The sequence below is a fragment of the Penicillium canescens genome (assembly GCF_028828765.1).
Source record: "Penicillium canescens strain IBT 15451 chromosome Unknown utg000004l_segment0_segment0, whole genome shotgun sequence".
NCBI classification, from domain to species: domain Eukaryota; kingdom Fungi; phylum Ascomycota; class Eurotiomycetes; order Eurotiales; family Aspergillaceae; genus Penicillium; species Penicillium canescens.
In genome coordinates, this window is record NW_026703966.1 from 6,284,497 (window position 1) to 6,356,145 (window position 71,649).

The 71,649-nt window shown below is 47.5% G+C and overlaps 8 protein-coding genes across 8 annotated transcripts in view; 2 read left to right on the top strand and 6 right to left on the bottom strand.

Annotated features, from left to right (window-relative positions):
• Nucleotides 1-1,976: 1,976 nt before the first annotated feature.
• N7446_007586 (uncharacterized protein) lies at nt 1,977-2,426 on the bottom strand (the record flags this gene model as incomplete). Its single annotated transcript, XM_058516331.1, has 1 exon — nt 1,977-2,426. One exon carries the CDS (start codon nt 2,424-2,426, stop codon nt 1,977-1,979), a length of 450 nt encoding a protein of 149 aa, XP_058373509.1.
• Nucleotides 2,427-5,405: 2,979 nt separating this feature from the next.
• N7446_007587 (uncharacterized protein) lies at nt 5,406-6,465 on the top strand (the record flags this gene model as incomplete). Its single annotated transcript, XM_058516332.1, has 4 exons — nt 5,406-5,459; nt 5,532-5,723; nt 5,789-5,855; nt 5,885-6,465. The coding sequence occupies 4 exons, from the start codon at nt 5,406-5,408 to the stop codon at nt 6,463-6,465; spliced, it is 894 nt and encodes a 297-aa protein (XP_058373510.1).
• Nucleotides 6,466-14,808: 8,343 nt separating this feature from the next.
• Nucleotides 14,809-15,177, bottom strand: N7446_007588 (uncharacterized protein; the record flags this gene model as incomplete). Its single annotated transcript, XM_058516333.1, has 2 exons — nt 14,809-14,986; nt 15,041-15,177. 2 exons carry the CDS (start codon nt 15,175-15,177, stop codon nt 14,809-14,811), a joined length of 315 nt encoding a protein of 104 aa, XP_058373511.1.
• Nucleotides 15,178-15,596: 419 nt separating this feature from the next.
• Nucleotides 15,597-17,046, top strand: N7446_007589 (uncharacterized protein; the record flags this gene model as incomplete). The annotated part of the gene is given in 4 exon segments (XM_058516334.1): nt 15,597-15,919; nt 15,937-16,259; nt 16,306-16,646; nt 16,705-17,046. 4 exon segments carry the CDS (start codon nt 15,597-15,599, stop codon nt 17,044-17,046), a joined length of 1,329 nt encoding a protein of 442 aa, XP_058373512.1.
• A 684-nt stretch (nt 17,047-17,730) lies between these two features.
• N7446_007590 (uncharacterized protein) lies at nt 17,731-18,208 on the bottom strand (the record flags this gene model as incomplete). Its single annotated transcript, XM_058516335.1, has 3 exons — nt 17,731-17,864; nt 17,918-17,988; nt 18,048-18,208. 3 exons carry the CDS (start codon nt 18,206-18,208, stop codon nt 17,731-17,733), a joined length of 366 nt encoding a protein of 121 aa, XP_058373513.1.
• A 3,028-nt stretch (nt 18,209-21,236) lies between these two features.
• N7446_007591 (uncharacterized protein) lies at nt 21,237-21,754 on the bottom strand (the record flags this gene model as incomplete). Its single annotated transcript, XM_058516336.1, has 2 exons — nt 21,237-21,703; nt 21,748-21,754. 2 exons carry the CDS (start codon nt 21,752-21,754, stop codon nt 21,237-21,239), a joined length of 474 nt encoding a protein of 157 aa, XP_058373514.1.
• A 562-nt stretch (nt 21,755-22,316) lies between these two features.
• On the bottom strand, nt 22,317-22,796 carry N7446_007592 (uncharacterized protein; the record flags this gene model as incomplete). The annotated part of the gene is made up of 2 exons (XM_058516337.1): nt 22,317-22,352; nt 22,452-22,796. Coding segments are annotated over 2 exons (381 nt in total), but the record flags the coding sequence as incomplete, so codon positions are not given.
• Nucleotides 22,797-70,133: 47,337 nt separating this feature from the next.
• N7446_007593 (DUF4238 domain-containing protein) overlaps nt 70,134-71,649 on the bottom strand; it is a gene marked incomplete at both ends in the record, with an annotated part of 1,651 nt that continues 135 nt past the window's right edge. The window contains one exon of the mRNA XM_058516338.1: nt 70,134-71,640. Within this exon, the coding sequence (XP_058373516.1) occupies nt 70,134-71,640 (1,507 nt within the window). The remainder of the gene's footprint in view (nt 71,641-71,649) is intronic.

The window sequence follows — 71,649 nt, forward strand, 5'->3', positions numbered from 1 at the left end:
AAAGCATCCAATATCCAACCTTCTCCCTGTCGATCAATGCGGTTACGAGCTCGGTGATTTGTGGAATTGTGTTCTTGTCATTTTGTTCGTATATTCGGTTGCAATGCAGAATGTCTCAATATACCGTTCTACTTTCAAAAGTCCCCCTGACTAAACAATGAAATTCCGTTTCCCTACTTAGAACAAGCTACACTCAGCAACATAGGGATCCAATAGCGATCAAGGTTAAGCACTAGAAATGACGAAAAGGCAATTGGGACAGGTAAAGTCACGTATCACCTAATCAACCATAGTAACAATGGCTTTAGGCTCTTCTATGAGGCTCTGTGTTTCCTTTTCCTAGCATTTGGAACAGAAACAATGCCGCCGTCATTAAAGAACAAATTCCACCCTCCTTGGAGTGAGCACGAACATGAGAGTTTATCAAGCCTCTGTCCTTTTTCAATTGTCAAACCGATTATGTGACCAACATGTAGTGGGGTTAAAGGGGTAAGCCTTCCCTTGTCACTGACTTCGACATTATGAACACCGAGAGATCGCAAGGACTGAGCGTTACATTGTAGGAAGCCCTCTATGAAGGGCAGCTTCATGTAAATTGAGCACAATGTTAGCTCACGTACGTTCAGACTTATGCGACACAATAATGCCAAAGGCAAGGCACTTTCGACAAGCCGTAGGCCCGGGGCGTGTCCCACAAGCTCAGTGAGAGGAATCGTTAGCGAGTCCCTGCTTCCCGACGGAGGGTCATCGGGAGGGCCAAGACAGGTGATCTCAATAGCCTTTAAGGTTATGCTGCAACCCTTGAGAGCAGCCAAGACCAGTTTGATGTGGTGCTCATAAGACCTCTGCTGTGTCATATCATACACCTGTTGGTAATCGGTCTCCCAATCCTCGTCGTCCCGTCTTTGACAAAATACCAATATCAGTTCTTTCAAGTTAAAGAGCAGATTGAAAGCAAGGCTCATCAGGGTCAAACCCCTTCCTGTTTTTATGATCTCTTGCTGCTCGGCACATGTCCGTCGTAGTGTCTTATAGACACGCGTGTATGAAGGAAGATCGCCCGAGAGGTATTCCATTTCATCCCAGTCCTCACGACTGTTCACGTCATCATAACTCTCGCATGTTTCGACATATGTTTGAGGACTTAGGATTTGTGTTTTGAAAAACTCATAATTTCGTATCTCTAATTGACGTCAGGTCATTTCCCACGGATGATTCTCTCAGGGACACTTACCAGGCTTTAATAACATTGGGGCGACGTACTCGAAGGAGAAGATATACCGATGCAAGTTTGATTCCAGAACGCTTTCCAACAAGTCAAACCCCTCATTCGAAAATTCGATGCTGAGCTTGCGAAATAGGGTGGGTAAGCAGACGTCCCTCACTCGCCTACTGGAAAGGGAAAGCTGTTTGACTTCCCAATTGTCGAGGTACTTCACGATGCCGAAGAGGATTTCGGTAGGTAGCAATTCCATATTGTTCAACCGGTCGATTTCAGCCCGTATTAGAATCTTTCTGAAGAGTCCGGTGTGATGCTCGAGGACAGAAGAAAAGCGGGCCGTGTGGCCTTTGTATAGGCGTATAGGCGAGGCTCTCTATATCGGGTCGATGATTGGCTTCCAGGGAGATGACTAAACGTAGTATCCCCAATTGCAACAACAGAACAAAATGGATGTCGTGGGCCGTATGCCGAAAATAACATGGTGACCTGGCCAGGACCAGGCTATCTGACACTGCAAACTTGACTTCCACGAGCATGTTTCTTTGCTTAGAATAATTGGCCCCGGTATAGTATGTCTATTGAGATGCAAGAGCGCCTGTGGACTTCACATGTACCCCCGCGAATCGTAAATGGGAAAACAGAAGAAACAAAGTCCAATGCCGTAGCCACGCCCGAAAACATTTGTACTCCTAAGGAAAACCCAGCCATGCATGATCGCACTTTGACGTGCCGCCTCCATCCGGTATCATTACTTCTAGTCGCCGTTGGGCGCACTCTCTCCCTCAACGTCGGCAACATCCCGTAGAATATCCTTGAGACCGCGGACGCCTTCATCTGCCACCGCTTCAGGTATCCGGACATCAACTTCTTCAATGTACTTCAGAGGGTCGTAGGGGGGATTCTCTTTGCTGCCTTTCTTGGTGCCGTTCGTGCTGTTTGTGGCTTTTGAGCTTAGCGCGCGGTGCGGTCTGCCTTCTGCTGAAGCTAGGATTGCCTCCATCACATCGTCGAAGGTTTCGCATCGGCCGGCACGGAGGAGTTCAGTGGCGAGGGTTGTGACTTTGTCGGTCCAACCTACACGGTGGAGAGAACCAAGTAGGGTTTCTTGGAGATCTTCGAGGGCGCAACTGGCTGACAATTTGACAAGGAGATTGGACGCCAGAGCGTCCGGGGTGGAGGAGGCTCCGTTCGTGGCGGAGGGCATTGCGGAGTGTGGGGTTCGGGTTGGCGAAATGCCTAGGTGACTGTAGCACGCGAGAGTAAATGGTGTTGGTCGCGGAGGTTACAGCCTGGAAATTTCGACAATTTGGAGTTCTGAGCTGCGCAAGAAATCAAATATTGCCTGGTTGTTCGAAGAGTGAAAGTTGGCAAGACGAAGGGGGCGAAAAGGGGCCTGCCCTCTATGACAGTGGAGGGGGTCTCAGCAGGCTAATTGGCATTACATTGCATCCATTGGACAATAGACATGCACATGCACAACCGGGAACAATAAGACGATGAAGCTGAATAGGAAGACTCAACGGACAATCGGACAATCTGGATTGCGGGTCCTCAATGCGGGCGGTGAATATGTTCGGGTCCATTGTCTATAGCCGTATAGAGCTCCGAATAGACGAATGGAGTATCTCATTGGGCTATTGCTGCTATTTGGACTTTATAATTTTCATGCTTTCTCGGAATGGTGCCTATATATATAGAATATAATGAACCTATTGCAAGTTGTTGGTATCACCAGCTAGGTACTGTGTACACAGTTAAGTGGACAGTGGTTATGCTTCCAAAGCAAAAGTCAATTTGATTCATGTAAAATAGATGTGTGTTCCAGGTCGTGGTCCAATGCCCCTGAATCCATACGGCGGGAGCGGTTGCTTAGCAAGATTACGTACAACGTGTCTTTGCTTATTCCGACGGGAGGATATGTCCCGACAATTAGGAAAAGAACTTCATTTCTCTACCCGATCATATCAATTGGTAGTTGTATCAGAACCCTCACCAGCATATTAAGACAGTGGATTATCAGCTTAACTGACTTGACACATTGTGTGCCAGCAGAGGTGTCTTGCCGAGCGATCAGCAAAGAAGACTCATCATCCTACTCAAAACCTTTCTGCGGTCCTAGAGGCTCGTCCGAAGGCCCTGCACTGCTCTATTTTTGTTTGCAGCCTGTTTTAAGCCCCACTCAAGATCAACGGGATTTTAAGATAACGAGTTTCTTCTGGAGTACTTGGGTGTCAACGAAGCTAACGGTTAACAGAAGGGTAGGTGATCTAAAGTGTGATGGTTGTAACGTAATTAATTTCGTTCATTCTTCCATGCTTTCCTTTACAAGTGTAGTTGGTCTTTGCGGGTCTCATTTCTATTTGAACCTTTCTCCCGAGCTTGACACGGCGACTATCGAGTGAGTGTAAGTCTTTTGGATATTTGCGAATTATTTTTGTAGCATAAGTTTTTCTTTTATAAGGTAGTGATGCCGATGTTCAAAGGGAGTTAGATTGGGACCGCCATAGCGGAGCCTCTTCTCCCTCTACAACGATGCGTCAGCCAGTCCACAAGTATAACCGCGTAGTCCCGTTGGGGGTAACCAACTATGCAGCAGTTATGTTTCTTTACAGACGCAATTTTGTTGGTAGTTAACTGAGAATATTGAAATTAATTTGCGAATTTATTGATTTCAAGCAGCAGTTGACTCTTTAAAACGGCTGTTTCATAATAGCACTTCACTCTATCACATGTAGATGTACTCTTAGAGGCGACTTAACACTATAAACTTATCCTCTAAGAAGATCTGACTGGCACCGGATATGCAAGTCTACGACGACTTGTTGGGTGGCATTGTTACCTCTCTGGAGGTGTGAGTTCACTTGCCCTCCCTTGAGGAAAGTAGCCACAAGAAACAGGCTGTCAACTGAATACATATATTACGAAGTTAATTAACACTCTCTCAGTTTCGTACAATCCTCGGATTATATCTGTACATTTCAGTCGTATTCGGCACCTACCAATAAGCTCAGAAAGGTGTTACAGGGGCTTTCATATCTTGGATCCTTTACAAAGCTGAAACTAGTAACTACTAGAACCTGGGTTTATTCTCGCAAATGCCATGGAATGAGAAAAGAAAGAGGGAGAGACAGGTCTCCAATGATCATAGGTCTGCCCATCGCAAATACTGAACTCAGTAAAGTGTCGCATTTTTCAATCTGGGGCCAATTACACTCGTCGTGCTAAAAAGCCCCATGATGATGGTCACCAACTGGTTTGGATAATCTGTTGAGGTTTTAGGTGACCGACTCGACTATCAGCTATAGAAACCTCAGACGGCTTGGCCCACGCATATAAGACGCAGTTTGCGAGACGCGTAGTCTTTGCACTCTATACATAGTCTTCACTAGTCTTCACTACGCCGCAATTAACGCGAGATAGTTCGGGTAGTAGGAACCAGTGGTTCAAAACCGTGATATTAAAGGAATATAGCTTCTCCTCATGTTTCGCGAGTGGGTCCCGTTCTGGCCGCACTAAGTCAGGAATTGGAGATCCCTGATCATCAATTTACACTGTAGGGGAATGAGCCATAATTAGCGCTGTGGAACAGTACGTCCCTGTATCTTCCTAGATGAGTAGTTTATGTTTTTGGTACGACATATATAGGGGCACCTCATAAGTTTTAGCGACTTATTCTGCCTGTGGTAGTCCCGCCAATCAAAGGCTTCAAATCGTAAATGAAAACACTATTTACTGCACAAATAGGCTGTGTAATATTATAGGAGGGCGATAGTCGACGGGGTCTTGAAACTTAGGAGTTACACTGTATTCATACTAGTGGAGGAGATAAAATTCACTCCATTCAAGGGTTATTCCAGTCCCTAATCTCCATTACATCTAGATCATCTTGGTGGGGCTTTGGCTCGATAGGCACGGACGCGGAACGGCCCGGACACTGGAAGCCATTCCCCGACGGATTATTTCCAGGCTGTATCGCTGACAATGACATGCCTTCCGCCCTCTTCCTTTCTTCGGTGCCCTCTTCCTTTCTTCGGTGCCCTCTTCCTTTCTTCGGTGCCCTCTTCCTTCCGGCGATCTTATCCGCACGCCGTTTTCTTGCGTTCTGCGTCTTGATCGACCATCGGTGACTCGCTATTCAGCAGATTGAATTTGTGCTCTATTGAAGACCACTCAGTTCAAAGTCATGTCCCCTAGAAGTAAGCGCAATTTCACCTGCTCCTGGGAACGCTGTGGCAAGGTCCGTTTTTCTCCCCTTTCTGGTGATGAACAAAATTTGCTCCCTGCGGATTAACACGATCCCCTTCGCCAGTCTTTTTATCGCAAGTCAGATCTCTGCCGCCATTATCGGATACACACCAATGAGCGGCCCTACCATTGCAATATGAAAGATTGCAACAAAAGCTTTATTCAGCGCAGCGCTTTGACTGTACACTCCAGGATTCATACGGGTGAAAAACCATACGTCTGCGACCATGAGGGGTGCCAGAAAGCCTTCTCAGATGTGAGACTCTCGCCCTGGATCTTGGATCCAGTAAATCCACTAACCACCACAGTCCTCCAGTCTAGCCCGTCATAGAAGAGTGCACACTGGGAAGCGACTGTGCGTATGTCGAGAAGAAACCTGCGGACGAAGGTAAAGCGGTTCTGAAACCTACCATCCAGCTATGTCAACCAACTCACATCGCGGCGTTCTTTATTGTAGTTCCTGCCGCAAAGCTGCCCTCACGAAACGCCAACGCGTCTCCCGCTCTCCGGGAGCTTTGATTCAAACACCATTTGTAGACACCACGTTGGAACATTACAATCAACCTGCAGCCGTGTCAACCCCCAATACGCAAGACCAGAACTCCTTCGCACTGCAGCCCTTCTACCCACAATCAGCGTCGCCCAGGCATGAGCTTTGCTCCATACATGGCGGTGCGATGGGCTCAGTGCACGTGTACGAGGGTTCTCCTGCCAGCATAGCACAAAGTGTGCCCTCACCTTCGGCGACGAACCTACAGTACGTCTGGCAACTTGTCCCTCAGCCACACCACGAGACTCCCGCGGCCGTGCCAGTCCCCAGTACGCCAGCACTGCAGTCCTTCTACCCACAATCAGCGTCGCCCAGGCATGAGCTTCGCTCCATACATGGCGTTGCGATGGGCTCAGTGCACGTGTACGAGGGTTCTCCCATAAATATGGCGAGTTACGAGTCTGGTCTGGATATCAACATGATAGTGCCGTGTTTCTTCTGGTCTTGAAAGGTGATACCACGTGTGCTGCCTACTATGGTGGCGGAATGAAGAAAGCGTCAGGAAGTGGGTCCGAGAACCAGAGCATGATGCAGGAGTGTCGGCAAAAGTGGGACAATAACTTCCAGCTTCCTCTCACTGGTTTATCACAGGCCCTATATTTTCCTTTCGCATGTTACTTCTGGGAGTGTGCAGCAGTTGAACCAGTTTACTCCGAGTATCGCACCATTACTCCGCTCTCTACCGGTAATTGTGCTGGAAGTCGAAGCTTCATGGGCTATTTAACATACCCTTTGAGAAAGCTTTCTTCAATCCATCAACTATTTAAAATATTTGGTTTCCTCCTGGTCAATCTAGCCTTATCAATGCATATTAGTTAGTACTGTTTTAGCTTATCCTATCGAACTGAAGGGGTGGTATTTTACCACTAAGGATAGGGTTATGCATAAAGTACCCATTCTCTCTTTGTCTCTTTATGGTAAACGGGGTACGCTCGGCTACCAGCGTTGTAACACGCTAGGAACGACTCCTGAGATCTGATAACGCTTCAACAGCAAGATCCAGATACAACAATCAATGCATCTCAATGGGACGTCTCGATACTAGCACATACCAGTATCTGTCAATCCGAAAATATACCTCCGTCCAGAAATTATGTACCTGTGCTGAAATTTCTACAAAGCCAAAAAAGTGCGGTGTAAATAGTGGGTAAGCATGAGGTAATTCGTGTACATTGAATTGGTGTTTTAGTTGATGCGGAACAAAGGATTTGAATTTTAGCCCGGAGGAGAAATCAGAATGATCTGTTAGGGTCCAGCACAGCCAGCACCGCTTCCGTGCCGGCCTAAAAGAACACGGTCGTCATCCTGGAGGTGGGACTATGTGCATCGTGTCTGTGCTGCTAGGAAGCTGAGATACCGGCGAACAGAGCGTGCACTTTAGCAGCATTCATCGGCTGGATCGCTACATAGCGACGTCCAAGGAACAGTGGCCAACTACCACGATACACTAGTCCAAGTAAATGTTACTATAATAAAGGCGGTGATCAGCTCCGCGTATTCCGTAGAGGTAGTAGCAATCGCCCTTCTTTGGAATGACAATAATATAGAGGATGTCCCAAAGTCAAAGGACTCGAGCACGATGGTGGTGCCCTTGGATCAGGCCCGCCTACACATTTTCATCCTTGTCATGCAAAATCAGGAGGATTTCATCGGAGTGTTATGTGGCCCGGGAAGTCCTGCGGACAGCGTATAAGGATTCACGATACTATGAGTGTTCCCGTAGGGAGACAGGACATGGTAGCAAGGCGGCTCTGGGAAAATGGAAATACGGCATTCTTGTCGGCTCAATGTAATACGACTGCTTGGATTTGATAGGGTCGATGGTCGAAAGCAGGGTAATCTTTGGGGTGAAGCGTACGATTTGTTTTGACCTACACCCAAGTCAGGAGGAAATTAGTTTGACAGAGACCGTGGAATCACGAGGGCAGCTGACGATCATTAGCGGAACCGCAAATCATTCGACTGCTTAGTTTGGACGACCCATGGAATCGCCTGCTCGGTGAGAGAATGCGGTCGTCATGAAGGATTCAGGCCCGGGCTGCTGCCCCACTTGCTTTCTAGTTGCTCATGATCAAGCCCCCTACAGCCCAAAATAAAACAGAACTAGGGCAGAATCAACAAAGCCTCGGTCTGCCCATATATAGGTAATTGGAAAAGACCAACACTGTACTAGAAAGATTCTCTCGCTATAGTCATAATCAAGATGCGGAGGATGATTGGAATAAAGTTTAGGGGCCGCAGCAGGGCCGGCCCACAACCTCAACCAATTTTCGGGAGCCAATCGGTTCCTCGGTTTTAGTGCAAAAACCGGAGATATGGTTACATAAGCTCATGAGATCTGTCCATGATTGGCATAGTTTCTACAAGCTATCCGCTACGGATATGGGACTGACGATTGAACTGGGCCGATGGGGGGGCTGTGTCGGATTCAGAGAATACAATCTCTACGGGGAAGCTTTATGCAGGACAGAAGACATAGCTTCTAGAACGTTCGACAGACCTGATAGACAAACAGCTTGCCATTTGACAGGAGAACTTACTTTCCTGTGACAGGAACCAGGAAAGCATAACCACGGATCGGGATTTAGCCTACCATTCTGTTGCCAGAATTCCGCGTGATATTCCAAATACCTCACCTTCCTGGACCGTACCTCGACCGTACCTTCCACGCAACAAAGTCCTTTTCCATCGGACACTGACGGCCGTCAAGTTTGGGCTTGCCGATTGTGTCTGGACCTTTGGAAATCCTTCATTTCTTCTCCCGGCCATAAATAGAACCTCCTTGATCTACTGTCCCGTGGGTCGTCGCTGGGATCTGCATCGCAGAACCGTACCTGCGTCTGTCTAAATTCGCGCATTGTGTTTGATTGGTCCGTCGGGCGCTATTTGTATCCAGAGTCTCATCAATGTGATAGTAGCGTTGCAATCTTGCGAGGGGGTGGCGATCACACGAACCTAGCTCGTGGGCCTGGTTGCACATTTCACATGGTTGTCCTAGGCTCGGTTTCCTATGGAAACTTTCCAATAAGCTCTGGACTTTTGTTTATGCCCTCCCAAGGAAGGACAATCTCATCCTGAGCTTGAGAGTATGTCAATATCTGTGCGGTAAGGGAGTAGAGATTCTAGTAAAAGCAACATTAGCTGGCTGCGAGTAGACAGGGAAGAAATAACATTCAGCGGCGCGGGGCCAAGGATGAACAGGATTGATTCGAGCGAGACCAAAGGATCCTCCAGCCAACCGCAGGCACAGTCCAGCGTTTCTGTCAGCCAGAAAAGTTCCAACCTATTATTTTGGCATCTGTTGAAGCACTTTAACCCTCATGAAAGAGAAGGTGACCGTGGCTAAAACAGGAAGATGTACAGTGCCACCGCCTTGAGCGATTTAATTGCAAGCTCAACAATATGTAGGAATCGCATTTTTGCGGCGTTGCTTTCTTTCAACAGTTAATGAAAGTGGTTCACCATACTCAACGCAAGATTGAGAAAAATGATCCCAGGTCGAAACTTCAGTCTATAGGCCACAAATCCTCCAAACACCGTTTCAACGTCGTTCGACTTGCTTCAACGCCAACCAAAGGACAGTGATCTCTCTACCCTCGGCGCAATGGTTCCATGGTAGAGACTTGACCGAAAAGTTATAAAAGGGGCCGGATTCCCAGCCCAAAAACTCAGGACTTCGGTCCTCACACTTTGATCCTCACACTTTGATGCATCGTAGTGTCCCTCTCTTGCCTGCGGGCTCGAGAGTTTCCGTGACCACGGCTGTCGCTGCCACGAGCCCAGCGATGTAAGACTGTGCTCCCTCGCTGCCATGAGCCCCGCGAGTGTAAAAATGTGCTCCCTCGCTGCCCTGAGCCCCGCGAGTGTAAAAAGGTGCTTCGCAGGACGAGCTCTGCGTCAACAAACGTGCTTTGCAGGGGATTGCTGCGTTAACAAGCCCTCTAGCAATGTGCAGGCACCTCTTCGTGGTGTTAGAGACCAGTATTCGATATTCAACAGTATTCGAAGAAGCAAAGACCTGCCCAACCTCCTCATAGTCTGTTTCTTTTTCCGAAGGATCATCATTGGATAGATAGAATGAGCCCTAGATAGATCGTCCCAAATTCAATGGCCAAAATTATACGATAACAACGAAACTGTCATTTTTATCAAAGGGGAGGTTCCCAAATGTTCTGCGCTGATAGTTTGCGGTCCGATAATGCTTTCGCGTAGAAATTGACACCCTTCATTCAGGCGTAGAGCAAACATGTTGGTGAGAATTAGTGAGAGTGTTGATGTGTTGACGTGTCGATGCGTTGATGCGCTGATGTGTTGATGTGTTGATGTTGATGTCTGATGTTGACGTCTGATGTTGATGTTTGATGTTGATGTTCGATGTTGATGTTGATGTTTGATGTTGATGTTTGATGTTGATGTTTGATGTTGATGTTTGATGTTGATGTTTGATGTTGATGTTTGATGTTGATGTTTGATGTTGATGTGGTGAATGTTCGGGCGGTGAAGGGAGTACTGGTCACCGTCTCACAGAGGCAACGCGGTCTCTTGCCATGTCCCCCACATCATAGAAACTTTTATTGCTCTTTTTTTGATCCTGCAAAGCAATTTTTGATCCCTGTTGGTCACACCTTGACTACGGCCTCCAACTCAATTGAGATGATCTAATTCAAGAATTGTGCAACTCTGATCACGCAACATACTGTACACTCAAGATCAGAACTAGGAAGTGTAGAGCCATGTGATGTATTTCGTAAATCCGAATCACGGGTTCAATCCAAGATGATTATGCGATACGCTCTGTTTCTTGCGTCGCCAAAGAAATTGCTTGAGATGACTATTGCTAGTCACTAGAACCTATGGTACACCAGAATGCCTACAACATAGAGCGATTGCGAGAGTGAGAGTTTCTTTGTCTCGAGGTTAACATATCATTGGTAGCTTTGGCTGGGGAATATCTGACCCGCTCCTTCTACATGTAGGAGCCGTCGCAACGTTGTGAATAATATCCCGCCAGTAAATCCAACCAATCTCTCGTAGAAGTCCACTACAGCGATGAAGAAACAGTCGTTACCTTCTGTGAGGCTTATTCCCCACTACATGCGATAAATCATGCTCCGCTGCTGATATAGCATGATTGATTTCTGATCGGGGCCCAACGAGCCATCTGAAATCAGAACTGCTAAGACACTCTCCCTAATCAGCGCTCGGGACCTGGTGATTTGTACAGGGGTGTTCTCATCCACGTGTGACCCTAGCAGGCATCCGCTCAAATCCTCCCCAAGCAAATATAACATGAGCGCTTATTGGGGTAGATAATTCGTACAGGCTGTACGGGACATTCAGAGGTCCTACAACCCGAGGGCTCTTGTGGTGCTGTTACAGACATCAAACCCACCTTCACGGTGAATTGCTCAACAGTCATATGCCAGATATCGTCTTGGGCGCGGAGAAATACATCATAGATGGTCAAAGCACAGTGAGCTCAGAGACGTAGAGGAATCGGTGATTTGCTGGCAAGACGTGCTTGCGCCTCCAATTGCGATATGTTAGACGACGGTCTCAATGGATGAAGGATACTGGATAACTTGACTGGCATCCAGCTGCTGTGACATTCAAGGTGTATGGGCTTTGCACGTAGTGCTCGGGCTTGGATAGAAAAACACAGGCGTAGGAATGAAATCGCCAAGCTTCTGTCTAACAGAGAAAAGCAAATAATCCTGATAGCATGCAGCTCCGTGTATGTCCGAGTGGTTCCCGCTCCCCCGTACATGTCCAAAAGCTCAGCAACCCGGAGAGGAAGAGGAATCAAGATGACTCTATCAGACGTAGTTCTTGGGTCATGGGTTCTCTCAATCGTTTGGCCATCCGCGGTCTTGTCCATCGATTCGAAGCTGACATGGCTATTGTTAGTTGATTCGGTTAGAGATGACGGGACTCGCCTTACATTCTCTTTGCAAGCAGACTCGACCCGTGTAAGAAAATACGCTTTAGCAAGACGAAACATCGGCTCCTCCCGGTGTCTTCAGATTTTCAGGCTCGAGAGACGCAGACGCCATCCAAGGATAACGATGGTCGTCCACTGGACGCTGGGGATCCGAGCCGCAAGCAGGCTATCCTATGAGGGTGTTCGAATGCCGAGAGACAGACACTGCTATGCGCTCCATTCGGTCTTGCATCAGGTAGGCATACCAACGCGTGATCTGATGAACCAAATCGACTGGGAGAAGGTCGAGGTAGCGACTCGTCGATGCCACCGGTAGTCATGTGGAAGAAACAGAGCATGCGATGGTATTGGTGTAGGGGAGGTTGAGCAGACAAGACAATTGCTCGCTTCGAATTCGAGTGTGAGAATATGAGGGTGTCTCCTGTTGTGAGATCCGTGTCAGCAAGTGTTGACCCAGCGGACGAGGTAATGTGCTTTACGTTGTTGATAAGAATTCGCCGAGTGTACGGTTGAGACAAATGGTCAATCAGGATCGTCATCATACCAGCTTACCAACTAGATCAGTGCCAATTCAGTTCTGCAATGCAGTCACCAATATACCATGTTGTATTCAGGTTCGTCGCACTCTCCGGCTGTCGCTTCGAGAAGCCGCGCTGGATGAACCGACAAGTTCACAAGACGGCAAAGGCGTATGACGACTCACGCGTGACAAGAAATTGTACAGTTGTAATAGGAGACAGCTTCGTGCAGACAGCGAGAGGTTGAGGCATTCCGCTGTTCATGCCTTCATGGTGTGAAGGCGGTGAGGAGGGGGAAGACGCGATGGCGCGTCGGGCCCTGGGTCTTGACTCGGCGGGAAAGGTTACTCGCCACAAGAATTATCGCAGTCGGCGATGGGCTGCTCCTACAATGGCATAGAGATGTCAGTGGTGTTTGTGTCTCCGGCACAGAGTTGGCACAAATCATTGGACCCGGCGCAGCAGGAGGCGTGATATTGCACTCACCTCGTCGTGGACAACGAACGTCTGGAGCTTATGCGTCCTGTTGTTTGCCCGCGGCCTTAGTTGCAGTATTTCACATAGGACATGTTGCATGGTTTGAAGTAATAGGACCAGAAATGGCGTGTAAGCCATGACCCTGCGCGGAGCACTGACGGAGAGCTGGTTCGGACTCGGTCTGGTGCGCTGTCAACGGTTTCCTGTCCATCGTTAGCTTGTCGATCGGCAAGGCAATGCATGACTCACATGTTCTGAAAGACGACACGGGAAAGGGCACCGTGGCTGGTGTATGTTGGATGGAATGCATGGATCTTTGTTTCGCACCGTCTTTGAATTCAGTCTAGTCTCGGATAGGGTCGCGCGGAGACAGACTTACCTCGATCGCTCTTCTGCATCGGTATATTCAGGAGCGGACAGTGGTCGGCTGCTATGGTGGACAGATGTTCGCATAGATACTTTGACTAGCTAACCCAAATCTGCTTCTTGATCGGCTGGCATGAGTGACATGGTGGACCTGGTGGTCGTCGCGTCTCACAAGCACTTTCTAGCTTGCCGGTCCACGATGTAACTATAGATGTCAATACAGTGAAATTCCAGTAGGTCAAAGGGAAGAACTTATCAGGAATCGAAGACCTGTTCGACTCTGCATAGCCAAGTGATGGTAATGGAGAACAAATTGCTGGGGGAAGAGGACGTATTTATAGGTTTCTCGGCTCCTGTAGCACGCGGGCTCTACTAGAGAGCATACGTTGAACATGATGTCTATCCTTGAGGCCTGTTGCAACCCGTGCCTTCATTCTACCGCAACTATTAGCAGCGTAATTCGTGGTGCGATCTTAGATGCTCATCGAGAAAACATGCTAGAATCAAGTAGAGAATGAGTCAAAGTGAGTCGGTTAAGAACCATTGGCTCACTGTTGAATCTACGGTCCTAATACTGAGGCAATGGAAGCTGTTCGTTCTTTGATTTTACCAAGAGCGCTCACATTCTCATCTAAGGAACATGGAAATCTTCTGGCCTCGCTCGAGTGTTGGTTGTCTGAGCTGTGTGTGGTTCTGTCCGTCTAGGCTGTGGAAAGCGTCAGGCCGCGGTCGCGCGAGCGCGGGTACTTAACCCGTCCACCCGTTGAAGCTTGGCCGTCCTTGTTGACGGGAGTCAACTTTTGAACTTGTGATCATAGTTGAGATAGATACCTTGTTTTTTTGATTTCTTTTTCCGTCCTCTAGATTTTACTCTATTTACTTTTGGGATTTCTGAGCTCTCAAACGAATGTGGAAAATGCGTTGTGATTGAATATATATCTCCTGAAGGACCTTCCATCACCGGTGAGCCACTGAATATGAAGTAGATTGTATGGCAATATCGAGTAGTGCTTTGAACGTGATTGCCACTGAATTTTGAATGATTCTTCTACTGTCGTTGATTTGTATGATCAAAATTTCGAGGTAGTGGATCATCTGAATACTGAGTAGCTTATCGTCTAAACGGCGTATGTAAGGTCACTACACTACCTGCGTTGGGAAGGTTCAGAATAGTTGCAAAGTTTAAAGAAATTCCATGCACTATGGCGCCATGCAGAGCTCCTTTTTTGTTCAAGCTGACAGTCACTCGTTAGTTGAAGGGAATGAAGTGGTGGGACGAGTTTTAAATTCAAATTTTGCTACATTCCCTCGCAGTACATTTTAAGCTACGTTGGATACCAAAGTTACACCAAACGGGTGATCCAAATATAGGATACTGATGATACGTACCGCTGGGCAGCGGTTCGATTCCGTTCTAGACACTGTAGTTCTCATTCCTCATCCTAAACATAACGCGGCAACTAGTGCCCCATGTATCACTCAGCACGTTTCATTCATCCGACGATTTGTTCTCTCTTTCCTGATACAGTATGTGTCCAGTATAGCGCCCCTGTTCATCGTGGTAGATATGTGCTGTTTGAGCCTTGTTATTTTTGAATTGTTCCTCGGTTGCAAACAGGGCTGTGGCATGCGGCTTGAGGTCGGTATGACTCGTATGCGATGGGTTTCTGCAATAGTCAGACTTTTCAATGAGCTACGCGGAATATTGAAATAGTGCTTACTTGAGGATGGCGATGGTGAAGTGTGCTAGGTCAGGCTTCTGAGTAGCGTCTTCGATGAGGCTGAGTGTGAGATTTCGCAAATCAGAATTGCGAATCCTCTGCGTGAGCTTGACGGCATGCCGGGGAATAGGAGACATGATGGGCTTCAAGTTTCTTATTGAACTGGTAGGTTGTATAGAATATCGAGTAGTAATCTTTTTAGGCCTAGATATGTCTTTGGAGAACAGAAACTTGCTGGATTTATATGTTTTTCCTGAGATTGTGTGAGTCTACTTTGCCGCCGTCAAGTTGTGTAATATTCCTTGATCTTGCATTGTGTTCCAATAACTATTGTGTCTTTTGAGAATGCATAAGCGCCCGTTTCATTTAGTTGTGGTCATATATCCACTGACCAATCATTTGCCGCCAAAAGGTCTCAAGCGCTAAAACAGATCATGTGATTGGCTATTGTATGCGGGTTTTTGCCACGTCATCCGGGCGCGTCGGACATCCGATCACAGTCTCGACTCATGATAATATCTAACTTAATAGCTACAGACAACTTTGGTTTCTTCTAATGAAAATTGGCTGTGTACTTTCGCGACGCACTGCCCCCTTGAGGAGCATCTCACGACTTTGCGCTGTTTCTAAGTCTATGTCTACCCATCCAGACAAGAGTCAGATGGACCAGCCCCTTTATGTTTCCCCCGTTGATGCGGAACCGCTTCATCGTTACCGACAAGGCGGTTATCACCCAGTCGCACTGGGAGAATACTTGAAAGCTGGAAGGTATAAGGTGTTGCATAAATTAGGATGGGGAGGTTACTCGACAGTTTGGGCGGCGAGAGATCAAAGGTTGTACAAGATTATGAGACTCACGGTGATTCTAGCTAACATAAAGTTTTACCTGATTGCAGGAAAGAGATTTATGTTGCTGTCAAGATTTCTGTTGCTGAAATGGACCATGATGGGGAGACGCGAGAGCTTCAAACTATGAAGAAGTTGGCATCTCAGCATCCTCGTCCCAAACATGCGGTGTACATGTTTGATCAATTCGATCTAAAGGGCCCGAATGGACATCATAAGTGCCTAGTTTATGAGCTTCTAGGGCCTAACATCCCGGACACAATTGATGCACGCTTTCCTAATGGGAGACTCCCTGGGAAGCTCGCCAAAGTTATTGCGAAGCAAAGTCTTATCGGACTTGATAGCTTGCACCGACAAAATATTGGACATGGTGGTAGGTCACTGTTGGGAACAGAGTGAACTATTCTCACATAAAATAGATCTGCATACCCGCAACTTGGCCTTCACTATGCCTTACATGGACAATGTAACCGAAGAGAAATTTACTGAGATGCTAGGAAAACCAGAAATTGGCTATGTCCGAAGGAGCGATGGGAAGGACCTGGAGCCTGGCATACCCGAGTATATCGTTAGGCCTACCTCATATCGGACGCATTCTTGGAATTCGGCCCAGTCGATCAAGATAATTGACTTCGGTGAATCATTCTTACACACGGCAATTCCTGGAACACTACACACACCTCTACCTGTCCGGGCACCTGAAGTTATATTTCAAGATCGCATTGATTATCGTGTTGACTTGTGGAGCATGGGATGCATGGTGGGTGAATTCATCCGATGCCAAACGCTACATAACAGTAAACTGATAGATATGACAGCTCTTTGAACTTTTCGTGGGTCAACCTCCATTCGACACCTTCTTGATAACGCCGAAAATCCTCGTTGGCCAAATGCGAGAGATGGCAAGTGATGGCCTACCTGAAAGATGGCACGAGATATGGGATACGATGAACGCAGGAGACGGCAGAACCATAGAAAGCACTGGGCCCAAGTTGCAGGAATGGCTAGAAGAAGTATACTTTGATGGCCCGCAGAGTCCCGATCTCACCAGAGAGGATATAGCGCGGCTGGGGCAAATCATCGGAAAGTTATTGCAGTTTGAGCCGTCGGCAAGGGCGTCAGCAAGACAGGTTTTGGATGACCCTTGGTTTAATGAGTAAATAGCCCACTACAAGCCGTCATCATGTCCAGAGTTTGCGCGGGGAACTCAGTCTCAACCGAGACAGTAACTAGGACCTTTCTGACATTTCTTCGATCGTCCAGCCTGCGTGTCGAAAATGACCTTTTGCACTCACTTCTTTTGCACGATAATATCAATACACCATGCGAGGAAGGTATCAAATCCTTGATCAAGATCTGCTTCGTAGTAGCCCCAGTTACGTTTAATGAAAGCTTTCAGCTCAGCGAAAAACCCCTCAATCGGATTCAAGCCAGGTGAGTAGGGCGGCAAATAAATCAATTTCACCCCCCGCGTCCGCACATATCTGCGCAATCCGCTCTGAATGATGGAACGATGCATTATCCATATTATTGAAACCTCGCATAGAGGGGGCCTTCTTGAACCTTTTGAAGTTCAGAATAATACGTACCCATCGAAGCACACTTCTACGATAAAACTAGAACCTTTCGCATTTGGACTGTCGGGTGACGGAGTGGTTTTGCAGATCAAGCTTCTGCGGCAGATTGGTCAAATTCCTTTTTGTGGACGCATGTAGAAGCCGATGACCGTGAACCAAAAACTTAAAAATAGAGAAGTCTACCAAACATGTACTAATGGCAACAGAAATCAACCATATATCTGCCTACAAATCACAAATTCAGCGCAACGACCCAATGCTGATCTATCATTTCTTGCCCTTCTCTGAGGTCGACTGATTAGATAGAGACGTCGAATCAGACTTCCCAGTCGCGACTCCCTCCGGCGGGACGACCGGTGCCCCAGGCATTGGGGGAAGCTTCACAGGCTTAAATGTCGCCTCTTTTGAAAACTTGGCATATCCGTTGAGGCATGCGCGGATGTAACCCGTTTACCGTCCTTATCCAGAAGAACCACGGATCCATGATACGGGTCGTCGCGGTTGGGCGTGGGGTGAGGGTTTCCGCTATTTACGTTAGCTGAAGTCGTCGTACTTCTGTCCAAAGGGAAATTCAAGTGTCTTACATTACCTGCGCGCTGACAACCCGACCCTTCAGCCCGGGAACTTCATCGATGGAGCGTTCGATTTGCTGGATCAACCAGCCGACGTCGATGGTTGTTCCATGGAGGGTCCAGTTAAGTTGCTTGAACTGTCTGGCGGTGCTTGAGAGTGCTCGCGAGGCCATGATCGTTGATTTTCGTATCTGTAGATGTAGATAACGCAGAAAGTACGTCGATTGTGAGGATTGTTCTGGAGCATGAAAGTGATCTGATGAGTCTGTGTTGATACTGATGGGCTTTGGTATACGCCTCTCTTTTATACCTTCGTCAAGGGGGATATCAATTAATGCACAGTTCGCCACGGCTGTTTTTCGTCGTGATTGCACAGAGCACTTCCGAATCTATTGGCAGAAGGGCTGCGAATGGCACAAAGCATATCGTGCTCTCGCAACATCTTTGGGGCTAAATATAAATGCACCCACTTACGGCAGCTGTTCTTGCGTATTTACTAAGAACCACTTGACCTACCACATCGGCCGCATTGCCGCCTTCCCCACCCATCCATCTCCAAGATTTTCAGGTCTCGGCTGTCCGGTAAGACTCGGAAACTCCGGCTACAGACTGAGCTGGGGCAATTTGTCCGGATACATCCAGAAGTCCAGGCCCTTCAGCTCACCGATGACGAATGGTCGACGCTTCAGCAAGTAGCCAAGATTCTCAAGCTGTTTTGGGACCACACAAACTCCGTATCAAAGACTCGCCCGACAATTGTGGAAAGTCTACCAATTTATTGGAGCTTGGACGACTTGTTGAACGACGTTCGGAATGCCGCGGGAGATTTTGAAGATGTGAACACTGAAATTCGAAATGCAGTGGAAAGAGGGATTCGGAAGATGAACAAGTTTGCCAGGAAAATGGACGACAACCTTCTTTACTACGTTGCTTCCGTGTTGGATCCGCGTATCAAGTCGTCCTTGATTGTATCGCAGATGAGTGACCAGGATGCAGGGCTCATCATTTCTCAAGTGCGCGAGTTTCTAAAGAAAGAATATCCTCCGGAGGCCTTTACCTTGCATGAATCTGAGAACTCACGTCCGCCGGGGATGTCGGAAACCATGTGGAAAACTCTGCGCAAAGTTCAGCCTGCCCAAGGAAAACTTTCATCTGATATCGATAAATATTTGGACTCACCACCGGTCAGCTGGTCCCACCATATGATCGGCGATGCGGACGAAGAATGGGTCCTGAAATGGTGGAGGGCCAACGAATTTAATTTCCCTCTAATGGCAAAAGCCGCTCGCGATTACCTATCGATCCCCTCAGCAGAGGTCGGTATTGAACGCGAATTCAGTAATGCCAGAGATATGTTGGGTCTCCGAAGACACTGCCTAAACGCAGAGACTATGCGATGGTTGATGCTACTGAGAGAACGGTATCAAGCATAAATTTCTGGTAATTCAAACTTCAAAGCCTCGTATTATTACGCTGCGTAAGAACAAAATGATGAACCCTATTGATGTATTGGGATGTAATGAAATGAATGGTAATGTATGGGATCTGCGTATTTGGGATAAATATGAATTATTCATTTATTCATGATTAATGCGAATATGAATAGAGGGCTTATTCATATTCATATTATTCAATTCATTTAATTCATATTCGCAGATATTCATGATTATTCACAAATAATCATATTCCTTTCGGAGCCCTAATTGCTCCTAGGACGGATTGCATACGTCGTAGGATTACGTGCGCGTTGGGCCCGGTGAACAAGTGTATATGTCACTTTTTGCCTCAAAACCCCTGGCTACTGTAAGACAGTCCCAAATCCCAAAGATTGAGTTATAAAACCCGGTCAAATTCCAATGGATGGTGAAGTATCGAAGTCTCTACCGGAATTTGGGTTTGTAACAAACTGGCGCAGATCAGGAATCAAGCCGCCCCAGCGGAATTAATTCCCGCATTGTCTACACGAAGAACCAAGTTGATTTTCATTCAACATGGTGGCGTCATTGTATATATAGCTACATTTATTCCCTCTGGTACTAATGACAATATCTTCCTTTGAACTACAATAATAACGCCTTTTATTTTTGAAGTTTCAATTCCCTTTTCCTGTTTTTCTAAACTCTGCCGAATTTTAGATTCAAGAAAATTTCTGGAGCTCTAAGCAAATTGAACGCAAATAGTTCAGCGCCATCCTGTATCACAAAGCCATTAACAGTAACAATTTTGCAGGACTGGTACCGTCCCTTTCAGGTTCGGAAATTAGTTTTCCCGACCGGAGCTAAGATCGGGCATTAAGCTGTCCTCACTTGCTTTCTACCCCGCCGCTGGGGCTTTGTCTTGTAACAGTCGCCTGCCATTCCATCATCTGGAAAGCAATCAGCAGTCACCCAAAAAAAGGTAAATAACCCGGTCCTGTCTTCGCTTTCACAGCCATGATGCTTAGAAGATGTTTTTTCTTTTTTTTTGCAGTCCAATATTGTTCGTCCAGTCGTACCCCGCTGAGCCATGCCCCCGATCGAAATCAAGACCGATGCGTTACAGGAGTTCACCGAGTTGGCTTCTTGGGTTCGAAGCGCAAAAATGGAGCCGGAGAAGGGGAAGGTGAATAAACTGGTATGCACGGACAAAAATCGCGAAGCCAAGGTGCGACCATTATTAGAGAAGCTCGGATACGCCAATATACCGGTAAATCGATATCACAAGCTGCAAATGAGCAAATTTCTAAATGGAATTTAGGGTCATCTCGCATCGCTGCAGCGAATATCTGGAACGGCTCTGATTGAAAAGCCTAACGATGATCGATCGGTGTTTTTTTTCCCTCTGTCAATTGGGTCCGGGCCTGAAAGCATAGGCTCTGGAAACATACAGGTCGCGGGTGAAACTTTAAAACCTGGAAGCTATATTCAGCTAATGGAGACTCTGGAGCTGAATGAGCAATTAGATTGTCTGATTGTCCTTCTTCCATAGACCTGGAGAGGGACTCATGGGTTTCTTTGATTTGATATTCATTGTATAAATTATGCATCTTAATATTTCAAGCGATCCAGCGACGCATCAAATAAACTTGTTGCAACTAACAAATTCTGCGGGGCTAGCACGGAGCGCACTGAAACTTTGACCTTCTTGTTGCAGCCCTAATGGAACGCATAGTGGTGTAAGTGTAGCCTACTGAGTATCAATCCCGAAATATTGAAATTCATTCTAGGAGTTTCGGTATGTGCTGAACCACGCATCGCCTGTCCCGATGCTCTCTCCCTGTGGCACAGACTCGCCGAGCTGCGGATTTGGGTATGTGCTAAACCACGCATCGCTTATCCCAAGGCTGCCTCTCTCGCTGAGCTGTGGATTTGGGTATGTGCCGAACCACGCTTCGCTTGTCCCAATGCTTCCTGCTTGTGGCACAGACTCACCGAGCTGCAAATTTGGGTATGTACTGAACCACGCCTCGCCTGTCCCAATGCTCCCTCTCTGTGGCGCTGACTCGCTGATTTCAGGATTAAGGTATGTGCTGAACCATGGATTGCTCACCCCAAGGTTCTCGCTCACTGTTGTAAGTTCAGCGCCAGCGGGTTCTAGGTCCGCCGGGTGGGATTGACAATCTATATCGTCCTGCAAGCCAGGCAGATTTCCGAATAAATTGTCAAACTCATTCTCCGATTGGGGCACCGCTGGTGTTGATCGAATTTGAGTTTGATTTGACGTCCTTTGATACCTGCCATCTTTAAGGTTTAGTAATTGACTATCAGCCTATCAGCTTCAAGGACATGTTACCTGTTGGCGCCGGCTCAGAATTATCAGTGCGATGTTCTTCCAAACGTCCTGCTTCTTTAGAGCCCTTATGTCGTTTGGTGGTGTTAGGGCCATGGCCGTAATGTTGACCTACTGCGCTTGAGCCATGAAATCTTGGTCCACGTTGGATGCTACTGGTAGTGGCTCCGGTAGTGGCTCCGGCCGTTGCAATTGACCTCGACGCCCTATGTCCACCTTCAACAACGTGTATGTCCGGGAGATCGGTTGTTGCTCTCCATAAAACCTGTTCAGAACGTTGTGTTCGTTGGAAGGTATTGTTGAAGAGAGCACGATGTGACTCGACTTTCGAGTATGTATATCCTAAGCATTCGCAGATCTCTGATAACCTAAGGTGGAGCTTTGTCAGCATCTTGTCAAAGAATAGTATACAAATGATTAACATACGAGGTGCTATCTTTGAAAATCTCGTTTATTATCAAAGGGATTGCAAGGGGCACCGAGGTGTCTGTAGTATTTTTCGGGTAAGAGTCGTCATGTATTTGTGTTTTCAAACCATCCAGTAAACGCCTGGGCTCGATAGAAAAGTCGTTAAATCGGGCATAATAACTAACTTGGCGTGCAGCTTGCGAGTGTTAGTTTGTTCAAAGAGTGTGGTTCGAAACATACCAACAAGGAAAATGTCCCAGCTTCGTAAAGCCCACCTGGTGTGAGATAAAAGAGATATGACTTTGTTAACCCATTTTGCACCACGAATAAGCGTCTCGAAACGTTTTGAATAGGCATCGGATCCAAAAACCCCCGCATGGTCTCATACACGTCATCTTTGCTTTCGACAGCTGTCAAAGCGACTGCACACAAAGAGCAAAATATGAGCTCCCGGAAGCAAGTCAATTGCCGGTTTGTCGTACTGGAAGATTTCATCGAGTTACCGTACTGGTGCAGGATAAAAATTTTTGTAGGCTTGGATGTCTTGTTGAGCAGCACCTTGGGCTCGTCACATGGAGCAAAGCCCTGTACTAAACCACGAAGAAGCGTTGCGCGTTTTGTGTCACACACAGAAATCCACCTTTTCCATGTGTCCGACTGGGGTAGATTCCGGACGAAGGACGTGAAGCTGGAGAGCATCCGAAGCTGACCTTTTGCGCCCTGACTCCCCATATCTCTTTTTCTCTTCTTTGAAGAGAGATTTATGTCGCATGGCGGACGAAACTCGATAATTTCAAATGTGCTGCCACTTGTGTTGCTGTCAACTTGGCTAGCTCTTCGACCTGACGATACCAGCCTCGTTTCATCTCCCAACCCTCCTTGGATGTTATTGGCTGATTCACTAGTCTGTCTTCTGCTGCCCTCCGCTGCACCACCCGTATGGTTGGCTCGACTTAAATCCCCACGGCTCACGGGGGAATGATTGTTTCGACCGCGGGCTTTGTGAGAACATGATCGGTGGACAATGTTCTCCAACTCGAGAACTCGCCCTTCAAGAAATTGAATGTAATCAGCATCGTTACCATCGAACTGGATTCGGCGACCACACGTCATGTGTTATGTTCGGTATGAATTAGTCAAAGTTGACGAAGAAAAAGAAGAGATCCAACAAGTCACCTACTCCAGGCAGGCAAACAGCAAGGAGCGTCGGAGGCAAATCGATCGATGATTTACCCCTGGGACCGAGACCCAGAAAGGTCCGTGCGACGGTTCGCTGCAGTTCAATCACACTTGCACTATATTTACCAGCTTCTACATCTCCTCGCCTTCACTAGTCTTCGTAATACTTGCTACAATCTTTTCGACGTTCTTAACACGATATGCACGCAGCATTCTTTCACCCCAAACATCGGCTAAGACTTGCTACAGGACAACGAAGGCTTAGGCTCCGCGTCAACAGAAAGCCGGTACGGTTCCCAACCCTCTTAACTGTCAGGCATACAAGTTCACAAACCCTTTACTGAGCACTGGATCGGTCCTGAACGAACCCTGTGTCCAGAGTAATTGTGACTAAGCACTCACCGACAGTCGGTCCCCTCCTGTCAGTGAGCCAATGCCTAAACACAAACCAATGCCTAAACACAAAAAATTCAACTATTCAATTTCAAACCCAATTCTCTCCACCAAAACAATGCCGTTTTCTACCGAAAAAGAAGAGATCTTGCTCTCAAATGCCCTTGAAGCCTATAATTCTGGTCAATTTAAGAGTATCAAGTCTGCAGCCTCCCATTTTAACGTGTCAAAGTGGAAGCTGCGAAACCGAAATGAGGGCCGACCGAGTAAAAAGGGCGTGCAGCTACCAATAAAGCATTAAATGAGTCGCAAGAGAAGTCTTTGATTCATTGGATCGAGCTCCTTAATTCGGTCTATACACCACCTAATGCTTTTGATATTGAGGATGCTGCAAATCGCATTTTACAATACTGCGGTTCCGACCGACGGGTTAGTAAAATGTACGGATATCAATTTATCCAACGTTTACCACCCCATATTACCCTCCGAACCCAAAAACCTATAGAAAAAGCGAGAATCGAGGCTGAATCTCACGGTGAATTAATTCATTGGTATGAGGTTTTTGGTGATTTTCTCAAAAAGAATAAGATCCAAGCCAATGAATTATATAATTGGGATGAAACTGGCTTTCAACTAGGCATTGGAACAAAGGAAAATGTCGTGTCTACCCGCCAAAATGAGACTATTGGAACCGGTGGAATTGGTCAGAATATTACTGGCATTGAATGTATTTCAGCTGATGGCTGGGTTATGCATCCTTGGTTCTTGATTCGCGGTTCTGAGCATATGGAAGACTGGTTCGAAGACGACGATAATATAGCCAATTACCGGGTTATTAAACCAACTTCTAAAGGCTGGACAGACGATACAACTGCAATTCAATGGCTATTGGACTTCCATTTCGTCACGAAAAAGCGAGTTACCAAAGGTAGACCTAGAGTTCTACTTATGGACAATCATGGTTCTCATGGAACCCCGGAATTCGAGCATATCTGTCAAAGTTTTAACATCATTCCTTATTGGTTTATTCCAAAAATGACACATCGATGTCAACCTCTTGACGGTAAACCATTCTCAGTTCTTAAACAGCGTTTTCGGCGGAAGAACAATGAGATTGAACGCTGGGGTGGCGATGTCAATGATAAACGGCATTTTTTTCGAATGATCAAAACAGTCCGCAAAGACACATTCAAATCGCAAACTATCAAATCAGCATTTGCGGATACTGGCATTTGGCCTTGGGATCCAAAACTTGTTCCTGATCAAATTGATCCTGGGTGGGAAGATGAACCAGTGATTGAAATTTATGGTCATACGCCCTCCCCCGAAGCCGAAATCCCAAGTTCACAGACGAATTCACCACCAAATACACCTCACAGATGGTCAAAAATTGAGGATAAACTCGAAACAATCCTCGAAAATGATGAACCAGACGTTTCAAAACTCCAAAAGCATGTAAAACGTGCTATTCGTGGAGGTAAACAGGCGCTTCAAGATCTGAACCTTGCAAAACAAACGATCAAAAGGATGCAAAAACACAGAATTCCGATTAAAAAATCACGACGTATTATAAAAGGAGCTTCAAAATCCCCATTATCATCAATTGCGGGCAATATCAGAGTTCATCGACGTGCTGCGAACGAAAACAGAGTTGAGATCTGTCGTGAGATCGGAAATGCAAGAATTCGAGACTATTGGTATCGCGCCCAACAAGCTCTCAAAGAAAAAGAAGAGGCATCAGGAGAGAGAGATTATATTGATGAAAATAGTGAGCTATTTAAATGGGTAGATCCAGATGATATGTTGGGAGGAAATTAGGTTTGAAATTGAATAGTTGAATTTTTTGTGTTTAGGCATTGGTTTGTGTTTAGGCATTGGCTCACTGACAGGAGGGGACCGACTGTCGGTGAGTGCTTAGTCACAATTACGTACCTGTGACCACCCCACTGCGCTAAACCAAACCAGGTACCCGCTGTGCGGGTTCTGAATCTGGTTAAAGATCATCTATTGATAAGACATGGTCTTGGCCGATCCCTGATTGTGGATGAATTGGCGACCTCTATGGTAACTTAATTGGACAGTGGGTGGCATGCCGGGCATATAATATGGGCACACCAAGCGGCGCTTATTCTGGTCTTATAATTGGTATGCGAAGTAACCGAACACAAGCCGATCGAACCAATCATTATAAGCGCAACGTTGCTTCTCCCGGAAAGGCTTACAACAAATCAAATAAATACCTGAGCCGTTGCGTTATGCTGGGTGTGCATTTCTTCTCGACCACGGAGGATATTTTTCACGCATGATTTGTCACACACTGCAGCATTGGAGGGATCCAGAGTGGAAGCCACTGAAAGATAAAGCCAGCAAAGAATATACCTGTAAAAAGACGAATTGGCAACGCAGGAAGTCCTATCACTGAACATTTTGATGTTTCTACTGCTTAGGATACCATACTTTGCTTCTAGATCTCCTGGACATGATGACTAGTGCACACTGCTTTAGTTTTCGTACAAAAACGCCGTATTTGGTATGCGCGTAGTTTATAACCACAAGGTGACACAACAGCGCTTTGAGGAAAGCCACCCGGGTTTTGTTCCTGTTACAGCACCCAATGTGATGACCGGTCGGACTAAGAAGCCTAAGTACCATTTGTCCGCCGTCGAAATCTTCGACGAGCATACAACAATATTTTCTCCATTCCCGAGCTTGTTTTCATCCCCTTCTCAACATCATGAGCTTTTAGATCATTCCAGTCGAGGATACGGATGTCTCCTTTGTCGATCTTCAAGCAAAGCAACCCGAGATTGAGCGATTTTCGGCCAGTAACTCTTACCTTTCTTTGTGATAATCACGAACTACTTACCGTATACGTCCTTCTCTGTCAATGGGCTCTACTCGGTAAAGATGAGAGCGGCAATAACAAGGAGGACTCATGGTCCTTCTCCTGGGAGCCGTCCGGGGGATCGAGAGAGAAATTCGATAAAACTATTCTGACCACTGCCAAACGTGAGACGGAAGAAGAAGTCAACTTGCACGGCTCGCGCATTTTTCGTCAGGTCTACAGGGATCCGTGGATACACAAGGGAGTTCCGATGGCAAGATACATATATCCTCTGGAAGTTCATCAGCCACTCAAGCTCCAACGAACATGGTGTGACAGACAGCAGCAGCCCGTCGGTAGGAATAAAGGACCTATACGGTTAAGGGAAGATGAACATCTTGATTACTGCTGGGTTACCGAGGCACAAATCTGTGGTTCACCTCTCTACGACGAAAGGAATCCTCAGCATCAAAATGGACTTGTTATGCTTAAGAGCAAGAAGGAGATGATTCTCGATGCTTTTATGCGGCTGAAGGATTCTCAACTTGATATGACATACGATTTGTCAGTGGATTGATAGTGGAATATTACCTTTCGGGCGACTCTTCTGAGATTGATTGCTTGAGGCCACACTCGGTCTTACATATATCTCCTTTGGACAGATAGCTCGCTGATAGCGACCTGTATAAAGCGACGGCTTAGAAGAGAATGGTCCGAATGGCGATTGTGATGTTGGCCATTATTGGGGTATATAGAGACTAAGAGTTTCATGCCACATTTTTCCCGTGCCAAAGACAATGCATGTCCTTTTTGAGCCTGCCCCAAATTACGAATATAGAATGCAACACTGGAACATCTATCTTGGGCTTTTTCGTTTCTGCATTGATTCCGTTCAAATTGATTGTTCTACCTCAACTATACTACTCTTCGTACAATGCGCCGCACTTTCTCAATATCAGAATTCAATTATGCAGTGTCTTGGCCCGCAACTTGTACATTGGCAGACTTCTTCACCGAGAATCATGCACATAAGAGAAAAGCTACTAGCACAAGGCAATTATGCTCAGATTCAGAACCACTTTGGACCACGATAGTTTATACACCGTGAATCTTACAAAATCGCTAGTAATTTGTCTTAGTCGCAAGGATTTAAATTTACAACTCAAGCCCACAGCAAGCCACAGCAAGCAAGGCCCTACAGCCAAAGAATGAGGCTTGATTATCATATAAATCTTCCTCGAGCACATCCAAATCTATGCTGCTCTATTCCAATTGAGAGCTAGTCGAAGTGCAAATACCAACCATGATTCGTCCTGACGAAGACCAATTCAATACAGGTATGTTCATTTAATTTACTGGTGATCTTAACCCGGGCTAAGCTTTGCAGTCGCAGTGCATACGATACAACAGGCGTCAAGAAACCAGGCGTCCCACCTCCACCGCCAAAGTAAAGACGAAGTTTCAGCCCCCATTCGGGATATGATATAAATACTAGCTGCCCAGAATACTGTTCCTATGCCATTTTGTACAACGAAGAAAACACCACAGATCATCAACAGATTATCGGTGTTCATCTCCACTCCAAATACCAAACCCCTCAGAGATTCTTGCTTTCCCACCTAAAATGTCCGAACAACCTGATGAGGCACTTCATTCTCTCCTTGATACCTTTGCCCCAGGGCTTTCATGGCTTATCCGGTTAATCTCGGCCGCACTGGGCGTTAACATATTGTCTTCTGTTCTGCCGTTGGTTGCCCTTCCGATCATTTCGACCTTCTTACTGCCGTCACTTTCGAGAGCTCTGGAACCCATTATTTCACTATTTGTCGCCTCCGCAGAAATTAGACACCGGAATAATCTATACCCTCAAGTTATGAGATGGGTATCTAGTGTCAGGTTTCGCAGCTGCTCAAGCTCGGTTATTGTTGGAATTACGGAGGCATTCGGATTTCTTTGGGATTCCAACGACGACTCTCTTAAGTATGTGGAGACGGAAATCCCAGCATATCGAGGAAAGATAGAGAAGCTTCGCATCACTCCGGGACAAGAGCGTTTTCATTTCTTTCGGTATCAGAAATGTTGGTTTGCCTTCTACCGCGACCCGCACCGGAATGCTCTGGATCCCTTCTCGAGAAATGCCGAGAATATCACTATTTATTACATGTCCTGGAACAAGGCTGTTTTTGAAAATCTTCTGGTGGATATCCAAAAATTCAATGTTGACTGCCGCCGCGGACAATTGGCCGTGTTCTGTGCACGCCAAGATAAGCGGGATGCGGGCTGGCAAAACATGTGCGACGAGATTCCTCGGAGCCTGGACAGCCTAGCACAGGATAAAGAAATGAAGCGAGAAATGATCAAAGATATTGAAAAATTCCTCAGCAAAGCCGTTACCGATTTTTATCGGAAACGTGGCATCCCACATCGACGAGGCTATCTCTTCCATGGCCCACCGGGGACTGGTAAGAGCAGCTGCTGCAAGGTGATTGCCACCCACTTTGAGCTTCCGATATATATATTCAACCTCGCCACTGTTGATGATTATGGCCTACAAGAATTGTTCCGCACACTACCGGCCCCTCCTGCACGCTGTATGGTGGTACTTGAAGATATAGACACTACCGGGATTGATCAGCGTGGAAATACGGTGAACGAAGAAAAAGATGCATCTCGTCAGAAAGGAATAACGCTGGCAACTGTTCTGAATGCGTTAGATGGCATCGGAGCGCACAACGGCCATATACTCGTTGCCACCACGAATGCTAAAGCAACACTTGATCCGGCTCTGACTCGACCTGGACGGATAGACAAGCAATTCGAGTTCCGAAACCCTGATGCACCGACCATACACGACTACTTCTCTTTCTTTTTGGTAATGATGATGCCGATGCAGAGTCCCCGAATACAACGCTTGATCAGCTGGCCAGTCAATTTTCCGATGTCGTCTCTCATTTGGCCTTGTCACCTGCTACACTGCAAGAGTATTTCTTGCAGTGCAATGAAGACCCGGTGATGGCAGTCAAGAATGTGGCGAAACTGGAGTCCACCGACCTACAACCGGCTGGTCCTTAGAATTACCCGCGGCGATTAAACTTGAGGCTGGTTTACTTCTGATGGTAGGAATATTATCCGGGTACACATTACTTTCTTTTATCTTTGCATTCGAGAACTTGAAGTACAATCCTAGTGTCGTGATACAAGCAAAAGTCCGGAGGTCTGCAGCATTCAGCAGCAGGACCCAGAGAAACCAGCCAATTGCACATAGATACCTCAAGTACAAATCAGAGTTCGTTCAACTGATTCAACGGCTACCCGATCCTCCGTATTCTTTTGTGTGGCAAATCTGGTCGTTTCGGGAAACCCGCCTGACAACACGCTAATACTAGCCCCTGAGGGTATGAGACGCCTTCAATACAATCTGCTAGTTAATCTTTCAATTACCGTCCTTCAATTAGTACGAACCTGTAGAATCCCTGCGATCTAATGCAAGGTTCCAAGTAACTGGTCTCGAATATGAAAAATCACGGATAGGCCCCATTATCGCTGGATAGTGCAATTACCGTAACATGTAACAGAGACTCTGCATAGATTTCTTTAGCCATTTCTGTTTGCCGCCATTAATAGTTATCTGTCTGTCTGAGTGCATGAATGGGACATAGCAAGAAAATATATAAACCATGGCCGGACCAATATTTCCCACCTACCAGACAACATTTTTTCTCTCTTTCAACTATACTTAACCATACTTTACGTGGCAGACTTGCCTTAATTCACGTTAAGAACTGTACGATGGATCACCTCAAGACAAATGAAGAACCTACGCTGCCCGATGACCCATCAGCTAAGGCAAAGCATATTTTCAAACTTGTCAAGGAGTCATTGCTCGAAGATGTCGAATCGGTCTCCAAGACTTTTGAAGATACAGACCTCGAAGATTGCATGTCTTTGGCGAAACAAATTATTGCGGCCAAGCCGGAGCTTAAATCAACACTGCTTCTAGCTCTAGATAGAAATGCTCAGTCTGATTGGGATGACTTCTATTCAAGCATTGTTGGAAACTACGACGACTGGGTTACGGTCACGCCGCAGGTCCTTCTCGCAGATGCGGTATTTTTATCAGAGGCTTGATTACAATCATCTGGGGCCCTGAAGATCGACATGGAATGAATCCTCGGGTGTAAGTATTTTTTTTTGTGCTGAGGTTGGATCTTGCTAATCGATATCAGGAATATCATACGAGAAGGTTGACCTAAACCTCGGGATGCTTCAGGGCAGAGCATTCATCCCAGCGCGTTATCTGAAATCGTGGGCGTTGGCATGGCTAGAAGAGATGTGAGGACACTCTCTCACCAATTTGTATCTAGAATTTCTTGATCGAGTCTTAGAAACAAACCTTAAAGTCTATCCACTGTCCATTACTTGCAACTCATCATCCAAGGAGAATCATTTCTTTTTGTTCCGGGTTGAAATTATTCGCATAACCAGAGTTCAGAATTTTGAGAGGACGGAAATAGACTGATCGTATTAGAAAAAATGAACTGCATTCGTGCTTCATATTCAAGATATACTGCTTTGGTTATCAAGATTCTTATACTCGTTTTTTTTCGAGAAAGGCATTTTTCATCGTCGATTACTTTATCTCTGCACTTTTTAATCTCCGCTCCCTAAATAGCAATACCCGGAAACAATGAAAAAGCAGCGTAAATTTAGACGATGTTGCACCAGGAAAATCCTTACCATATACCTTGTGATGCCGGCCCTGATTTTTATTTGAGAAAAAGGCGATTTGATATTATCTGATATCGACGAATGGGCGTCTGACGGCTCATGGTGCCGCATAAGGAGAAGGCTGCCAATTGATTTGTGTCTTTATATTCTGTACCATGACGCGCAAGGATATAAATGCTTTCCATTCCCTGGAGAAGATTACGTTCCAAGAGGCGAAGATATTTATTGGCATCTGACTTGAATTATTCTGGGCTCAAAATGGAGATATGCCTCTCCGCAGCAATTACATACCTGACGGTCTTGAAATTAGAAGTGAGCTTCACGTTCCATGCTAAAAAAGGGTTACTAACCACTTGAGCAGCCCTGGGATCATTTACACATCCGAGAGCAAGATGAAAAGGCCGTGATAATAGGAGCAACGGGGTGGAAGCTAGAAGTCCTCCTCGACGAGATGAAGAGCTCCATATTCGGGTGCGCATTTCTTCTCGACCACGGAGGGTATTTTTGGTGCATGGTTTACCACACACTGCGGCATTGGAGGAATTCAGAGTGGAAGCCACTATCCGGAATCGAAGGCCTTCGAGTTGGCAGCAAAACTCAAAAAGGACGACTGCCTATATGCCCTGTCGTCTATGGCAATACTTCCGCTTTGGTTCCATTCACTGTGCTGGAGATGACGACACCTGGTCGAACAATGATTTGGCAGGCTGAGCATCCGGATAGCCAGTACACGCTACGAGCCAAGGCCCAATTACTACGCCAAATTTGTAAAGCAGCTTTGATTGGAAATTGGAAGTAATTTCCGGCGTCTGATCCTCAGCTTCGCCATTTGTGGGTCTCGACTGTTGTTGGTTGTCATTGTCATGACCCAGGGGCTGGTAATAACTGTTTCGGAACGGATGTCTAGGAACTCTTTCGAACCACTTGAGTGATTGTGCGCATTAGGTTTTGTTTTTCTTTTGGCTATGAACTTGGGCTACCGGGCTCGAAGCCACCCATCAATGTGACGCAATATCATTAATATTATTCCTTTTACTACTCGTTTGCAACAACCTGGCCATTGATTCCAGCCTTATTTAGAACACTTTCGAGATGGTAATCGAGACCTTACACTCTGTCGGGATAGATCTCTACTTAGCATGCCTTTTTCGGCGTTTATAGAAGTTCAGCTACAAAGCAGATACTCTCCTCTTTCGGCAAGACATCATTACAACATAATAATAGGTTGCCCGGTTCGACAGAAGGGTGAGTATACACCATGTCTAGAACGTACTCTAGGTGACGGATTAACCAACGATCATGTTGGACGGAAGAAGCGGAGAGGCTATAACTGGGTTCAAGGTCAGCCGTCCTACTCCACTAAGGTAAGTCTGAAAGTCGCGACGTCTCCTGTCAATTATAAAGTTACCAATCGCCAGACCAGCATGACAAGAACCTTCATTTTTATTCATTGAATGACCTTTCTATTCCAAGAGCTCGAGGAGTCAGCAATCTCAGTGTACTATGGCAGCTCGAACTAGTACAGCATGCGAAACTTGTCGCACTACTAGGAAACGCTGCGCTGGGGGACCTCCTTGTCAGAACTGTTTTGAACGGGGGAAAGAGTCTTGTGAATTTTTCCTCGCTGCAACTAGCAGGAAGCCTGTTGCACAGCAGGCAAGGATCGAAAGTGACGCATGCGGCCCGTGTCTCACGAACAGCACACTTTGCAGGGGAGGGCCGCCGTGTGAGGAATGCGTTCTACGTGGAAATGGAGCATGTACGTTTGAGCTTGGCTCGCGCAGCGAGAAGCACCTGGCAAGAGCCAGATCTGCCTGCCTGCCGTGCCGCGCCAAGAAAATCCGCTGCACTGGCAAAGGACCTCCGTGTGTATCATGTACTCTTCGTGGAATTGAAAGTACGTGTGAGTTTGCAAAAATAGTTCACACGAAACCCACAATACCGCATACACCTCTATGTCAGTCCGATATTCCCGCTGAGTCATCCTGGAATGCAGTACTAGAGAAGGCCCCAGTCCAACCGGCTGAGAGCCCTCTCCATGAAGAGTCTTACAGTAGTCCGTCATCCTACACCTCCACTCTTGCTGCTAGTGATACGAGACGAGCATTCCATGATGAGTCAGAGGGAGTTACCACACCACTTTCCAGAACCAGCAGCTTGACTGCCCCGTCGGAGCTGGGCAGAACTCCAAGCCCAGATGTCAGCAGTTCCGACAGTGCTGTTGGCCCATCTTCACTGGCAGGGTGCGCTTCATATGAGCAACTCCTCGACGTCCTCCCAAACCGTGAAGTGATTGACCACCTTATAGAAAGATACTTTACATCTATTTCCATGGTAAAGTTGGCCTATCAAACTGCCGAGATATGTTCACTAACATCACGCTAGCTATGTTGTGTCATCGACGCCGCCAGCTTCGAAGCTGAGTATGAGACATTCTGCCGCAATTTTAATGTCGCACCGCAATCCTGGCTATCCTTGCTTTTTGCAATTCTAGCACTAGCCTACCGTGCGGAAGAAGATTCTGGAAGAGGCTGTTTCTCTGATGATTTGTCGATGCGGTGCGAGGAAGCTGCCTGGCACTGTCTGTTGACCAACGACCCACCATTTGAAATATCACGGAGTTCACTGAAAGCGATGGTACTCATAATCTATGGTCACACACACCGTGGAGAGGATGTATTCAGTGACCTGCAACTGGCCTGCCGTGCGGCAATATCTACCAAATGTCATGTGGATACCGAGCAGTGTGTTGTCCAGCCCAAGGTTTGCGAGGAATACCGATGTATTCTGGTTAGCCTGAAAGCCCTGTTTATGCTCAACGCTCAGATGCACGACTACTACCGCAACCCGGTACTCACCCAAGGTATACAGCTACTAACTGATATCTGCAAAGAGTATCCTGAACATTCAAGCCTATCAACTGGTGCCGCAGAATTATCTCCCATGGAGACGACGTTTACCATGTTGAATTCTCAACTGTTGAAGATATCAGACACGATCTGTGTGAGCGCAGAGCGTGGTTTGATGTCAGAGTGTACCCTCGCTGTCCTTGAGACTGAGCTAGACCGTATGGAGAAAGCCTGCAGCGAGCTTAACACCAAGCTCGGTGGACCTGGTTCGCAGTCAATCTCTCATCAAGGCGGCTATGGTATACTGCACTGCTATATCAACTATCTGCTTCGTCTTCTCTTTTTGCCTTATCTTCAGCGATACCTAGATGGGGAGACGACACCAGAAACAAGATTATCTGCATTGAAGTGTATTGCTTTTGCAAAGGCTACGTTGCGAGTGTTCAATCTTTTGGCTGAGAGCATGCAGTCCAAATCATATGCTTGGTATATGCGAGGTCTCGGAAGCTACTATGCTGAACAATCAGCATATACTCTCATCAGAGGCGCTGCAGGGCTCCAGGGAGGAAAGGAAGACCAAGAGGTCGAGTCTTTACTAAACCGTACGCTGGAAATATTTTCTAAGTTATCGGCACGCAGCATATTCTCTGCAAGAGGAGCGTTTATTCTCGAATACCGATGTATGCCTCACCACCCAAACGCTATTCTCCGGGTGTTATTATCTAACTTCGTTCCAGGATCGGATGTGAGGCTCTTCGGAAGAGGGGAAAGATACCTGTTCTGAGCATGATCATCGATACTGGACAGGCATGTCTTCGCCTTGAGCCGCTTGAAACATTGTATGGGTTAGTGTTTTAGACGACAGCTATTCATTCCTGTATTAAATGCCATATCCTTATGTACGCTTTTGTATCCTTTCTGATGAAGTTAACAAGCCCCCGTCCATTAAGTCTGTTCATTAAATCGTCATATTATTCTTTCTGGAAGAATTGTAATCCTCGAATTGTAGATAGACAGAACTTTGAGAGTGGAACCGTAAGCCTTGCAATGAGTCCAGTGGATGGATTCTTAATGGCCATAGCTGAATGGTCACAATGTATATTAGAAGACCAACAAACTCCTCGGCCTTGGTCTCCCAACAGATACGTTTTGGTGTGAGAGTACGCGCGGAGAATGACATGTTACCCATCGTCCTAATAGTTCCGTCTTCCCGTTGAAGGCTAGAAGCACCTACGCATTTGTCTAATCGCTAAGTCGAAGCAATATAAAAGGGCATATTCCCCGCAGGTTACACATTGGTACAAGAAATAATCATTTCTTTCTTTTATAGTGGGAACAAGTCCTACAAATTTCGCCAAACCGAACTAAGCCTCATTTGGCTAGCCTGTATTCCTCCGCAGACATGACATCCAACCAAGCCGTTTTCTGTGACGACGCCAGAGGGTCCTCGACCATGGAGGTTATGGGATATAGCATACTTCCAGCCGACTTGCCACCCCAGTCTATGGTCACGGAGGTGAAGAAATCTCTTCGAACACGACCAAAGGAAGCGTCGGGGCCCGTCATGTATGGGAGAGGGGATCATGATGCATGCGAGAGCTTCCTGAGATTTGGAATCCAGGGTAATGATGTGTGTCCTTCAATTCAGTGGTCATTGTACAAAACTAAACATAATGACAGTTCACCAGGAAGGTCGAAGAAGTGACCGGGAGGCCTGCCTTCCTTCTCCACCAAGGCCCGGTCATCGTCCACTCGTCGGATCGCCTAAACTGGGGAATCAATGCCGCCCATCCTTGCCGAAATGGGCTTTCCGTCTTCCGGGCACTCTCAGATACCATAGAGGATAGAGTGACAACCTTGAAGCTCTATCCGATCTCCCACCACTTGACGAGCACCGAATTCGCACAGGAAAGAAGAACACCGAGGTCTTTCGATTTACGATCAAATGAAGTACTGTTCGTGCGAGGCGCAGTCAAGATGGTAATTTCACTGCCTGCTGGAGGATCCTTTGTTTGGCAAGGGTTTTCTGAGCACCCGTGGGGGCTGGATACATCATCAGCACGTGAAGCTTTTGCTTTCATGAAGATCTAGCGGAAACCGCGCTATGGCATGCTGGATCTGCATGTGGTGGGCAGGACATTGCTATTGGGAACAGTTTAGCTAGACAATATAGGTAACTGGTCCGTATTAGCTTACCGGGATAAATTCCATGGATGCATTGATAATTGAACCTCAGGCAAGCCAGAGCTTGCGCCTGGTACATGATCTGTGCAAAGTCGCCATCTCGCAGCATCTCCATCGTCCTAGCTTCTTCAGCTAAGGTCAAACAGCGGAAAGCAGGAAGGACTGGTACGAAAAGAAGCGTAATTCCAGGTCCAAGTTCATATTCAAATCGTATCAGTCTGCGCCCATGCTGGAGTGCTTTCTTGGTCTTGTGACTGTCGGATAATTTCTCTTCCTGGATGAATGTGGCCATGGTGCCTAGTCGATGGGGCCCCGAGCATGGCATAGGCCTATTGCGTCCAGTCCGTCGAAGCCAGTCTTGCTCCCACAAAGCTAGGTTGGTCCAATGATGGATTTCCTGGAGTCGTCGTAGCCACATATGGGTATTCTTCCCTGTTGCTATGAGTTCCGCAGCCCGCAAACCCACTTGGCCCGATGTCCTTTCCAAGGTGACAGGGGTCAAGTCGTTTCTGAGAAAGCGGGTAAAAGTATCCAGTTGCGTTGATAAGTCTGATAGCAGCCTTTCCGCGGTGACTGGGGTCATGATGACAGTTGGGGATTGGTCATGAGTGCCTAGAATCAGATGGGTTGAGGTCGGCAGGGGTGGGTCAGCAGGATTTATCACACACATCTAGAAAGAGGATAGATCAGACCATGCCGCAGGATTTATACCTGAACCATAGACAATGTGCGATGTCAGCACAACTGGCTTTTGTACTACCCCTGAGTACGAAAGAGACCGTCCTCACTTCCATACCCATGAAACCTACTTAATGCTCATGCTTCCAATTGATGTTGGCTGTGCGTGCACGCATCGAAGTGACTTTTAGCCAGCCCCCATTCGAATCTTCGCTTGCCATGAACATTTTGCAATTTTTTCATTGTTTTGGTCTCTCAAAGGTCTGAAAACTGAATTATCCGTTCCACCTGATACATGCTAAAACTATATAAAGGGCACAACTGCCTTCATGGATGCAAGGGAGCCCTCCCTCGAGGAGGAGACGGACAGCACCCAGCCAAAGACAAATTGGGCACATACCATGATCTCATACAGTGGATGCACCACTGTCAGTGACCCTCCAGGTTTGGAAAAAATGATGGAATTTTCCAGGGCCGGGGTGGGGGATGTTGCTCAGTCTCATGTGGTCAACGTGTGGTCAATCAAATACACTTTCAACGACCGAGTCAAACCCCTGTCTATTGATGAATTGGAGGTTGAAATCAAATTCGATTGGGCAAAGGAGACGGTCGTGGAGCGTATGCAGTATCGCGACGTGATGGCAATGGATGGAGGCGAGGATGCAGTGGCAAAATTTGCGCCTATTACACACACGTTTACATGAACTGCCCGACAAACCAGAAATTGGATACATGTAACTTCACTGATTCGTACGGTTGGACTGACCTTTCCCTGGTATAAACTTGAAGCTAGAACCATTCGAGGGTATCCAAAGAAAGCCATCAGGGTAGTTAGTCAAAATGAAACCCCTTGCATGTACCTTTAGACTCGGACATGCTGGAAAATGGAAGTAGCTCTCCACGCCGAAAACCAGAATCCTGCTTCTCGCCCGCAGACGCCACTGTCGTACCTAGCAAGAGCGATGACTACGATAGGGTCGCTGCGGACCCCGATCCGTACTCATACCAGGGATACAGATTGCGATTTGGCGGATTGCCATATTGAACCCAAATTCCAACCATTTCCCTTATAACCGGTGTTTGTTTAGCACACTAAGGAGGGTATGAAATCTGAACCATACCCTATAGGGAAGGCCCCAATGCCAGAATCCTCCGCCCCTTGCGAACTGCACGTCCCTCTTCCGGCATCTCCCACAGATCACAATTCATTTATTATGGCTTCCACGAGCTGAAATAGAAGGATAACCTAGGTTCCCTGGATATAGGCAACCTGTTGATGGGAGATCTGTATTGTACAGTTTACGGGCTTTGGAGCATGCGGTGGTTCGCTTCATGTACGTAGCATTCTTAGCTGCAACATTGACCTGTCAATCACAAGGTCCATTTCACTATAACCGACTCATATTACCTGTGATCCTCGACCCGCTATCGAAAGTACTCAAGCCAACTTGCACCAAGCTCCGTGTTCCATTCAGGACCACTCTAGACAACTCCCTAGGGAACAGAGCAATCCTAACTTGACCCATCCACTGAAATCCATGAGTATCCAATAGGTAGGAGCTTCTACAGAGCTTAATGGTCTGGATTACCCCTAAAATTCCCCAGCAGTAGTAGTCCATGAACTCGTCTCTACTCATGTCTCGGTTCGCAAATTTTGCTCCTCGGCTAATATTGACATTGCTCATCCGGGGATGGGAGGCCGAGATTTCTGCACCATACCGTATATTTCGAACCTGCGATAAGTATGAGCAACTTGACAAGTCAAGCCAATAATCGCAGAAAATGTTTTCATACCGTACTGACGTCCTGGACATGCGATTCAGATTTCCTGACTGCCGGCGTCCGGTCATTCTGCTTCGGCTGTTCTCTATATTTGTGCCGAGTATTTTTGATTCCGCCATTCATGATGATCCGCCGTTGAGGATGGAATTTGACATGGAATGTATGCTAGTGTGGCCTGTAACCTTGCGATCAGGAGACACGTTTGGGGAAGGGTTAAACCGCCGGTCGGTTATGGAAATACCTGGGTTCGTTTTATGCTCGCCGGTCTGGTTAGCTTCGAAGCCAGAGGAACAAGTCTAGTGTTAAGGCTTAGCACGTAGCTCTATATGATCAGCAGTGCTTGCTTTGGCAGAGACATACTTTATTGCCCTGGTTTGTGTGCAACATAGCTTCCCCGGCTACCGGCACATCCTGATCCAAAGATGAATCATTTCGAAGAGGTAACTCTCCCTTCGAGTACCTGATGATCATGGTGTAAAATACTAGTCACAGGGCCAGAATATTTCTAGTGGATAGAGTTGAAACTGATGAGATATTGAAATGCAATGGAGAAAGTGGAGATGAAAGAAGGCTAGCTGCCTATTTGTGTCGTATTTTAACACTAGCCTAACCCACGGACACACCGTACTAACTTTTGTGATGGTATGTTTTGTAAAATTGCTGCGGGCTTGCAGCAAAAGTGCTAGCCACTGGCGCCGGCCAACCTGACCGTTAACGTAAGAGGATTCAGGCCAAAATCCATGGGGCCTCTGGCTATCGAGGGCAAGGTGGCCAATGATTGCCAAGTCATGCTCCACTAAACCCAAATGGATGAGTGGTTTGATCATCAGATTCTGCTAATTTTATGGTATAACGAGGAGTAGGGGGCAGAGGCTGGAGCGTGAAGCGGCCTTCCAGCGTCTAGTTCATTGCGTATGCTGGAGTCCAGTCGTAATGGAGGCAAAAGGTAAAATAATAGAAAAAAAAAAAAACCACATAGTCACACTATAAATGGCTTACCAGGCCAATGACCCGTTTGCCGCGGGCCAAGAATGTAGGCAGTAGGTAAAGTGAAGGTTCAGACCAAGAACTTGAGGTCGGTCCGGGTCAGTTCGGGACACCTATGTGAGGCAAGATCGCCTATCATTTGATCCACTCACCCTTCCAAGTCTGGTTGCTAGGATTCTACTGGCCATGAGTGCCTCTGGTGGTGTCGTGCTCCCAGCCAGGTGTAAAATCAGTGTCATGCCCTAGATTTCTGATCGCCCCTTCCGACCTCCGCACCTGCATTTTGGCCAGGAGGCAGGATACAACCTCGTCTCATATTCCAGTCAGCTTCAACAAACTGCGTGCAGGTAAACCGCCTCCACAGTGTTCTTGGGCGTAAAAGACTGCAAGCTAATTCATTGTTGTGGCAGCATGTATCAACCTTCTCGGCCAGATGTGACTCATCGAGAAAAAAGTCCTACGCTGCCGCATAAATCGACACCTTCATCACCTCCACCGGAGACGGGGGAAAAGGAGAAGCACAATAGGGACCAGGACTTAGGGGGGCGGAAACACTCAAAGCAAAGAACACAGTTGAGCTCCAGGCGCGCCCAGGGGACAGCAAAAAGTGCAGGCCGGACGGTATTTGAGGTAACTGGCGCGGCTAACTTACCAGCCAGAGATGATCAAACAAGGTTTGCATTGCTGTACTTTCGAACTTGTCTTTTTTGCAATGCTAAGTAGACTATTGCAGTCAAGGGACAACAACGTCAGTGCCGCGACCCAGTTCAGTCACGCAGTGCTCACGCTCTTGGTTCTCTGAAACCCTTCCAGACCACCAAACTGGCTCTGCTCATGTTCTCGTTGAGGCTCTCCAGTCAGCCTTGAAGACTCAAGTTTTACAAGCACTGAGAATTTTGGGCGTGATCGCTGGGGAGTTCCGCTCATACAACCTGGAAATTGAGACAATTGATAAGTGGACGGTAGAAATCACCGGAGTTGATGCAACACTGATCCCTATAGTATCAAATAGCGTGCTCCAATTGCTTGCTCCTTTTGAAAGCCTCAATGTCATCCTCACCAAATGCGTCACTGCTCCAGGCCCCATGCGAGAGCATATTATCAGAGATCAGGCGGTCCAGTTGCTGAATTATATACATATTTATGCGGAGGAGTACCACCTATTCCAGAATCAGAGATTATATCTTGATATTGGTAGATGGATAGAAAGGCTCAGCTCAGACACACACAACGAGCAGTCAAATGACGGTGTTCTCTCTGAAGCTTGCGAATAGTCTCTTGCTTATTACGTTCCATTTTGTACGAATTGTTATTTCCATGCATATTTCACTCTCTTTTGGGTATCTGGGAGCATGTCAATACACATCCAATAGGTTCAGTGCCGTCCTCACTGGGTCCGGGACATCATTTCTCTTATTTCCTTAAAGTAGATTCCAAGGCACTGCTTCCAATATCCGTTTATTTCCTCTTCTAGTGCTTCTGCCTTGCTCCGGGTATACAGATACTAGTCAAAAATATCTTCCCACTGCCCCACTACAATTTGACCCGGCAACCAACCCACCTTTTTATTTTTCTTCCTACACCTCTCCTACATGTCCGATTTCAATGGAAATAAGTTCAAAACGTCGTAAAACGGCTGAACTATCTACTGAGTAAAGGTCAGCTATTATATTTGGCCATAAGAACGGCATTTCGCAGTCAAAGCTAGCTAATGAATTCGAATGTAGCCGTCGGACGATCTACAATACGTTAAAACGCTTCGAGGAGCATCAATTATTTGAAAGCCTTCCCCGAACCGGCCGTCCTCCTATATTAAGCTCTCGAGCTTCTACTTACCTCTATTTACAAGCGCGCCGACACCCGTTTTGGACCTATAAATAGCTTAGTGCTACGACACCCGGTCATCCGTCTCGGTCCACTATATAGCGAGTTTTAAAGCAATACGGACTCGGAAAACGGCGATCGAAACAGAAAATACTAATTAAGCCTCCTCTTATAAGGAAAAGCCTAAAATTTGCGCGAAAATAGCGACGCGAAAGCTTCTAATCGTGGATCTTCTCGGACGAGTGTTCGGTGTAGCGAACCTCGAACTTTAGACCACAATAGTGCTTTCGTACGGACTCCGAAGGTCTTCGCCGCGACCTTGTGAATGCTAAAGTACACGTTAAAGATATTTCGCAAATGGTTTAGGCTAGAATCTGGCTAGGTGGTCGGACAGAATTAATTATTATAGAACGGGACGAAGAATCGCGTTCGGGGAGGGGTTATACTTCAAAATCGTTTATTAAAGCGCTTGAAAAAGGTCTGATGCCAATCTATACCCCTGATTTAGTATTTCAGCAAGATAACGCAAAGATTCATCTAGCGGTGGCGACGTAAGAATAGTTTGAAAGGCACGGAGTATACGTCGTGGATTGGCCCGCGCACTCACCTGATTTAAACCCAATTGAACCGGTTTGGCGTTGGTTAAAATTGAAGCTTTTTGCAATGTTTCCAGAGCTTATTGGCCAAGGAAGAAAGGAGATAGACTGGCTTTATTTTAAAAAATGCCTGGTGGAAGCTTGGAAGGCATTAGATCAAGCAAAGATAGATGCGCTGATATTGAGCATAGGAAGACCTTTGAAAGCAGTACGGAAGGCTAAGGGGTATTATACAAAATATTAAGCGAAATTTTCATTGTGCTATTATTAAGCAACCTCATTTTTTAATTATAGCATTATCGACCCAAAAATGGTGGTGCTATATACAGTGTAAGTGATATATATATTTTGAGAGGGGACCCGAAAAAGTGGAGTGGGAAGATACTTTTGAACGGGTATGTAGGATTGGTACCATTTAGTCCGGAAAATATGCTCGGTGTTGTGCTTTCACCGATCACGGTTTGATCATGACAGCCTTCAACTCTAAGGGCTGCAGAGGTATGATTGCGGCCTCATGTACACTCTGTATCCCCAAGAATCTATTCCCATATGACGATAGGGGTGTATTTGTGGCCCGGATCCATCATTCGTACGTTCTCGTTCGTATGGAACATTCTGTCGGACCGAACCGTTCAAAGCAGGACCTGCGCGAACCCCATCGCCATTAGCAACAGGCTTCCCCTATATTACAGCACTCTGAGGCTCAATAGACCGAGCTGCGTGTTTTCCTTCTTGTACCACCGGCCATCTCGTATACCAAAGGTTGGAAAGTTCCCCTCGTGCTTGCTTGAGACGGCACCTGGCCAGGAAGCCAACTCTTCGTCTCCAAAAAGTAAGGTCGACAGGGTTCGGGAATGCGGAAGTGAACCTGTAGCACATCGATAGATGTGGGAGGATGGAAGGAGGAAAGAGGCTTCGCGAAAATGAAATTCAGAGAAACGGGAAGGAGATGGCACTTCTGAGCCTGGAGAAATCTTCGATTAGTAGGAACTGTTCTGGACACTCTCACATACATCAACAGTTGAGTCATGCTCTCTGTCACTTGTCGTACAGCTCAGTGAGGTTGATCTTCCAAGGGTCTTCAGTTGCCCCGGAGCCGCTTTGTGGATGCTTTGTGCGCAGTCGTTGCTGGCAAGTGTCCAATGCTGCTTTCCGTTAAGCTAAGGCTCCTCATATTCAAAGAGGACCCCTGTTTGATGCAGTTCATGCTGTTGTTGGATCCTGGGAAGGCGAGGCAGAAAGCTTGGGAAAAGGAGAACATCAACACTAACTGTCTGTTTTAGGTAAGTAACCCTTGGGTTGTCAGCTCTTCACCGCACCCTCACACTTCCGGGAATTCCAGCCCTGCTTTTCTCTTTCCATCACCAATCCCCCGTCCTCTTTGGTCAACAAAATGCGTGTCCGTGTTACAAATCCTGATCCTCTTGCTCCCCTTTCCAGTAAGTTAAATCTCACCGAATCCTCTCGAGCCATCCCAACGGAAGCTCTTCGGGCTTGAGACTGGAAGGTCTAGCCACCGAGATGCCTTGATATACAATAATCTTTCAGCTAACAAAGGACTCAAACTTGCGTTGAATAATAGCATTTCCAACAACGACAATCCTCAGGCCTACCGAGATCCTGGCCTTTCCCATCCGTCTCTTCGTTGGCCGATTGTCGTGCATGATTGTTTGAAACTGTTCAACCAGAATACCGTGTAAAGCTGATGTCGGCAAGAAGGATCGGCCTTGTGTTGTTGGAATAAGAAAATGCTTCAATGCCACCGGGTGGAAGACCTGGCCTGCTTCCGAGGGCTAGTCGGACGCCAGCCAGAAGCCCTGCGACCGCACCAGACAGCTCTCCCGCTTTGTTGTTTGAACGTGATAGACGTCACCCGTATGATCAAACCGCCGCATACTCTACTCTACCGTTATCCGTTGTGGTTAGAATACTGTCTCTAAACCTCGGCCGAAGCTACAGCGGCTGAAGTTCCAACCACATTATTTGTGGTCGTTCATGGAGAGTATCGTGATGCAAGTGAGGGTCTATCGTCAATTCAGAAGGAGGTACAACTGGTGATAAACCTTCAAAGCTTGATTCGGCTCTAGGGCTCTGTCTGATAGGCAAATGCAGTCCACGTCGTGGGGAAGGATTCACATGGTCAGTCTTCGCACCAAGTTCAAATAATTTGAGCGCATCCTTCTGCCAGATTGCATGTAGGCTATTCAGTAGCCACCAAGTCCATTCCTCGGTTCAATACTCAAGCTGCGCCCCCGATTCTCTTTGCGTGCCTGCATGTCAGCAGTCGTTTGTCGTCGAGAATACCAGAGAACCCCAATATTCTCCCTTTCCAAACCCACTACCCCACAGCTACCTCCTTTGGACTCCCCGCTTCAAAAGACTTTGGGAGGTATAGAATAAGAACCAGTATATTCGGTCTGTTTTGATCATCACCTTGCGGAATAGCACAGAATACAAAGGGGAGTTAGGGCTTGCTGGGGGGTATTGAACGGTAGCTTCGACCTGCTTTGCATGTCTACTTGATCCATATCAAATCAAAGAGAAAATAGCGGCATAATATCCTAAGCTTCCACTTAAACTACTTCTTTCCACAGAATTCCCTCAAGAAGGTTTCTTTATCCATGTCTCCATTGGCAAAAAAGCCTCGGCCACTTTTAGCATCACGGAGGACCACAGTTTCCTTCTTAGAGCTTGCGCTCCCAATAATTACCATGCTTGTGTTATCGAATGTGCAGTCATTGAAGGTATACGTTCGTTGGTTTTCATGACCGATACCTTGAGGTCCCCGGCGGCAGTCGATGGTGGCTATAGTAATGCAAGTCAATACTCAAGCCACGTACTGAGAAGGCGTGCCATAGGTACCCTGTTGTCTCCGTTCATCGGGGTTGGGAAGAAGCCGACTAGACGGAATATGTCTATCATGGGATAGTCGCTTCATGCGAAAAAGAGAAATGGTCAGTAACAGTCGTTGGAAGGTACAAGAATGTACGGACTGGCTTTAGGGTAGACTTACCTGGTCCTGACTGTCGTGCATTGGAGCCGACGTTGGTTGGGCCTTGACATCTTATTAGCCATAAGACTATCTAGAAAAGAAGGGCTAGTATGAAAGCATGGTACCAAAGCATTTCTGTGCAGGTCTGACAGAATACGCCCATTCATTACTGTCACGCTTTCACCTGAATCCGGTTCATTTTGGGCTGATACACCCTGCGAGCTGCCTTTCAGCCACTTAAAGGTCATTCTGGAAGTTGAGTCTTTTCGTGAAATACCAAAGAGTGTGATCCTGATAAATTGCCCTAGTATAAGAAGATGAAGAGAAGTCAGAATGTGAGGGGCAATGGATCGACCATGGGCCGAAGTGCTAGATTACCCCTAGTAATGTCTACGTATGGCTTGGCATTATTGCTATTCACTCGACCTGGAAACACGGGCTGATCATCCAGTTGCCGCGGGGCCCTGCGAGCAAGGCTCAGCCATTAAGACCAGATCATGCAACCGGCTATGATTCAGAACCTGACATTGCCGCCAGTTGCGGCTTGCTCGGACGAACTATTTCCGGCAAGATCAAAGTTTCGTGCCTTTACGCTATCTTCCAATAGGAATGAGAGCATGGTCACATAATATGTTGTGTGGTTAGAGCATTTCGCTAGTGCAATGCCCTGAGAGCGAGAAAGAAGCGCCAATCCTTTCCCCCAATTCTCGTTAATAGAGATCCATCCTACTCCCCGGCGATCTGGAACTATCTCTTTCATTCTTAATCATTGTTGAATATACTGTTCACTGTTGAGAAATGTCCTGAGGTAGTTATTTCCTTATATGCTTGGAATGAATCGCGAGTCCTTTCAAGTTTCTCCACTCCGGATCAACATGGACACCGGGGACCAGTTCGCATTTGGTCAGATGAGTTACCCATACTTATACACCTCACCGCAATGCCTTTCATCATACCACTCAGCCGTTGGCAACAGGTCTTTTGAGGCTGGCTTTCAATCCCGGGACTTTATTTACGGGTTACCTGTTCCATCACCCTGTTGGGCAACTCCCGCGCTCTCTCCCTCTCCTCCACCCTTGCGCCCCAAATATTGCGTCATCCAACCTCGCCCCAAGAACAATGGTTCCAAAGCCGGGAAGGTTGATAAGGTTGTACGAACCAAGTCTAGCAAACGTCAGAAAGGTGAAATGCGCCGAAGTAGCCAACGTTCAAAGAGAAGCAGTGAGCTTAAGCCCACCCAACTAAAGGCCGATACCAGCTTGGTATCTCCAACTAAGCCTGGGAGAGAGAGGTTTGGATTCTCATTCATTTGATACTGTCTCATTTCACGTCTGACCCGAGAAGCACAAAATTCAGTACCGAGCCCTGCAACCAATATACGGATTCCGACTTGTGCTCGAGCAACCAAGTCCCTACCTTCACTCCTGGACCGATACCGCCTGCAAATGGCTCTGCAAGCGCAGCGAGGATCGAATCGTCAGTTTTAACCGGCGATGCATCCGGAGCGCTAGTCGGTGGTCGGCCAACAGATCACCAAGGCTTACACCAGCACATTACCCAGCCAAATAATCAGCAGCGATGGCCAGGCTTGTCATTTAGGATAAGTCAGAGCGACAGTCATATGGAAGCAAGCTACACTGGATTGGCAGCGCATCTTGAAAAGTCCCAAGTTCTGCAATCGCTGAGCATCGTGGAGGATTATATGGCGAAGCATCCTTTGGTCTTCGAAGAACAAGCACCCGAGACGGTTCAAAGATGGCTTGTTGGTATTGAAACTATGGATGTCCCAAGATCGTTGTCCGAGGGAATTGAACACGTTGGTTGAATGGTAGGACCGGGTTAATTCAATCAATATGGATATATAGAACCCACATCAATACCACCCGGTGCTTCCTTGGTATTCTCTTGAGTGAAGGAGACAATGCAAAATCAATATTAAACTTCTTTCAGCAGGATGACTTTCCGTTACCAATCATCATATTCTTTCGGTGTATATATACAGTATGACTGTGACAACTATTGATATTGATTGAATGTGGTGCCGTCGGCTTTTAGCATGCTTGTCTATAAAGCGGGAAAGTGGTGATCCAATACTAGTTGTTCTATCGAGAACAGTCTTCATTTTCTGGTTGAGGACCCGCTGTTCTCGAAGCTTCCAGCCAGTGGACGCTTTACCAACAGAGGACGTGGTTTTATCAGATAAAACATACTTTTCTTCTTTCTATGCTGAGTGATGTGGTCGGCGGTGGCTTTTCAGGGTTGCCTTGCTTGTTAGAATGGGAAGAGCCTACATATCAGGATTTAAGACCTGGTTTGATCCTGCGAGTTGGATACCAGACTCACTATGTTTTCAAAGTGGATTGGTGTACTGGTGAGTAAACGCTCAATAGTGGACGGCTCAACGATTAGTCACTGGAGTTCACGACGCCTCCCGGAGGTGAAAAGCATCCCATGTATCATATATTTCAGGTCATTAATAGCTACTCGGGTCTTGAAGAATCTTTTGGATCCACTCAATTTAGTGGTTTTCCGTGTTTGGTGCTGACACTATTTTTATGAGGACCATCATAAAAGTAAACCGTTGACACATTTTCTAGAATCTTGTATTCCTCACCATCATCGTGTACCGTTTCCATCAGCACTGCAGAGAACACATTGCCTGCCTTTACCTCTCCGGGGAAGTCCCACTGTGGCCTCACCTAACAGACAATTGGTACGTATCAGTCTGGAGAACACTGCAGATAGAAATCGTGTCGCGGTTGCTCTAGCTGTCAGGTTGCGTCGACAAACCAACATAGGCCAGACTTATCATCAACTGTAGATTATAAGCAAGTGGAGACAAGTATAGGTCAAAACGCATGGTGATCACTCAACCGAAATCCTTCATTGCTGGGGGTGGTGCTCTACATTTAGTTGATCCTCACCGCTTGCGTGTTGATTACTCTATTTCCGAAGAACAGGAGAGTGTAAATAGACAGAAGCAAAACGTGTTTTTATCAAATCAGCATACTTGTTGGAGTAGGAAGCGAATGGCACGGGATGCTTGATGATTCTCTTTTCTTTGCTGTTTGATCATACCGCGCTGCCGCGTGTAGGTCTTTTAAAAATACTGTATGGCGGCTCCATCGTTCACTGTAGTCTATGCTCAAGTGCTGATGTCCAATATAGTGGGAACCGGTACTCTGCAAAAAGTTAGTTTCCCAATGTTGCGTTACTAACAGTTTAGGACCCTTACCGGTCCATCTCTCGAGGTCATTCATAGCATCAGCATAGAGACTGTAAACAGTTTGCCTTTTCTCTTCCATCTCTTTGGCCGTTAAAAGCCCCTTCTTGACTTGGCGTCGGAAGCCTTTAGCCTGGCACGAAACATCTTTGTAATGCGCGATCTTAAGATCAAAGGCGTGAGACGACATCTGAACGCGGGACATCATCATCGCCTTCGTCATACGATAACCTTCTCTCCACCTTTTCAAAAAGAATTGTGATTCAAAGGCCAAGCAATAGTCCTCCGCACGTTTCCAATCTGATTGCTGTAAGCAAGGCGTATTCATTCCACAGGGACATACGAACCATGTCTAGCCCGAGGTGAGAGATCTTTGCAATGCATTATTATAAACTGATGTGAAGGCAGCCAGTTCTAGTGTGGTTTTATTTTCTGTTTCTTTCCGCTGGAGGTGGATTCAATATATATACTCAAGGTGGAAAATTATAGACGTTGATATGCAATCGGTCGGTCCATTCCCAGCCCTCAACATTTAAGATGAGGAAGTAAGTAACTTAACGTACTGTAGCAAAATCAAACAATATGGGATAGTTTCCCGGCTTACTGTTGGCTCCTTAGAGATATGCAACTCTAGAGACTTGTCCACAAGAAATAGAGTGCGACGGTGAGGCCCACATCTGTTACTAGGTACATGATTATTTACAGTATCAGTTATGCAACACAGATCCATCGCCGAGCGGAATTCAATAACTCATAGGATATTCATCCTACACGATTCATAGATAGTTCATAGCGATTATCCAGATCTACAGAGCTCGCGGAAATCATGAAGCATAATTTGGATCACCCTGTAGGAATAGTTGGGGTGGATATGAACGTTCCTCGATCAATCTATCCAGTTCATGGGCTATGGCAAGGCTTGTTTGCAACCCCGCCATCCTCATTTCTTGGTTTGAGTAGGGGGAAAACGGCTTTTCCAAGAGAGGTATGTAAACTCCACGTCGAATATTCAGAGCCAACGCCATTTGAAGCCATCGATACGTAATATTTAGAAACCGTAGGCCAGTGTGAACGTAGAGTCAACTACGCGGGTTTTATTCGCGGCTCGTAAGACTATCCACTGTTACTATCAAGAAACTTCTCACGCTCCTATTGACGATTCGATCAGTGCTAGGAGCTCATCTCTTGACCCTGGGAGTAAGATAACTCCCAGGGTCTCCTAAAACACTTCTGGGAGCAAAGAAGCAGCTTCTAGGAGCCACATAGCCCCCAGGAAACCCGATGTAGCTTCTGGGGTCTGGTATCCCCACCTCGGTGAATCAAAGCCGCGTTCCTGTTGACGATCTTTTTATTCCTGGGGCTATAATTTGACCTTCTAGGAGTGACCGAATGACGCAGAATTGTGCGCAGGTCCGGTGAAGGTATCTTGTGAGGGCTTTCCGTGGTCTTGGAAGGCAAGATAGTGACTCTGGGGCCCTAAAGTAAGCTCCCAGGGGCTCCACAGCTCCCAGATCTGGTCGATGTATTCCCAGAGCCAGTTCCGTATTCAGTCAGGAACGTAAAGTGAAGATGCCGGGGGTAGACCTCGCTTTCCTAGTGATTAGAAATAACTCCAGGAGCTAAACAGCATTTCCTAGGGTAAAAATGGCTCCTAGAAATGCTTTTGAGGTTCCCAGGGCCAACATATTTGTTCCCAGAGTAAGTTAACAAGCACGAGAGTTTTGACAGTCTCTTGCCTGTGGCTTTTCTGCCAACAATCCCCGCCTTCACGCGACGCGGCTCCACTGAGATGAATCGGTGTGTCTCTGGTCACGCCATCAGGTATGATGAAATAAGGAACTGAATCTACCAGCACATTTAGCGCTATGTCATTGTCAAATTAAGTGGAGCAGCCAGTATCTTTGGCTAAGGTCTAGTGGTGCCCCAGCACTTGCAAAAATGAACTGTCGCCTTGTACTCTGGATTTTTACAATCAGGATCTCATTTCTTGCTAAGCTTGCTCCAAAAATCTATATCAATGCTACAACCACAGTTGCTGATCACGATGCCGAGTGTCGGTCACGTGCACTCACGTGTGATTCACTGGCTTTTCGCATTTTCCGTCAAACTCGGCTGTAACCTGTGATCACCTACGCTGAGTGAAGTTCAGTCGTGCCGACCGGCGAAGCGGTGCAGAAGTAGAAGGTTCTCGCGGTAGATGAGTTCCTGCTAGTCTGGCTGAGCGACGGGGCCCACCAGTGGGAGATGGATCGCTTGCCGTGTGGACGGAATGTGTCTCGGCATCCGACGAAGGGATTCGTAAGGGGCGAATGATGGCATCTAGGGCCCCTTCGTTTCGGCTGCGGTCATCAGTGTCTTGGCCGTCTCAGAAATAAGGTCATCCACACTTACCACACACAACATGACGTGCCAAACCCTGTATCTCGCTTTTCCAACCATTCTTCGGCGCATGACAGATGACAGAGCGATGTGCACTGACCGCAGTGCAAGATCACGCTCTCGTCCGCATGGTCTTCATCCTCGGTCTGGCAGAACACACAGTAGATGCTGTCGACGTGGACGCTGTCGACCTCTTCACTCGAGGTGAGACTCTGGAGCGTCAATTCTTGGAAACCAGCCCGGATATTAGTTGCCGATGAGAGGATGGCTGGTCGGGTCGGCGAAACGCGCCATGGAACATTGTTCGTCCGCAGCGTTGCAGAAGTCACAAATGGATTGAATGGCTGCACTGGCTCGGGGTTGGTTGACAGGGGCACCGGTGGCGGTGATGACCGGGTGTTGTCTGATGCAGGGCGTCGCCTGGAGGCTGACGATGTCTGACGCTGGCCCCGATGTACAATGACTGATGGGGTGGCCATTCTGGAGCCATGTGGTACTCGCGCCTGGTTGCGGACGGCGGCTTCATACCACTGCTGGCCAACTTGGTCGGCCTGCCGTTGCCGGTGCCATCTCGCGCAGAGGAAGTCTCTGGCGACATCACAGAGCTTGGACTGCAACGATAACAAGTCAAACGGCTCTCTGGCGAGAGTGGTCAACTTTTGATGGCCGACCTTGGTGTCTTCAACTTTGATCGAGTTTTTGCACGGCTCGCCTTTTTTCGTCGTCCCGCAACAAGAGCCAGGACCGCCATTGGGGCTGACCTCTATCTCACAAACAAGAAACGGATTCCAAGGCAGCATGGTAGTTATTGAGGTAGTCGTCAAAAATGCTTCGGATTGTGGTGGTGTTCGGCAATCACTGCGGCGTTCCCTCGCCAGCTTTATATGCCATCGCCATGGGCTCCTTACCTACATGGCTGCGTGGCTGGCATGGAAAACTTCCTTGAAACAGTCGGTACGTTGAAGAATGCATTCACACGCAGTATGCGCCGTATACAGCCGATCAGTGGCCTGCGTGAAGGGATATCATTCCAGACCACTGCTGCAATCAGCTGCACTTTTGACTATCCATCTCGGTGACCACGCATTAGCGAACAGACTGACTACTGCGGTGAGCAGCAAAGTCGACAAATGCTACGTTAGGTTCTGGGTTGCTTATGAATTTCGAAGTGCGTGATAGGTTGTGATTTGTTCTTATGGCGCTAGATGCAAGATGTGGATACGTAGAGATAGATTCGGTTCCCAGGCCATCGACACACTACCAGGAACAGTTTTGGCGTTCCCAGGAGCTAGACCCCACAGATTCTCCAACTCCGCCTGAACATTGTTGTCAAGGCTATGATGCTGCCGTGTGATTGCTACGCACCTTTCAGCCAAGTGACAGACTAGACTCCTAGCTGACCACGAATTTGGCTGAGGTGAGTATATAAAGGCCTCCCATATCCTACTTTCACATCTCTCACCTCACCCCTATCTACATTTCGTTTGCTCCATCCGCTGTCCAATCATGGTCTGTTTCAATTCGTTATTACTGAGTTTACCGATAAGCTAATACGTTACAGCCAAATATCAGAGACCTGCCCAACGAGCTTTTGCTGTGGATTGTGTCGTATTTGGACGGTAGTGCATTATTTGCCCTCGCAAAATCATGCAAAGACCTCGATTTTAGACTGCAGCCCAGCATCTGGAAATACAATATCAAATTTCAGAACAGCAATCTGTTGCACCTGGCCGTCAAATACGACAACGTTGGTCTTGCGGAGGTTTTGCTCCGGCACAACGCCAACATCAATGCATTTTACCGAGGCAAAACTCCTTTAATGAGGGCGCTGAAATTCTCTTCCGCTGCTGTGCGTGACCTCTTGCTCAATCGTCGAGATCTAGACATCAACATTCAAAATCAAGCGCGGGAGAGCGCCCTGTGGTATGCCATCCACTACGGAACTTTTTCCACCGTCAAGCGCGTTCTAGAACAACCCAACGTCCAGGTGGACATCAAGCACAAACACGGCCGAACGGCGCTCCACCTAGCAGTCTTCGCAGGCCGAATAGGGCTCGTGCATCTGCTACTTTCTAGAGGCAGCGACCCTGATCTACAGGATGATTCGGGCCACTCGCCATGGGAGTGGGCATGTCGCTTCAATAGACCCGTGATGGAAATGATTTTTTCAAACGATCCGATGGCCGAGGTGTTTCTTGGTACCCAATCATCACAGGAGGCTGAGCTACCTCTTCACCATGCAGTATCCTATGGGTCGGTAGATGTTGTCAAACGGCTTCTCGGACAAAAGGGCCTGAATTTGGACATCCAGAACCGGAATGGCTACACGCCGCTCCATCTCGCCATTCAAAGCGATCGCCTAGAAATGGTCAATTTGCTCCTAAGTCACCCCCGTGCCAACGTGAACTGCAAAGACAAAAATGGCAATACGCCACTTTGGCTGTCGACTTACTCGTCATGCGACGAGATAACCGAAAGGCTGTCGGCTGAGAAAGACATCAACGTCAATTTTGTTGGAGGCCGCGGGAGTTTCGAGACGCTGTCTACATCTCTCCACCACGCCGCGGCCAGGTTGGATACCGTGCTCCTACGACGGCTGCTGGCGGTGCCAGGGATCAGTCTGAATCTCTGTGTTGGAGGCCACTCTCCATTCTCCGTGGCCGCATATCACGGACGCATGAACACGGTTGCTTGTCTGTTAAGTGTGCAGGGCGTGGAGATCAATGGAATGGATGTAATAGATCCGCCCATTTGTCGAGCGGTTGCACATGGCCATCTCGATGTGGTAAGACTCTTGGTGCAGCAAGACGCACGTCTTAACATCAATGAAAGCACGATCGCAACTCACGACACTGCTCTCTGCATTGCCGCCGCTTGTGGTGAATTGGAGATGGTTCAGGCACTACTAAGCCATAATCGGATTGATGTGAACCTCAGGAATCAATGTTCTGAGGATCCATTGATGTTGGCGGTCAAAGGCGGGCATTCCTCGATTGTTGATGCACTTGTGGTCAATCCCAGACTGAACTACTTCAGTTTGACGAAGTCTCTGGATCTAACCAGGAACGATTACATTCAGAGGGCCATTCGAAGCAGAATGAAAGACGCCAACACTCCACAAAGATTGTTGAAGAGGTCTCCGGGGAGAAGGTTTGGTGGTCTGTACGAGCTGGCGACATCTACTTCCGGTAACTGTCGTGATGATTTGCGGGACGGCCGAGTTAATCGACACTTTCTCCGCTAGCTACACTGGCCACATTGTCACTGGATCCGTAGTTTTTCGTTTATAATATATTAGGGTAATAAAAGCGACATCAGAACATGCGAGATTATTCGCAGACACATTCCACAAAAGCTGTAATATGAGTTCTCGAAAAGATATAAGCTTCTTTTCCTGCGGTAACTCTTCATTGCAACATCGTTGGATACTCTACATCATTGGATACTCTCCACATGGTAAAAGACATAGGACAATCAAGAATATAGAACCCTTCAACCTTCTCTTCCTATGCCTGGCAGCCCTGCCAGGTTGAGTCTGCAAGGGTGATCCCAGTCATCGAGGATCCTAGTCAATCGACCCCGAGATGATTCCAGTGCCTGGTCAAAAAAGCGCAGCCGAGACAGCTGCTTGTCGTGGCGAAGCTGAAGTCCGTCCCTCTCTTTAGTCAGGTGACTGCTAGCCTCCTTCAAGATCCGATTGCTCTGCTCTAGGTTCTGGCCATCGATGTGTTTGGACACGCACGACTCCCATAGGCGTCGATACAGCCCGACAAGTCGAGCCGCGGGAAAGGCGAACTTGGGATCGTTGCGTTCGAGGTCTGCTAGTACCTTCAGAATAGGTTGGAATGGCTCGGTCGCCAAGGTATGTCTTGTTTCTGCTTCCTGTGGCGAAAGAGAGAGCTGCGATGGTCAGCAAGAGCATTGGAAGCTGAGCCGCTTTACTTACCAGTGGAGGGACATGATCAGAAGCCTCCTGCGAATTCTCTTTTTCAGAAACGATTGGCAATGCACTGGGCTGTTGTTCTCCTTCTCTTTCCTGGTCCGGCGTGCTGTTAGGGGCATCCATCTTGATCTCAGGGGAACGAGTATCTGGGCAATAGCATGTCCACTAATTCTTGGAGGCTTTTATAGACTAGAGGACATCGGTGGCTAGGTACTCAGTCTCATTTTCACCAGGAAAGTTAACCAGCGTAGTCAGCTTTTTAATCTCAGCACTCTGTTTGCAGTCTGTTCAATGATGGTGCTGGTGATCAGTCTCGTGGTGTTGATGGTTGGTGAATGTGCCTCATATTAGTGGCTTACTGGTGATGAACGGTCCAGGAGATATATATTCAATCACAACGCATTTTCCACATTCGTTGGAGAGCTCAGAAATCCCAAACGTAAATAGAGTAAAATCTAGAGGACAGAAAAAGAAAATCGAAAAAAGAATATCTATCTCAACCATGATCACAGCTACAAAACCCCGTCAACAAGGAAGGCCAAGCTTCAACGGGTTGACGGGTTGAGTACCCGTGCCCGCGCGACCGCGGCCTGACGCTTTCCGCAGCCTAGAGGGACAGAACCACACAGCGCAGACAATCAACACTCGAGCGAGGCCAGAAAATTTCCATGTTTTTTAGATGAAAATGTGAGCGCTCTTGGTAAGATCAAAGAACGAACAGCTTCCATTGCCTCAGTATTAGGACCGTAGATTCAACAGTGAGCCAACGTTTCTTAACCGACTCACTTTGATCTAATTCTCAAGATGACCCTAGCATTTTTAGTCGGTGGGCATCTAACATGACACCAAAAATTTCGCTGCAAATAGTTGCGGTAGAACGAAGGCATGAATTGCAACAGACCTCACTTAGGATAGCGTCGTGTCCTTGAACGTTTGCTCTATAATAGGGCACGTACGCGACGGAGCCGAGAAACCTATAAATTCGCCCTCTGCCCCCAGCAATTTGTTCTACAACACTGTCACTTGCTGCGCAAAGTTGAGCAGGCCCTCGGTTTGAGGCATCTGATAAGTTCTTCCCTTCATCCCTACTGGATTTCCAATGTACTGACATCTATACTGTAATTACGTTGTGGACGGACAAGCTAGAAAGTGCTTGTGAGAATGAGATTCCCACCAGGTCCACTATGCCACCCATGCCAGCCGGTCGAGAAGCAGATCGGGGTTAGCTGGCCAAAGTATCTATGCGAACATCTGTCCACCATAGCAACCGACCACTGTCCCGTCCCTGAATATATCGATGCAAAATAAAGACTTCCATACAGGTATGTAAATTTCAGCGCGCCCCTGTCCGAAACTAGACTTACTTCAGACAGGATGCGAAACAAGGATCTATGCATTCCGTCCAATGCACGCGCAAAGCCACGGAGCCCTTTTCCGTGTCTTCTTTCAGAACATGTGAGTTCTACATGTCTCGCTGATCGACAAGCTAATGATGGACAGGAGACCGTTGACAGCGCCCTAATGTGAGTCCGACCCAGCGGCGCCGTCAGTGCTCCGGGCAAGGTCATGGCTTACACACCATTTCTAGCCCTGCCACATCAAACCATGCAGCATGTCCTATGTGAAATACTGCAAATCAAAGGTGCGGGCCAACAACAGGACGCATAAGCTCGAGAACCTTGTTCTCTATGGTAAGGTGAGTGGATATCGCGGCTCTTGATGCGCCGGGTCCGATGATTTGTGCCAAATCTGTGCCCCAGACACAAACACTACTGACATCTTCATGCCGTTGCAGGAGCAGCCCATCGCCAACCGCGCAAGGTCTCGTGGCGAGTTACCTATTCCCGCCGACTCAGATAAGACCAAGGAGCCGACGCGCCATCGCGTCTTCCCCCTTCTCACCGCCTTTCACACGACTTGAGTGCCTCAGCCTCTCGCCGCCTATGGGAAGCGGTCTCTCTTTACGACTGTACAATTTCTTGTCATGGGCGGGTTCGTCACGCGCATTTGCCGTCTTGTGAACTTGCCCGTGCATCCAGCGCGGCTTCTCGAAGCGACAGCCGGAGAGTGCGACGAACATGGATACGACATGGCGTGTTGGTGACTGCATTGCAGAACAGAATTGGCAGTGATCTAGTTGGTAAGCTGGTATGATGACGATCCTAATTGACCATCTGTCTCAACCGTACACTCGGGGGATTCTTCATGAACAACGTAAAGCACGACACCTCGTCCAACTGGATCAACACTTGCTGACTCGGGTCTCACAACAGGAGGCTCCCTCATATTCCCACACTCGAATTCGAAGCGATCAACTGTCTTGTCTGCTCAACCCTGCACCAACACCATCGCATGCTCTGTTTCTTCCACATGACTACCGGTGGCATCGACGAGTCGCTACCTCGACCTTCTCCCAGTCGATTTGGTTCATCAGATCACGCGTTGGTATGCCTACCTGATGCAAGACCGAATGGAGCGCATAGCAGTGTCTGTCTCTCGGCATTCGAACACCCTCATAGGATAGCCTGCTTGCGGCTCGGATCCCCAGCGTCCAGTGGACGACCATCGTTGTCCTTGGATGGCGTCTGCGTCTCTCGAGCCTGAAAATCTGAAGACACCGGGAGGAGCCGATGTTTCGTCTTGCTAAAGCGTATTTTCTTACACGGGTCGAGTCTGCTTGCAAAGAGAATGTAAGGCGAGTCCCGTCATCTCTAGCCGAATCAACTAACAATAGCCATGTCAGCTTCGAATCGATGGACAAGACCGCGGATGGCCAAACGATTGAGAGAACCCATGACCCAAGAACTACGTCTGATAGAGTCATCTTGATTCCTCTTCCTCTCCGGGTTGCTGAGCTTTTGGACATGTACGGGCGAGCGGGAACCACTCGGACATACACGGAGCTGCATGCTATCAGGATTGTTTGCTTTTCTCTGTTAGACAGAAGCTTGGCGATTTCATTCCTACGCCTGTGTTTTTCTATCCAAGCCCGAGCACTACGTGCAAAGCCCATACACCTTGAATGTCACAGCAGCTGGATGCCAGTCAAGTTATCCAGTATCCTTCATCCATTGAGACCGTCGTCTAACATATCGCAATTGGAGGCGCAAGCACGTCTTGCCAGCAAATCACCGATTCCTCTACGTCTCTGAGCTCACTGTTCTTTGACCATCTATGATGTATTTCTCCGCGCCCAAGACGATATCTGGCATATCACTGTTCGAGCAATTCACCGTGAAGGTGGGTTTGATGTCTGTAACAGAATCACAAGAGCCCTCGGGTTCTAGGACCTCTGAATATCCTGTACAGCCTATACTGAATTGTCTAGCCCAATAAGCGCTCATGTTATATTTGCTTGGGGAGCAGTTGGAGCGGATGCCTGCTAGGGTCACACGTGGGTTAGAACACCCCTGTACAGATATCACCAGGTCCTGAGCGGTGATCGTGGAGAGTGTCTTTACCGGTTCTGATTCCAGATAGCTCGTTGGACCCCGATCGGAATTTAATCATGCTATATCAGCAGCGGCGCGTGATTTATCGCATGTAGTGGGGAATAAGCCTCACAGAAGGTAACGACCGTTTCTTCATCGCTGTAGTGGACTTCTACGAAAGACTGGTTCAATTTACTGGCGGGATATTATTCACAGAGTTGCGACGGCTCCTACATGTAGAAGGAGCGGATCAGATATTCCCGAGCCAAAGCTACCAATGACATGTTGACCTCGAGAAAGAAACTCTCACTCTCGCAATCGCTCTATGATGTAGGCATTCTAGTGTAGAATAGGTTCGAGTGAGTAGCAATAGTCATCTCAAGCAATTTCTTTGGCGACGCAAGAAACTGACCCTATCGCATAATCATCTTGAATTGAATCCATGATTTGGATTTTCGAGATACATCACATGGCTCTACACTTCGTAGTTCTGATCTTGAGTGTACAGTATGTTGCGTGATCAGAGTTGCACAATTCTTGAATTAGACCATCTCAATTGAGTTGGAGGCCGTAGTCAAGGCGTGTCCAACAGGGATCAAAATTGCTTTGCAGGATAAAAACAAAAAAGCACTTGAAGTTTCTATGATATGGGGGACATGGCAAGAGACCGCGTTGCCTCTGTGAGACGGTGGCCACCCCCCTTCACCGCCCGACCATTCACCACATCAACATCAAACATCAACATCAAACATCAACATCAACATCAACATCAAACATCAAACATCAACATCAAACATCAACATCAAACATCAACATCAAACATCAACATCAAACATCAACATCAAACATCAACATCAAACATCAACATCAAACATCAACATCAAACATCAAACATCAACATCAAACATCAACATCAAACATCAACATCAAACATCAACATCAACATCAACACATCAACACATCAACGCATCAACGCATCAACGCATCAACACAACAACGCATCAACATATCAACACATCAACACATCAATACATCAATACATCAACGCGCATCACCACATCAAAACACAACACATCAACACTCTCACCAATTCTCACCAGCATGTTTGCCCTACGCCTGAATGAAGGGTGTCAATTTCACTACGCGAAAGGACTATCGGACCGCAAACTATCAGCGCAGAACATTTGGGAACCTCCCCTTTGATAAAAATGACAGTTTCGTTGTTATCGTATAATTTTGGCCATTGAATTTGGGACGATCTATCTAGGGCTCATTCTATCTATCCAATGATGATCCTTAGGAAAAAGAAACAGACTATGAGGAGGTTGGGCAGGTCTTTGCTTCTTCGAATACTGTTGAATATCGAATACTGGTCTCTAACACCACGAAGAGGTGCCTGCACATTGCTAGAGGGCTTGTTAACGCAGCAATCCCCTGCAAAGCACGTTTGTTGACGCAGAGCTCGTCCTGCGAAGCACATTTTTACACTCGCGGGGCTCAGGGCAACGAGGGAGCACACTCTTACACTCGCAGGGCTCAGGGCAGCGAGGGAGCACACTTTTACACTCGCGGGGCTCATGGCAACGAGGGAGCACACTCTTACACTCGCGGGGCTCAGGGCAGCGAGGGAGCACATTTTTACAGTCACAGGGCTCATTGGCTGTGAGGGAGCACATTTTTACAGTCACAGGGCTCATTGGCTGTGAGGGAGCACATTTTTACAGTCACAGGGCTCATTGGCTGTGAGGGAGCACATTTTTACATACACAGGGCTCATTGGCTGTGAGGGAGCACATTTTTACAGTCACAGGGCTCATTGGCTGTGAGGGAGCACATTTTTACAGTCACAGGGCTCATTGGCTGTGAGGGAGCACATTTTTACATACACAGGGCTCATTGGCTGTGAGGGAGCACATTTTTACAGTCACAGGGCTCATTGGCTGTGAGGGAGCACATTTTTACAGTCACAGGGCTCATTGGCTGTGAGGGAGCACATTTTTACATACACAGGGCTCATTGGCTGTGAGGGAGCGCAAATCTTACATCGCTGGGCTCGTGGCAGCGACAGCCGTGGTCACGGATGGTCTGGAGTACTTGGTTTCGCAGAGCCCATCCTGCGAGGCACACTTGTTGACGCAGAGCCCATCCTGCGGAGACTCTTGTTGTCGCAGATGTCCCTGCGAGGCGCTTTGTTGACGCAGGACCTAGGCTGCGGAGAACTTGGTAATGCAGCGGTCTCCTGCAGAGAACTTGTTAACGCAGCGGTCTCCTGCGGGTCTCACTTGTCATCACAGCGTCCCCCTGCGAGGTAGTCTTGTTGACGCAGCACCTCCCTGCGAGGATTATTGTTGACGCAGACCTATCCTGCGAGGCACACTTGTTGACGCAGAGCCCATCCTGCGAAGCACACTTGGTAACGCAGAGCCCATCCTGCGAGGCACACTTGATCACGCAGAGCCCATCCTGCGAGACACACTTGTTGACGCAGAGCCCATCCTGCGAGGCACACTTGTTGACGCAGAGCCCATCCTGCGAAGCACACTTGTTGACGCAGAGCCCATCCTGCGGAGACTCTTGGTGTCGCAGATGTCCCTGCGAGGCGCTTTGTTGACACAGGACCTAGGCTGCGGAGAACTTGGTAATGCAGCGGTCTCCTGCAGAGAACTTGGTAATGCAGCGGTCTCCTGCAGAGAACTTGTTAACGCAGCGGTCTCCTGCGGGTCTCACTTGTCATCACAGCGCCCCCCTGCGAGGTAGTCTTGTTGACGCAGCACCTCCCTGCGAGGATTATTGTTGACGCAGACCTATCCTGCGAGGTAGTCTTGTTTTCGCAGCACCTCCCTGCGAGGATTATTGTTCACGCAGACCTATCCTGCGGGGTAGTCTTGTTTTCGCAGCACCCCCCTGCGAGGATTATTGTTCACGCAGACCTATCCTGCGAGGTAGTCTTGTTTTCGCAGCACCCCCCTGCGAGGATTATTGTTCACGCAGACCTATCCTGCGAGGTAGTCTTGTTTTCGCAGCACCTCCCTGCGAGGATTATTGTTGACGCAGACCTATCCTGCGAGGTAGTCTTGTTGACGCAGCACCTCCCTGCGAGGATTGTTGTTCACGCAGACCTATCCTGCGAAGCACCTTTTTACGCTCGCGGGGCTCATGGCAGCGAGGGAGCACAGTCTTACATCGCTGGGCTCGTGGCAGCGACAGCCGTGGTCACGGAAACTCTCGAGCCCGCAGGCAAGAGAGGGACACTACGATGCATCAAAGTGTGAGGATCAAAGTGTGAGGACCGAAGTCCTGAGTTTTTTGGGCTGGGAATCCGGCCCCTTTTATAACTTTTCGGTCAAGTCTCTACCATGGAACCATTGCGCCGAGGGTAGAGAGATCACTGTCCTTTGGTTGGCGTTGAAGCAAGTCGAACGACGTTGAAACGGTGTTTGGAGGATTTGTGGCCTATAGACTGAAGTTTCGACCTGGGATCATTTTTCTCAATCTTGCGTTGAGTATGGTGAACCACTTTCATTAACTGTTGAAAGAAAGCAACGCCGCAAAAATGCGATTCCTACATATTGTTGAGCTTGCAATTAAATCGCTCAAGGCGGTGGCACTGTACATCTTCCTGTTTTAGCCACGGTCACCTTCTCTTTCATGAGGGTTGAAGTGCTTCAACAGATGCCAAAATAATAGGTTGGAACTTTTCTGGCTGACAGAAACGCTGGACTGTGCCTGCGGTTGGCTGGAGGATCCTTTGGTCTCGCTCGAATCAATCCTGTTCATCCTTGGCCCCGCGCCGCTGAATGTTATTTCTTCCCTGTCTACTCGCAGCCAGCTAATGTTGCTTTTACTAGAATCTCTACTCCCTTACCGCACAGATATTGACATACTCTCAAGCTCAGGATTAGGATTGTCCTTCTTTGGAGTGCATAAACAAAGTCCAGAGCTTATTGGAAAGTTTCCATAGGAAACCGAGCCTAGGACAACCATGTGAAATGTGCAACCAGGCCCACGAGCTAGGTTCGCGTGATCGCCACCCCCTCGCAAGATTGCAACGCTACTATCACATTGATGAGACTCTGGATACAAATAGCGCCCGGCGGACCAATCAAACACAATGCGCGAATTTAGACAGACGCAGGTACGGTTCTGCGATGCAGATCCCAGCGACGACCCATGGGACACTAGATCAAGGAGGTTCTATTTATGGCCCGGAGAAGAAGTGAAGGATTTGCAAAGGTCCAGACCGATCCACAAGCCCAAGCTTGACGGCCGTCAGTGTCCGGTCGAAAAGGACTCTGTTGCTTAGGAGGTACGGCCGAGGTACGGTCCAGGCAGGTGAGGTATTTGGAATATCGCGCGGAATTCTGGCAACAGAATGGTAGGCTCAATCCCGATCCGTGGTTATGTTTTCCTGGTTCCTGTCACAGGAGAATAATTCTCCTGTCAAGTGGCAAGTTGCTCCTTGTCTATCAGGTCTGTCGAATGTTCTAGAAGCTCTGTCTTCTGTCCTGCATAAAGCTTTCCCGTAGAGATTGTACTCTCTGAATCCGACACAACCCCCTCAATCGTCAGTCCCATATCCCTAGCGGATAGCTTGTGGAAACTATCCGATCATGGACAGATCTCATGAGCTTATGTAAAAATATCTCCGGTTTTTGCACTAAAACCGAGGAACCGATTGGCTGCCGGAAATGGGTTGAGGTTGTGGGCCGGCGGCCCCTAAACTTTATCTCAATTACCCTCCACATCTTGATTACGACTGTAGCGAGAGAGAATCTTTCTAGTACACTGCTGGTCTGTTCCAATACCCCATACATGAACAGGTCGAAACTCTCGTGATTCTGCCCCAATTCTCTGGGCTTCTCTTTTGGGCTGTAGGGCTTAATCACGAGCAACCTAGAAAGCAAGTGAGGCAGTAGCCGGGGCCTGAATCCTTCATGACCACCGCATTCTCTCACCGAGCAGGCGATTCCATGGGTCTTCCAGACTAAGTGGTGGAAATGATTTGCGGTTCCGCTGATGATCGTCAGCTGCGCTCGTGATTCCACGGTCTCTGTCTAACTAATTTCCTCCTGACTTGGGTGTAGTTTAAAACAAATCGTACGCTTCACCCCAAAGATTACCCTGCTTTCGACCATCGACCCTATCAAATCCAAGCAGTCGTATTACCTTGAGCCAACAAGAATGCCGTATTTCCATTTTCCTAGAGCCCCCTTGCTACCATGTCCTGTCTCCCTACGGGAACACTCATAGTATCGTAAATCCTTATATGCTGTCCGCAGTATTTACCGGGCCACATAACACTCCGATGAAATCCTCCTGGTTTTGCATGACAAGGATGAAAATGTGTAGGCGGGTCTGTTCCAAGGGCACCACCATCGTGCTCGAGTCCTTTGACTTTGGGACATCCTCTATATTATTGTCATTCCAAAGAAGGGCGATTGCTACTACCTCTACGGAATACATGGAACGATATACAACTACGCTTATATTCCTCATGCTGAGGCTTCATTGCTGATCACCGCCTTTATTATAGTAACATTTACTTGGACTAGTGTATCGTGGTAGTTGGCCTCTGTTCCTTGGATATCGCTATGTAGCGATCCAGCCGATGAAAGCTGCTAAAGTGCACGTTCTGTTCGCCGGTATCTCAGCTTCCTAGCAGCACAGACACGATGCACATAGTCCCACCTCCAGGATGACGACCGTGTTCTTTTAGGCCGGCACGGAAGCGGTGCTGGCGTCAAGCGGTCTGTGGCAAAGCATCAGCATGTAATATGAGACGATTAAGTATTTCGTACCTGGAATTGGGTTCGTTTGAGTTGGCCTTTTGCTGTCATCAGGCTGGTTAGGGTCGACCGCTAGAATCGTTTGGAACCATTTGTCGATGTTCCTTTGGGCCGGGGTCTTGGCTGAAAGACTCGACTGTGAAGCGCTATCGACCACCGAGCATCGTACGGGAACGGCTCGCTTTGGTTTGCCTGACTTTTGGGGAGCTTTGGCGCCAGTGCGACTCTGCTTCCGCAGAATATGGTACTTTTTTCCTCGTAAAGATTCAACGCTTCGATGCACCTGGTATTCTTCATAATATGCGTCGGAGAGAGCTTTCCACGACAGCTCCGGATGGGCATCCAACCATGGAAGAAGGCTTTTCTCCTCCCATTCTGGCCAGCCGCAAGCGTTACGTGGGGACATGGTTATGCTTGGGTAGTTGGCAGAAGTGGTCAGAACAGGTGAAGAAAACTGCAGAAAGTGAACTTGAAGATGTAGATTGTTGAGTTTAAATGATTGAAGTGTGGCAGATAGAACCGACTTCTATGTGTTTATGAGACCCAAACGAGCCCTCATTTTTGATGCAACGTACATCGTTGAGAATCAACAACGTTGAACGCGGCCACAACAGTCCGTTCTTGTTGACAATTTCCCGTTGTTTCACCAATTGTTGAATTCTATTGTCTGATCCGCCTCTTAGTGAGTCATTGTTAAAAAATGTGCAGATTCAACAATAGATATCTACGGGTAGAAAGTAGGAATAAAAAATGCGTGCACTTGCGGTCCTCTCCTCAATTGCGAGCAAGCAAACAGTCAATCCTGATCCCGCGATACAACATGCTATAAAACCCGAGCGCCTCCTATCACAGAAAACCAGAAGTAGGACCACTCCTCACCCCAGCGTAACTCAGACCCAAGTATGGGCGGAATTCGGAAAGTCTCGCACACTCCTCGACGACACAACTTTCGAAGCCGATTGCAACGTGCATTGTCCTTGTCGTCTTCTGAGTCTGAGCATACTGGTAGTCCATCCAGATCCGCTACAGGCGATACCACAGAGGACGATTCATCCTTCCAGGAGGAACATGACTTTGTCGACCAGGACAATAGCACCTCGGCCGATGAGAGTGAGCAAGAAGCTGTACGACAGCGAAAGACTGTGTTTGGACACCAAAGGGACTTGGAACCACGCGGGCAGACTCAGCTTTCCGGAGATGGCAATTCGGTTGCTCTGGAATGCCTGACGGAGTAAGTAAAATCCCATCAAGCACATAATCATGATTGGCCTGCTAAAAACATCTAGACTAGATAACCGGATGCGGTCAGTTGTGGTCCATCTTGAGTGACAATATAAAGCGCTAACTGTCTCCGCAGGTTTATTGAGCGCTCATCGCAGGGCCAAGCAACCTGGAATGAAACTATTCGCAACGATCTGGCCGACATTTTTGGTCGATTGGCAATCGTCGAAAGTGAGATCCAGAAGGGGACCAGGCAGGGTTCAAACAAAGCTACAGAGGGCCAGAAGATTGGCCGACCCCTACGTCGGCAGCAGTGATGCGACTGGAGGTTTACTTGGGTATCACATTATGTATATCAGAGCAAGATCAGTCTGTATTGGTCTTGAGGTATGACCACCAGTTCAACCAACAGAATATGAACACGCTCATCTTTGACGCCGGATTGGACGGTCACTGGATAAGCCTCAATTGACTCAGTGCCAAGCTAATGCCATGGCGAGCGATGGACCGTTTGTCGTTGCATGGGGTGTTTGTATTTTACCAGTGATCTTCTAAGCTGTGCAGACAGAAAAGTTTGACTGGTATATGGACTGTACCGAGATGGCTTTTTTGAACCCTCGGGCTATTGTCGCGAGCCACCACATTTTACCGAGTAGATTAAAGATTTGATTATTTCCATCATTGCAGCTGATTTGTATTGCCTGCCCCACTAAGCTCGTACTCGGTCTGCATAAGTGAGGAAACTCCCAAGAAAGCAAAACTACAGTAGTGCTCAAGAATCGCACACCATGTAACAAATGATCAAAGATTGCTTGCGGCTATTGAAGTACGATCCTTAGTGGTTGATACGCACAGTAGTGCCACGTCTATCGACATGCGATATCTCACTCAAGGAGAAACTGCTATTTGTGATTGCGTTGGACCAGAATACTACGGCAAGCTTTAGCTGAACGCTGAGAAGAAATAATGACTATAATGCGCAAGAGAAGCGCGGGTTTCTCCACGAAACCCATAGCACAGATATTAGCAATATACGGATCGGACCGTTGGAAATGCGTTTACTTTACGGCAAGGGAGCCCACGTGTGTAACGAATCCACAGGCCAGCGTGGCAGGGCCTTTCTCTCATCCAGCGTATCCGGGCGTTTCGGCCTGGAGCGGTGTGATGTCGAATACTCTACGGCTGTCTCGCCAGAAGTAAGAGTCCAATCTACGCTTATATTTATTTATGGCATAATAAATCGACCATGGAGCTTGTGGCTGACTCTGCTGGTATGCGGCGATCAGTCCGCTGGCAAAAGCTCCGTACTGGAAGGAATTAGCGGAATTCCTTTCCCCAGGCAGGATGGTTTGTGTACCAGATTTGCGACGGAAATTGTCTTGAGACATACTCTGCAAGCGAATCGCATGACTGCGACGATAACTCCTCATTTCTCGCGAGATGAGGAAGAGAAAAGGCGCTTGGAATCGTTCCATATGGAATTCCGTGACTTCGCTGAGCTCCCCGGGATCATCGAGGCCGCAGGTCAGTCCATGGGTATTCGCACCTCCGAAGATCAGACCGACGCTCCCGCTTTTGCCGCCGATGTTCTGCGACTGGAGTTAGTGGGTAATACCGGACTGCATTTGACTATTGTTGATCTACCCGGATTGATATCGGTGTCTGAGAATGAGCGCGACATGCAGCTTGTCAGTGATCTGGTAGATTCGTACCTCGAAAGCTCGCGGACCATTGTACTCGCGGTTGTTCCAGCAAGTAGCGATGTTGATACTCAAGGCATCATCCAACGAGCCCGTCGCTACGATAAAGATGGGGTACGAATGGTTGGGATCATTACCAAACCGGATCTTATCAATGCTGGTACCGAGCAGCGGGTTGCACGCCTGGCGAAAAACATGGATCGTACAAAGCTCAACCTGGGGTTTTTCCTGCTCAAGAATCCGGCTCCTGCCGAGTTGCGGAAGAGCTCGTCCGCGAGTGCGAGAAATCGCGCAGAGCAGGCTTTCTTCTCCGGTGAACCATGGAGTAGCCTGGGACTTGATCCATCACGCGTTGGGATCGAGAACCTTCGAGTGTTTCTCCAAGACCTTCTGGATAGTCACATTGAACGTGAGCTCCCGAAAGTACGAGAGGAACTGCGTGAGCTTCTCGAGCGAAATCCAGAATCTCGCTGCTCTTGGATTGGAACGAAATACTGCTGGTCAGATCCGAATATATCTGACACAGATTAGTGTCGACTTCCAGGGCTTGGTGCGAGCTGGTATGGACGGCGACTATGGTGGCCGGGACGCGAGTTTTTTGACGTCCAAGACAAGTATTTCGCCAACCGGCTGCGCGCTGTGGTCCATCTCGAGAACGAGAAGTTTGCGAATCACATGAGAGAATACGGTCAGACACGCAAAATAATTTGTAGGGAAGATGATCAGTCTCTCGAGTCAAATTCTTCTAATAAGAACATGGAGTTATCTCTAAACGAAGAGGGCCAGATTCTTGTTAGTAAGGAAGGGATGGCTGCGTGGGTTAAGCAGGTGAGCGGGGAGCCAAACAATTGTCGATCATCTCCTAATAATATCAGGTATATTACCGGACGCGCGGCAGGGAACTACCGGGAAATTATAACCACGCCCTGCTCGCAGAGCTTTTTCATTCACAATCAATGCGATGGGGCAAGATCGCTCGTGACCATGTTGACGCCGTCGCGAACTTGGTCTTTAGTTTCTTACAAGCAACATTGAAGTTCGTGATCAAGGATACCAAGGTCCGCCAAAATGTCCAAAACTGCGTTGAGAAATCTGTTCAAGGAAATACCCAGCGCGCAATCGATGAGTTGAATACATTGCTCGAGGACGAGGCGCGCCAACCTATCACATACAATCATTATTATACGGACAATATCCAGAAGGCTCGAAATGAGCGATCAAAGTGCCAGATCCAAGATCCAATGCGCAATGCCATTCAAACAGACTGGAACGGCAAATTTCACGTGAGCAATTCGTCTGAGGAAATTGAAAAGCTCGTTACTTCACTTCAGGAACGGGTGGTTGTCGACATGACGAAGCAGGCCTGCTCCGAGACACAGAACGATCTTACCGCATACTACAAGTTCAGTCAGCCTTTCCTGATGACGAATCCTTCTTCCTAAAAATTTAGTTCAGGTTGCCATGAAAACCTTCGTCGACAACGTTTGTAGACAGGTCATCGAACGGCATATCATCGCGAAGCTCCCAAGTGTTTTCGAGCCCGTTCTTGTGAGCGGATACGAGACCGACGAATTGCTTCGGATGGCTGCAGAATCCGCACAGATCAGTCTTCGCCGGGATGAAGCACGTCATTTTCAGGAAGTGTTAGAAAGAAGTCTCGATGATCTGAGTGTCTAGTTGGGTATTTGTGGGCTCTGGGCAAGGTTTTTTCTCACGTAGTTTTCCCTTACCTCTTCGCGAATGTGGGAGCCTACGTACATGTGTCATTCTATTTATCTGTTTCAGTTGCTTTACAATCTTCAAGCTATATATTGTGCTTATCTTCTATGAATCTGCTTTTTTATCCCGTGGGCTCTATAGGCAATAGATTCTCTTTCTTCTTGCCATAATCTCAGTATGGTGTCTGTACAGGGACCGCTTATGAGATTAGCACTTCACGAAGTTATCAAACATGTTTAACAGGTCTCCCATACGATCATTGTGTAGGCTTATCCTGTTTAGTAGTTTCACCCTGGACGCGACAGGGAGATGGCAGCCAGGCGCGTGCCCCAGAGATCACATGCTAGACTCAAGTAGAGAATGAGTCAAATTCACCTCAACCTTCTGGAATGGTCGCAGTTTGAATCAGGCTCAAGTGTGCGCTCAAGTGTACGCTCAAGTGCCCCATCAACGTGATCTGAAGTATCCAACTATAAAAATTCTGGGCTCTACAGTATTTTTCGAAATCAGTTATACCGCTATTCTCTGGCAACTTCACTCCCGGAAAATAAATCCGCCTTGTATGACCTCTGATTGGATTACGTATTTCGATCCTTATTTCAGACCGCTTTCTATAATTGTCGCTGTATCTATAGTACAATAATCGGACCACGGCGGATGTATTTTACAGAAACTGCCATACACGCGCTACAGTGCGCTACTAAAGTCTATGAAACCCCCCCCCCCCCCCGAGCGTCGTGTCTGTCGTCGATACCTGCCACGTGATACCCCGTGCTTGGTCACTTTGCCTTGGATAGATTTTGGCTCTCTTTTTTGTGATTGTTGATGTTCATTTGAGTATCCTGGTCGATTACTCTTCCTGCTAGATTGGTGGAGGGACATAATACCTGGGAGCTGTGTAAGATTAGACTTGTCGTTTAATTTATCTTTCTTTTTTCTCATTTACTTCCGTCAATTTTTTGGATAGGTATAGCCGTGGCGAGGTGGTGAAAAGACAAAAAGACAAAAGACGGGACAACGCTCATGTGGTACCTCTTGCAGACCCAGGCAGAACAATCTCCGACGTATATGATCAGTCACTAGTTAATTCAGCGAATGAGAAACACAAAAGGGGAAAAAAAATAAGCCAGGAAGCAAATAGAGATTCTCCGGATAACTATCCAGTAAGGAGCCAAATCTGTTCGTAGTCAAAGTGCCACCCTCTCCGATAATACTCAGTATAGTAGATCGAAAATACCTAGTGTACCGATGGAATCATCTCCTCCCACGCATGCGAATGAGATTGGGCTGTGCATCCTTCAACGGTACAGCACACCGCTGAACAAAGGTTGCTAGAATATCTTGTCGCTCTTCGAACATCCATCTCAATATATCGAATGTCTGAGCTGCTCCGAAAATTGCTTTGAAGCAGGGTTGCCTGTGGAGATCCTCTGCTGGAGGGTAGGACTGCTCTGTTCCATCAACTTTCGGGGCCATAGATCCCAGAACGAGTCCAAGCAATTTCTCATACTTCTCGAGCTCTGGAGCCAGGAAGGAAACCTTTGTTACCCATTCCGAGATCGTTTGTTCGATTTCGGAAGTAAAGCTGGGCAAATGTTGCTTCGCCCATGACGTAGTCGAGAAACCCGGCAAAGTCCAAGATAAAAAGATCCTTATGTTCTGGTTGTTTTGGAGGATAAAGGGATTCAAATGCTGCTAGCATAGCAGGGTGCATGATGGGCATCGTCTCAGGGGACCCTACTTTTGCAGCCACAAGTGATATAATAGCCTTGAAAGCGAACCAGAACTTGCAAGAGTTTTCCTTGCTTCGCGGTGGGATTTCCTGAGTGACTCTTATGATATGTAGAACCTCGTCCAAGGCAGATATATGGTTATCTACCATCCTGTTCGACCGCTCTGGACTGAGCTCCGTCGTTTCATGAGCAGGTTGCTGCCCACTCATTTGACCGTACCGAATTCCCTGCCTCGTCCAAACTTCTTCTCTTTGCTTGGCAAATACTTCCAGTTCCTTTCGAGCCTTTTCAAATCGCGCTCTACTGTTGAAGACGACGATTGAGCGAGCATGACTGAGTGAGTAGGACGCGATGACTCGATGGTGCTGTTGTAAAAGTTTGCCAATACTGACTCTCCAGTTTACCGTTGCGGGCCATCGTTTCCTTCCTTTCCTCTTGGCTGGTACCTCGCCAGTGACAATATCCTTGTGCGGTGCTTTTGCCAGCAAGCTGTTCTGCGGGTAGGTCTTGTCGTGTCGAATTATAGCATCGGCGAATGGCGACTCCCAGCATCTTGATTCGTCACAGAACACGACAGCAAGTGTCGGGCTTATAGGAAGAATGACGTGTATCATGTCATCTGTGGTTATCCACATGAGCTGAGGCCCGTGTTCGGTTATTTCTGCTCCCAGGAACGATTGGGTATCGCCCTCAAAGCCACAGAGACTCTCGTTGAGAAAGAACTCGTAGCCATCCGCCGCGTGCCAGATCTGAAGGGCGTAATTCTCGACAAAGTGCTTGTAGGTCCGCGCACTAGCTTTAGAAGTGCTATCACCAGGATGTTCTGCATCTGCAAAAAGGTCCTCGTGGGTCGCTTTCAAAAGATAGAGTATTTGCTCAAGCCAGACTTCTCCTGGATCGCTAGATCGACCCTCTTTTCGCGATGCCTCGAAGAGGCGCTGGAACATAAAGTCATTCTCACGGTAAGGATTTTGCATCTCGTCTCGGTACTGCTTGGAGCGTCGGAGGGAGAGGATCATAAACTTGAATAAAATGTGAATATCCTTCTCGAGGATATTGACATGGTCGAGTTTTTCCTTTGCGGCATTTCTGATCTTGATAAATATCTGGCTCGTCTGGCTCTCTATGCCGCTGAAAAGATCCTCGATTCTCATATGTTCCGGGTCATTCTCCATGTAATACAAATTGTACATTCCGCATGACCTTTTGACCTCTTCGGTGATGAATTGCCCGGTTCGTAGGTCAAACAGGTTCAAAAGGCCATCTCCGTTTCCGGAACTAGAGTTT